Consider the following 72,089-nt stretch of genomic DNA (forward strand, 5'->3'; position numbering starts at 1 on the left):
ACAATCCAAACACAAGTTGTCAAGCAAGCATAAGTTCACAAGTACTCAAGCAAAGTTATTATGCAGTAAACATAAATCAGTAAACTCTAATAAACTCCCCCTATGCCAACACTCCCCCTACATAGTAAACTCCTAAACTTTAAACTCACGTCTAAACTCACCACACACTACACACTCTCCCCCTTTTTGACACAAATGCCAAAGACTAGGAAATCAGAGGGAACTGACGATGAAGAATTGACAACACGGAGTCGAGTACAGTCCCCTGACGAGCTTGCTCAGTACGTAATTCATTCATGATCGAATGGAGGTCCTGCACCTGAGTGCTAAGCTGATCGAAACGGTCAGAGAACTGTGGTAACTCCCCCTCAGTGTGAGATGAGTCATCATCAGAACTGTCATCAGAAATGTCGAGGTGTGATGAACATCCTGCAACGGAAGAGGACGACTTGAGAGGAGACGACTAATCCTGAGCTTGACTCCGCTTAAGAGTTATCCGATCCAACAGTTTTTGTGAAGTAAGGGAAGGTTTCGAGGCATCCACTCGCACCCCACTCTGAGTGCACAAATTGGTAATAAATATGCGAAACGGCAAGCCTTCACGAGTGCTTATTTCTGTGCAGCTGTTAGAATGGAATTGTAGATCATCACAGTCAAATCAACAGAAACTCCTGACAACATCACATGAAGGAGGAAGGCACGATCCGAACTAATACTGGAATGTCGGCATGCGAGACACTGATGTTAGTTTCGCATGAGGCATCGTGTTTCCCTTCCAACGTTCCCCTTTGATTAACACAGTAGCAGCATATTCGTTGACATCAGGAACTGGAGCAGATGATGGATATTGGAACTCACACTCAGGAAGTTGGAGTTCAGCATGAATAACATCTCAGTCCAAGTATATCGAAACCTCACAAACAATAGAACGTATACACCGTTCTAAAATCATGGTATTACTGAAAAATTCCCTAACAACTTCCACATATGCAGTCCCGCTCATCCGACACATGGATAACCATCCTCGCTCAGTAAAGATCTGTTCGATCCCCAAGGCAGAAAAATCAAACATGACCACGGGCCGTTCGCAGATAACAGGACGAGTGCCAAAATTATATTTTTATCACCCTGCAGCCGGAGATGTAGAAAACTTGGGAGCCAAAGTAGGTGATGAAGGCGGCCTTGGTTTCTTGGAAACTACAACTTTTCTAGGCATTCTTGAGAAAGAAACAAGTTGCATGATTCAATACATGCCCAAAGCAAACAAAAAGATAGCAAGAAATCCAAAAAATTCTAGAAACCATGAAGGCCCAAAATGAAATTCATCTTCCACTTGAAAACGCTAAGATATCACGTTCAATCACACAAGAAACATCAAGATAGTAACTTTAACATGATCAAAATTCAAAAATGCACATCAATCAAGATCAAAAGACTTAATTGAATAAAAAATAGGAAAATTGATGGATGATCATACCTTGCAAAAGTGAGGAAAAACTAAGAGATTCGGCCGAAAGACGCTAGATCCGGAGGAGAACAACCATCTAAAAGGGTTTGTAGTGAGAAATTTGATGAAAAAGACCAAGATCTTGAAGATTTGAGAGGGAGAAAATGAAGGGTTTCTAGGGTTTGGAAGATGGAAGATGAAAACTGAAAAAACCCTAGACACAAGTATGTATCTAAATACTAGGCAATGATATCACTCGTTCGATTAAGTACAAGTCCGTAGAAATATTAGGAACGAAAGCAGAGATGAACGCCAAGATTTTAACGTGAAAAAACCCAAACGGGAAAAAAAACCACGGATCCAAACTCGGATCAAAACCAATCACTAGAATAGTAGCAGTTACAAGACTGACTCACAAAACAACCCATCGATACAAATGACTTTGTTCTTCTCTGTCTTGCTCGCTAGAACCCATGATTCACTGCTTCTCATGATTGAAGTCCAACCTCAGTAACTCTCGAGATTGATCTTTCGTTTAGATAGCCCTTAAGACGAAAGATTAGGTTTTGTAGATGAGTGGAACCTTGATAGAGCCAAATCCGAGTCTTATCCGTACTCACGAAAGTCCAATTTTATAAAACTTCGTTGGTGCGTTCGAACGCGGCCCGAGTGCATTCGAACGCGGCCCGAGTGCGTCCGAACGGCATGACTTGAACTTCGGTGCGTTCGAACGGGCCCGAGTGCGTTCGAACGGGCCCGAGTGCGTTCGAATGGGCCCGAGTGCGTTCGAACGTGACAACTTGAATTCTTCAAGTTGCGTTCGAACGTGTTTGTGAACGCAGCTCTCGGTCTGTGTGAACACAGTACCCGTGTTCGAACGCGTTTGTGAACGTGCCTCTCTGTCTGTGTGAACGCAGTAACCGCGTTTGAACGCGTTTGTGAACGCGGCACTCTGTCTATGTGAACGCAGTGCCCGCGTTCGAACGCGTTTGTGAACGCAACTCTCTGTCTGTGTGAACGCAGATTCCGCTTTCGAACGCGTTTGTGAACGGGTGTGAACTCGACGGCTTTTCTCCAATAATCTTGCAATTCTTCAAACTAGAGATATTCTAGACTTGTGTAAAGCTCATATACATGAAAAAAATACACTTAGAATATTTTGTACACAAAATAAATAAAAACCTAACAATCTCCCCCTTTGGCAATTTGTGACAAAACACCTAGGTTACAAGATATTATAAAGACTTCAAATTGAGCAATCAACAAGATTAGAATATTTTGCATATCAATCCCTACAAATAAACATATATCAATCCAAGATCAAGTGAAAATAATTTGAAATGAATAAACAATCCAAACACAAGTTATCAATGAAGCATAAGTTCAAAAGTACTTAAACATACAAAGTTCACAATTTCTCCAAGCAAAGTTATAAACAAGATTAGAAAGACAAAAAGACTCTAATAAACTCCCCCTATTACCATGCTCCCCCTACACACCTAGACACCTAGACACTCTCCCCCTTTTTGCCACAAATGCCAAAGACTAGGAACTCGGAGGAAACTGACACTAAAGAATCGTCAACACAGAGTCAGGGACAGTCCCCTGATGAGCTTGCTTTGCTCGTAAATTATTCATAGCCGAATGGAGATCCTGCACTTGAGTACTAAGCTAATCAAAACGGTCAGAGTACTGTGGTAACTCCCCCTCAGAGTGAGATGTGTCACCGTCAGAGCTTTCATCAGAACTGTCGAGGTGCGATGAGCGACCAGCGGCGGAAGAGGACGGCTTGAGAGGAGACAACTGGTCGTGAGCTTGACTCTGCTTAAGTGTAATCCGATCCCCACTCTGAGTAAGGGAAGGTTCCGAAACATCCACACGCACCCCACTCTGAGTGCACAAATTTGTAATAAAGATGCCAAATGGTAACCCCTCACGAGGTGCTTCTTTCTTGGCAACTGTGAGAATCGAGTCATAGATCACCGCAGCCAAATCAATAGAAACTCCAGTTAACATTGCATGAAGAAGGAATGCACGATCTAGACTAATACTGGAATGTCGAGTCTTGGGGGTGACGTTGTACAGACAAAATAGGTGAAGCATGCGAGCCACTGGTGTCAGCTTCGCATGCGGCATCATGTTTCCCTTCCAACGTTCCCCTTTGATCAGTACAGTGCCAGCATATTCATCGACATCAAGAAGTGGAGCAGACGTGGGGTACTGGAACTCACCATCAGGAAGATGAAGTTTAGCGCGAATAACATCTGAGTCCAAGTATACAGACACCTCATGAACAGTAGAACGAATACAGCGTTCTAAAACAGTGGCATTACAAAAAAAATTCCCAAACAACTTCCACATAAGCAATCCTGCTCATCCGACACACCGATAACCATCCTTGCTCAGTAAATATATGTTCTATCCCCAAAGAAGAAAAATTGGAAATGACCACGGGTCGTTCACAGATAACAGGACGGGTCCCAAAATTATGTTTGTACCGCACGGCAGCCGTTGAAGTAGAAAACTTTGGAGCCGAAGTAGGTGACGATGGCGGCCTATGTTTCTTGGAAACTGCAACTTTTCTAGGCATTCTTGAGAAAGAAATAAGATGCAAGATTCAATACATGCCCAAAGCAAACAAAAAGATAGCAAGAAATAAAAAAAATCCAAGAAACCATGAAGGCCTTAAATGAAATCCATCATCCACTTGAAAATGCTAAGATCTCACGTTCAATCACACAAGAAACATCAAGATAGTAACATTAACGTGATCAAAACTCGAAAGCGCACGAAATCAATCAAGATCAAGAGACTTAATTGAATAAAAAATAGGAAAATTGATGGATGATCATACCTCGCAAAAGTGAATAAAAGCTAAGAAATTCGGCCGAAAGATGCTAGATCTGGAGGAGAACGACTCTTTAAAAGGTGAGCATAGATAATCTTTTTGGAGATGCACCTCTAAAAATTCAAAATAGATTCAAGACATAGAATATGACAATCGAATGAAATAAGTCATACACAGATCAATCAAATCATCAAAAGCATATTATAATCAATTCTAATGCATCACTCAAAATTAAATTAATCTTGATTGATCATAACAATATACATATGCAAGGTGAGCATAGATAACATGAAACATTTTTCTTAAATAAACTTTCCTATTTAAACAATGATACAACACAGTAGTCAAACCGACTTAGTATTTAAATTTGTACTTTTTGACTTATTCTCCATAACCGAACAGGAATTTTTTCTATATTATTTTTTTTATATATAAACCATATAGGTGCAATGATGGCTTTCACACATGAGTAGGTAGCCCTTTTTTTGTAGTACATATCAAACAATGTGCAAGAAGATATTCACAAACATCAAAAAAAATTTATTTAATTTGCAAGCAATGTACTAAGTCAAAGTGGACTCTAAACAAAATGGCTTTCACACAAACTCATTGTAGCCCTTTTCATTGATCTTTTATGAACACATTTGTGATGACTAAGCATGAGGTCAAACTATGCAAATCAACGTTAATAGTGAGCTATTTTAAAAAAAAAATTCATGATGTCATGCTCACTCAAGAATATACACATGTTATGAGTGCATTAAATTTAGTTTAATTGACATAGAAGTCGAGAGAGTGAACAAATCAGAAATGATATAATATACTGCAAGATGACAGAATTTACTATCATAACTCATAATCAAGAGAAAAATTATATTTATATGTCAAGAGTATATTATTGAATCTAGGAGTGCATCACATTTTTTTTATATGACAAAAACTCTAGACAAATCTGAAACTAAAACCAAAAAAAATTTCAGAGTAAAGAAAACCTAAAAAGAAATGAAAAGAAGTAATAAAAATGAAACATGCAAACCAAAACACGCAAACCAAAACAAAAAGAAAATCAATCCAAAGCACAAATTCCTAAAGAAGTACGAAGATACACAATTTTTTCTAAATCCAAAGATTTTGTAAATAGATCACCCAACTGTTTCTCCGTCTCAACATGTTCTAGTGCTATTATTTTGTCTTCAACTAACTCGCGTATAAAATGATGTCGGATATCAATATGTTTTGTACGAGAGTGTTGAACAGGATTTTTTGATATATTAATAGCACTCATGTTGTCACAATAAAGCATCATAGTATCTTGTTCAATGCCTGAGGTACTTTTTCAATCATCACATGAACCTGCCCAATCAGAATCCGTGTATCCAGATATGATAGCTCCCGAGTCATACGTAAACCAAATACCTAAGTCAACTGTGCCACCGACATATTTTATAATATGTTTCATAGCAAACAAATGTGTCTCCTTAGATTCAGACTGAAACCTAGCACACACACCGACACTAAATGCAATGTCAGGTCTACTACTAGTTAAGTACAAAAGACTACTAATCATGCTCATGTTGTCACAATATGTTTTGTACGCGAGTGTTGAACAACATTTTTTGATATATTAATAGCACTCATGTTGTCACAATAAAGCAACATAGTATCTTGTTCAATGCCGTGATCTTTGACCATCTGCTTCATCCATAGTAACTGAGAACAACAACTTCCCGCTGCAATGTACTCATCCTCTGTAGTAGATAAAGATATCGAGTTTTGCTTCTTACTGTGCCAAGCAACCAGATTGTTTCCAATATAAAAACATCCACTTGAGGTACATTTTCTATCATCACATGAACCTGCCCAATTAGAATCCGTGTATCCAGATATGATAGCTCCCGAATCATAAGTAAACTAGATACCTATGTCAACTGTGCCACCGACATATTTTATGATATGTTTCACAACAAACAAATGTGTCTCCTTAGGTTCAAACTGAAACCTAGCACATACACCGACACTAAATGCAATGTCTGGTCTACTAGTAGTTAAGTATAAAAGACTACCAATCATGCTCCTATACAGTGTCTGATCAACACTTTTTCCTAAAATATTCTTACCTAGTTTGGTAGTTGTACTCATAGGAGTTCTGGCTTGTTTTGCATTTTCTTAACCGAATTTAGTCACAAGATCCTTAGCATACTTGGTTTGAGCGATAAATATCACTCTTTCCAACTAAGTAATTTGAAGTCCCATAAAGTACTTCAACTAACCCATCAGGCTCATCTCAAAATGACTATGCATGAGATCTGCAAACTCCTTAGCTAAAGATTGACTCATTGCCCCGAAGATAATGTCATCCACATATATTTGTGCCACAACTAAACTCTTGTTCAACCGTCTAATAAACAATGTCTTGTCCACTCCCCCTCGAGTGAACCCCACATCCACTAAAAAGGTGGTCAACTTCTCATACCAAGCTCTTCGAGCTTGTTTTAGCCCATAGAGAGCCTTTTTCAACTTAAACACATGAGAAGGAAATTTTTGAACTTCGAACCCTTTCGGTTGTTCCACATAAACATCTTCACTCAAAGTACCATTCAAGAAAGCACTTTTAACATCCATTTAGAACAATTTAAATTTTAAATGATAAGCAATAGCAAGCAGTAACCGAATAGACTCTAATCTAGCAACAGGAGCAAATGTCTCATCAAAATCTATACCCTCAACCTGAGTATATCCCTGTGCTACTAGTCTAGCTTTATTTCAAACTATATTGCCATGTTCATCACTTTTATTCTTGTAAATCTATTTTGTTCCAATGACGTTCACATTCTTAGGTCTAGGAACTAAATATCAAACATTATTCCTAGAAAATTGCTCTAATTCCTCATGCATAGCATTAACCCAAGAATCGTCTAACAATGCTTCCTTCACATTTTTAGGTTCAAAAGAAGTTGTATAACAATTAAATGATACCTCACTTTGGATTTGTCGTCTTGTCTTAATTGGTTCATTCACGTCTCCGATCACTTGTGACAGTGGATGATTTGATTTCACTCTACCAGATGATTTCGGTACATTGCAGTCATCTTTGTTCATTTCAACTTTGTCCTCATCTTGATTCTCAATTTCCAGATCAAGCTCCTTTCCTATTTCTTTGTCATATGTATCTTTCCAGATTTCATATGCAGTCATTTTTGTACCTGATCTTAGATAAACACGATTTATCACATGTACGACTGTATTGACTGCCTCTGCCCAAAACCTTTGAGTAACATTTTTAGCATGAAGCATAAAACTAGCAATTTCCTGTACAACTCAATTCTGTCTTTCCACAATCCCATTTTGTTGTGGAGTTATAGGAGTTGAAAATTCATGTTGAATACCAAAATAATCGCAAAATATGGAAAAATTTTCATTTTCTAATTCTCTTCTATAATCAGAACGAATCCTAACTAGGGTAGTAGATTTTTCATTCTACAATTTTAAGCATAGTGATTTAAAAACTTCAAAGGTTTCAGACTTCTCACGTAGAAAGGCAACGTAGGTATATCTGGAGTAATTATCGACCATTAAAAATATATAGCATTTACCTCCAAGACTTTCCATTTTTGTTGGACCCATCAAGTCCATGTGAACTAATTGTAGCACACGGTCAGTGGTAGCTGCATTTACCTTCTTGTGTGAGATCCGAATTTATTTTCCAATTTGACACGAACCGCACATTCTTTTTGACATTTCTTTCATCTTTGGTATTCCTCTTACCACTTCTTGTTTGGACAGAGTAAATAATTCATTTTGATTCACATGTCCAAGATGTTGATGCCAAAGATGTGCAATGTCGAAAGAGGCACTGTTACATTTCAGTTTATATGACATTCCAACAACATAGCAATTATCAGATGTTCTAGATCCATAATATATAACATTACCATCATGATCTAGAATAGTACAATCATTTTTGGAGAATTTTACCTCATAATCTTCATCACAAAATTGATTGATGCTGAGAAGATTTGCTTTTAAGCCCTTAACATAAAGAACATTTTTAAGAATAGGAACCCGTGGAGAACTTACCTTTCCTTTACCTATTACCTTGGATGTATTACCATCTCCGAAAGTCATAACTCCCCCTTCATGTTTTTCGAGATTAGAAAATAAGGACTTATCACCCGACATATGTCTTGAACAGCCACTGTCTAAATACCACAAATTAGAATTTAAAGATTTTAAGGCTGTATGCACAACATAGCATTTCAAATGACTTTTCTTGACCCATATGGCCTCTAGTTCAATTTCATCAGCCTTCATTTTATTTTTTGCATTGTCAAGTTGTTCAGAAAGGTCTTTGACACGTTCAAATTCCAATTTGTACTTTTCCTCAAATTGAATTCTTTATGGTTTGATTACCTTGAGTCGTTGATGTAGTCTAAGAGTGTTTTTCTTGAGTTCAAACGACTCTAAGTACATGTCATTATATGCCTTTTAAATTTCAGATTCATCTTCCTCAGCTGGTAGCATATCCTGATCATCTGTACTATCAGTATCAACAACATAATCAATATTAAGTAGAGAAGAGGCAAAAGCAACAAAGTTTTCTTCGTCTTTTCCAGAATCATCATCAGATTCATCTGAGTCATCCCAAGTAACTTTCATAGCTTTACCCTTCTTCTTAAGGCGATTAGGGCATTCTTGTACTATGTGTCCAAAACCAGAACATTCAAAACATCGAACTTTATTTTCAGAATTCTTATTTTTCTGTTTGACACTGTTGTTGCTCACACCTGTATTCGAACTCACAGTATTCTTCTTTTTCACAAATGCTTTGCTTTTCTCAAGTTTTTCAGCATTCAACTTGTTTGGCTTCCAAAAGAATTTATTGAACTTTTTGACGAACATGGCCAACATCTCAACATTTAAATCACCTTCATCATCAGACTCCTCTATACTTTGTTCAATTGTGGATAGGGCAATCCCTTTGGACTTCCTCGGTTTTGAAAGGCTGGACTCAAATGTTTGTAGATTTCCTACCAATTGTTCAACTTTCATAGAATCGATGCCCTTATTTTCCTCAATAGCTGTAACTTTCGTCTGAAAACCTCTCGGAAGAGACCTAAGGATCTTACGGACAATTCTATTTTCAAGAATTCTCTCCTAGGTTGAAAATGGAGTTGACTATATCACTCAGCTTTGCATAAAACTCATCAAATGTCTCATTCTCCTCCATACGTAGAGTTTCAAAACTAGTAGTCAACCTCTGAAGTTTAGAAAGTTTTACAGCCATAGTTCCTTCGTGAGTAGTTTCTAAAATCGTCCAAGCTTCTTTTGCTATCTCACAAGTAGAGATTCTTATAAATTCTTCCGAGGAAACACAACTAAAAATTGCATTTATTGCCTTGCTATTCCATCCAACTTTTTCATAATCTGACCTATCCCATGACTCTATCGATTTTTCAGCAAGTTTATCATCCATCATGTACATTAGTGGACTCCAACCGTTCACAACGGCAAACCATACTCGTTCATCTATAGACATCAAGTAAGCTCTCATCCTAGCTTTCCAATATCCATAATTTGATCCATCTTGGATAGGAGGTCTAATAGATGATGGTCCATCTCTATAAAAATCCATGCCTATCTGATCTCTCTCAAAGGGTGAGAGAACCTGCTCTGATACCAATTGAAAAATCCCTAGACACAAGTATGTATCTAAATACTAGGCAATGATATCACTGGTTCGCTTAAGTAAAAGTCCGTAGAAATATTAAGAACGAAAGCAGAGATGAACGCCAAGATTTTAACATGGATAAACCCAAACGGGAAAAAACTACGGATCCAAACTCAGATCAAAATTAATTACTAGAATAATAGCAGTTATAAGACTGACTCACAAAACAATCCGTCGATCCAAACGACTTTGTTCCTCAGTAGCCTTCGAGATTGATCTTTCGTCTAGATAGCCCTTAAGACGAAAGATTAAGTTTTGTAGATGAGTAAAACCTTGTTAGTTGAAGAACCTCAGTAGCCTCAAGAGGTCTCTTTCAATAATGCTTCTTCAACCTCCTTACAGATAGGGCATCACAATCCTTATATATGATCTCCAAGATAGAGCCAAATCCAAGTCTTATCCGAATTCACGAGAATCCAATATTTTCAAACTTCGTTGGTGCGTTAGAACGCGGCCTAGGTGCGTTCGAACGGCATGACTTGATCTCAGGTGTGTTCGAACGGGCCCAAGTGCGTTCGAACATGACAACTTGAATTCTTTAGGTTGCGTTCGAACACATTTGTGAATGCAGCTCTCGGTCTGTGTGAACGCAGTACCCGCGTTTGAACGCGTTTGTGAACGCAGTTCTCGGTCTATGTGAATGCAAGTACCTGCATTCAAAACGCGTTTGTGAATGCAGCTCTTGGTCTGTGTGAACGCAAGTACCCGCATTCGAACGCGTTTGTGAACGCAGCTCTCCGTCTGTGTGAAGACAAGTACCCACGTTCGAACGCGTTTGTGAATGGGCGTTCGAACGCGTTTGTGAACGCGGTGTGAATTCAACAGCTTTTCTCCAATAATCTTGTAATTCTTCAAACTAGAGATATTCTAGACTTGTATAAACCTCATATACATGTAAAAATATACTTAGAATATTTTGTACACAATTGCCAACTATTAAAAACCTAATAATATGAAACCCTAATTCTAGAGGATTCTCGTTGATCGCGTTTGAATGCGCCCAATCGCGTTCGAATGCACTCAAAAAGCCCCTTCTTTGGATTTGCGAATGCGACACAAGCATTCACAAGTCATTCGAATGCGGGCGTTCACAAACGCGTTCACAAGGCGATCACAAATGCGGGCGTTCACAAGCGTTCACAAATGCTGGCGTTCACAAGCGTTCACAAGGGTTCACAAGCGTTCACAAGGTGTTCACAAGGGTTCGTAGGGTTTGAACACGACTCCACCTGCGTTCAAACGCGACCTACAGAAATTTTATTTTAATGAAAATAAACACCTAATGCAATAAGAAAAAATCCTAACTAAGTGTATCACGTTTGCAAGCGGGCGTTCGAACGAGGTCGAGCGCGTTCGAACACACAAATTGTGTTCTCTGTTGATGTGAACACCTGTAGGCGTTTGCAAGGGTGTTCGAACACACCCACTCCTGCGTTCGAATGCAACATACATAATTTTTATTTTTTTCTGAATTAAATAATTAGCACAATAAGAAAAGACCTGGTGATCTGCAATCCGCTCTCTTAGCAATGAAACATGAAAGCCCAAGTATATTCTCGACCCCTTAGGAAGCTCCAAGCGATATGCAAATGGACCGATATGCTCTAACACCCGAAACGGACCAAAGTAGTGATGTGCTAACTTCTGGTTTCGTATCAGACGTAGGGTCACCTGTCAGTACAGTTGCACCCTCATGAACACCCAACTAATGATGTCGAACTCCTGCTCTCGGTGGCTGCGATCATAAACTTACTTCATGCGGTTTTGAGCAAGTTTAAGATGGGCACGCAACCTCCTCAATGTGGCATCTCTATCCATCAACGCCAAGTCCACCTCCGTTCGATCCGCAAATGCCACAGAGTCATAAGCGCGTAATGTCGGAGCCGTGCGCCCACACACCACCTTGAACGAAGTCATGCCAATACTACTGTGGTGGGCGGTGTTATAAGATCACTCTGCCCATAGTAAGAGCTCCAACCAGCGTCTCGACATCTCTCTCACAAAGCATCGCAAATACTACTTGATGCTTTGATTGACCACCTCGGTTTGGCCATCCGTCTGTGGATGGTAGGCCGAACTGAGGTTCAATCGAGTCCCTTGTAATCTGAAAAACTCCATCCAAAAGTTGCTAACAAATACATGATCACGATCAGAGACAATTGTGCGTGGCATGCCATGCAACCAAGCAACATCTCTTACAAAAATTTCAGCCACCGACTTGGCTGAAAATGAATGCAACAATGAGGAAAAATGCGCATAGTTGCTTAATCTGTCAACCAGTACAAAAATAAGTAACCCTGTACCAGCAGAAGACCTTCTATGAAATCCATAGAAATGTCTTCCCAAACACAGTCTGGTATCGGTAAAGGTTGAAGTAATCCAACCGGTTTCAATGTGGTTGCCTTCGCCCTCTGACAGACTTCGCAAGCATGGACAAAAGTACTCACATCTCGCCTTAGTCCTAGCCACGTGCATCTCTTTGATAGCCTCTTATAAGTCCTCAAAACACCCTCTTGATCGGCCTCCGTAGTTTGGTGGAAGTGCTCCAATAATTTCTGCCGCAACTCGTAGTCCGCGGGCACCCGGATGCACCCGCGGTCCAGCAGCAATCTGCCTCGGTTCTCCAGCTTCGGATGGCGCTTTGGATCATTCAACACCTCCTGTAACAACCTTTTAACATCTAGGTCAGATGTACATGCATACCTCAGCACGTCAAGAAAAGGAAAAGTGGGAGAAGAGAAGATTGCGAGCTCAGTAGTATCGGGTTAGCGCGATAGTGCATCCGCCACTCTATTTTCTGTCCCCTTATTGTACTGAATTTCATAATCATACCCCAGCAACCTTGTGACCCACCTCTGCTGTGCCAAAGTGTGGATACGTTATCCCATAAAGTATAGAAGATTCCTTTAATCAGTTCGAATAATAAATCACCTACCGATCAAGGCCTCCACTTCGTCACCGCGTGGAGGATTGCCAACATCTCTCTCTCATAAGTCGACAATTGCTGGAATTTTTGTGATAAAGCCTTTCTTAGAAAGGCTATGGGATGTCCTTCTTGAATTACTATAGTTACTATGCCAACCCTAACACATCACATTCTACAATGAACTCTTTGGTGAAGTCCAGTAGAGCTAGAACAGCCATTGTCATTGCTCAGTAATGAAGTGAGAGGGGCAGCAATCTTGCCATACCTAGTGATGAAGCTGTAATAATACCCGGTCAGCCCCAAGAAGCCACACAATCCTGTGGTGGAAGTAGGGATTGGCCAAGCTATCATACACGCCACCTTTAGAGGATCCACCGTCACTCCTTCTGCTGTTATGATGTGGCCTAAATATTCCACTTGTGGTACTCCCCATAGGCACTTAGACTTCTTAACTTTCAGCTAGTTTTGCTTCAACAAATTCAGCTCATCCTCTAAATGTCGCAGATGCTCCATTTCGATTCTGCTATACACCTAAATGTCATCAAAATATACCAAGACATACCATCGGAATAGAGGCCAGAAAATATCATTCATGAGGCCTTGAAAAGTTGTTGGAGCATTGGTGAGGCCGAATGGCATCATGGGGAACTCTTAGTGCCCGTCCCATCTGGAGTCCGGAATGCGGTTTTGTACACATCCGCCAAGTGAACTCTAATTTGATGATACCCAGCCCTCAAATCAAGCTTGCTGAATATGGTCGCCCCTACAAGCTCGTCCAATGGCTCTTCTATGACCGGAATGGGATATCAGTCCTTGACGGTGATAGCGTTTAGTGCCCGGTAGTCGACACAAAAATGTCACGAGTCGTCCTTCTTTCGCACCAATAACATGGGCGATGAGTAAGAACTATGACTTAGTTGTATGAGGCTTTGCTCCAACATCTTAGCCACCATTTTGGAGATAACTTCTTTTTGCACATGTGGATACCGATACAATCTCATGTTCGTCGGTGTAGCCCTAGGCACAATCTCTATGCGATGGCCAGTGTAGCAAATTTATCCAATAAATTAGACAAATTAAATGTAGTACCTGGACTCATTTGAGGCTCATCTTCTACTGGTCCTAACTGAAGAAGATAGGCGCAATCACTCACACAAGGCAAACCCACTATCGGCTGCATCGCAGGACTTGGTAGAGATCAAGCGCCATCAAGCCACAGCTCTTTGTTTCCTTACTAAAATTTTATCTACATACATCGGAAATCAAATGTAACGGGTCTCAAGCTTTGCAACTACTGAGTGCCAAGGACAATGTCCACTCCTTGCAGTGCCAATAGATACAAGTCCACAATGATGTCGTGTCCTTGCACCCGTATACCTACCCGGCGGCACAAGCTCTCCGCTTTAAGTTTCGTACCGTCTCCAATAGCAATCTCAAACCCCACAGTCGGTTCAGCATCCAAGCCCATCTTCCTCACCAACAACCTCATCGTCCTCCTCGCTACTAAAGCGGAACAAAAAGAAACCCTCAAATTTATCATCAATAAAGACATGCCCTACAAGAAACTTACCAAAAAGGGCATTCTTCCATTCGGCATGACTTTCCTCTAAAGAGTCGCCTCCCAAATCCCTAGGAGAAATTAGCTGTTCTAAATTTTATATTCATTTTACCCATATATTTTTTAAAAATGCAAAAGTTGCTATTGCGCCAATTTTAAGAATATCACCTTACATAAAATGCAAATAATTTTCCTAATTCTTTGTTCAATTTCAATTAAAATTATTAAACTTTAAATCATATTGTTTTATATATTATAATTTTTTAATGTCTAAAATGTACAAGTGAGAAAGATTAAGATGAAATAAGCACAACACAAAATAAAAAATATTACAAAAAATATTAATTTTCTATTTTTTGAATTAAATATTACTTTTCCAAATAGTTGGTCTAAAATTAGAAAGACATTTTGACTATTTTACTTAATAATTAAGTTAAGCAATTACATATAGATTAGAGTAATGAGTGTATTAAGTAATACAAATAAAAATTCACAGAGGCACTCTGAATTTTAAACTACCAAAGAGATGTAGATTGTTATTTTTTTCATTAAACATCTGCCTAGTCAAAATTGACTAGGCCGATATTAAGCTATATATTAAATTGGAAAAGTACATTCAAAAGAATACTCCATTAGAATCAAAGAGTATAATATAAGAAAAGTAGGCCTAAAGTCTTTTCTTTGGGTGTATAAAAATAGTACACCCCTCGACAACATTCCGAGGATTATAGAAGGTTATATATCCTCCTTCCTAACACAACTCTGTTGCGCACTCCCATGCACATTGCCCATCCTCTCATCTCTCTCCCTGTGCGCTCTATTTCTCCTCTCAATCCGCTAAGCCTGTTTCCTTATTCTCGCTGCGTTGCGACCACAAGCACCACTGATGCAAACCGCACCCACCTTTCCAACCTTGAACGTCTCTTCCAGAAGCGCGCCGAATCCCCGCCGGCCCAAACCTTGGACCGCGGCAAAGCGGATCCAGGCCATCCTCTCTTCTCACCCCTCAATCTCCCCTTCCTCTTACTCTCCTCTCGTAACCAAGCGATGGAGGAGATGTCACCGCGAAGCATCACCCGTCTCCAACGCCTTCTCTCCGACTCCAACCGCCCCTCGCCCCGCGCCGCAATCGCTAACCGTTGGCGCCTGTACCATGGCTCTGCCGACTGGGCGGGCCTCCTCGATCCCCTCGACCACCACCTTCGCCGCGAACTCATCCGCTACGGCGAGCTCGTCCAGGCTGCCTACGTCGCGTTCAATTCTCACCCTTCCCCTCCACGTGATGGATCCCACCACATCGCTCTTCCGGACCAAACCTACCGGGTGGTGCGCAGCCTTTTCGCCACATCCTCCCTCAAACCTCCCCACTGGGCAGGCAAAGCCGCTCCATGGATGACCCAGCGGTCAAGCTGGATTGGCTATATCGCCGTCTGCGAGAGCGAGGGAGAGATCAAGCGGATGGGGCGCCGCGACATCGTGATCGTCCTCCGCGGGACAGCCACCTGCCTCGAGTGGGTCGAGAACTTCCGAACAGGGCTTACGCCGATGGCGGACGGAAAGAAAGAAGAAGAAGCGGCGAAGGTGGAGCACGGTTTCTGGAGCCTCTTCAAGACAGCGGGGGATCACGTGCCGAGCCTGTCGTCAGCCGTAGCGGAGGAGGTGGAGAGACTACTCAAGAAGTACGAGGGAGAGGAGCTGAGCATCACGGTGACCGGCCACAGCCTTGGCGCGGCGCTCGCCTTGCTTGTCGCGGATGAGGTCAGTAGTTGCTCCCCGCAGATGCCGCCGATCGCAGTGTTCTCGTTCGGCGGTCCGCGTGTCGGGAACAGGGGATTGGCAGAAAGGGTCGAAGGACGACGGGTGAAGGTGCTGCGAGTGGTCAACGCGCACGACGTGGTGACACGTGTGCCGGGAGTACTTCCGAGGAAGGACGGGTACACGCACGTGGGAATGGAGCTGCGATTGGATAGCCGTGTGTCTCCCTACCTCCGGCCGGATGCGGACCCCGCCTGTTGCCACGATTTGGAGGCGTACCTGCACCTGGTGGATGGGTTCTTGGGGAGCAACTGCCCCTTCCGATCCAACGCCAAACGGAGCCTCGTCCGCTTGCTAAGCCAGCAGGGAAGCAACGTCAAGAAACTGTACACGAGCAAAGCCCGTAAACTCCAGGTGGGGGCCACGCTGTCCACCGACCACGGCTGCATACCCAGATGACGGCCACAAACCGCGTTGCGGCTTCGCTGTTAATTAAACAGTATTGCAATTTTTTTTAACATTCTCTTGTATGTATATATGTCAAATGTCAGCAGAAAACCTCCACAACGACTTCACCTAAATTGGTAATCAAATTCTCATTCGATATATAAAAAAGCTTGAATTGAAATTGTCCTAACAAGGTGCTCGTTCTTGGTAAACGAATGGAATGGAAATATATAACGGTTATCATGATTCATAAGTTAACCAGTGAAAAGTAGTCAAGCTTATGACATACCTAATGATCTCAGCTTCTCCGACAGGTTTCTTAATTCTTGAAAGTAATTGGTTAATTCCAAGCCAATTAACTTGTAGTTTATTATTGGGTTATTAATGTCTACACTCCCAAAACTATACCCAATTTTTATAGAAACCCCCTAAATTTTTTTTCGTTACAATGTTTTTCTTAAATTATGGAAAAATTTCAATCCTTCTTGTTAATGTACTATTAGAAAATTTTGGCGCTACAGCTTACATGGCAGTCATCCAAAATGTAATTAATCTTGAGATAACCTAAATACCGTCGTTGTAGGGAAGAAAATTTCATTTCATTTTGGTCCAACAATAATGAATGATTATGCCCTTCCAATAGTAATGGACAATGAACAAGATGGAACCCAACCACGATATGCCACTAGTAATGACCTAACTCACCGATGGCTTCTTTGTCAACTATAATGGCTTCTTCTCTTCCCTCTCCAACTCCTCCTCTCACCCTTCCTCAGAGCTGTAGCTGACACCATTGGAGTGAAAGCATGGAAACTAGGAGGTATATTTCAATCAAGGGGACCAGGGAGACATCAATTGATACACTTTGTTAAAGTCTTTTTTTATTGCATTAGTTGTTTATTTTTATTAAAATAAAATTCTTGTAGGTCACTTCGAACATGAAAGGGGTCGCGTTTGAACGTTCTTGCGAATGCCTGCATCAGGTTCGTAAAAACAGAGAATGTGAAATGCGCACTCGAACGTGATTGGGCACGTTCGAATGCCTACATCACGTTTGCATCGACAAAGAACGTTTTTTGTGCATTTGAACACGATCGGATGCATTCAAACGTGATTGGTAGGAGTCCACTAGAATTATGGTTAATTATTGTTATTAGGACTTATTAGCTAACCTCTATAAATGTGTGGATGGCAACCAAAATCATTATGCTATTGGAATATTGGTTTCTTGCCTCTCTATCTTCTCTAACCTAATCTCCCCCCTCCCTCTTCACCAACCTACCACGTCGATCGTTGGCAATGTCTCTCCTAACTTCTAATCTCCCTCGTCTGTCGAGTCCTCTCTCTTCTTTGAGATCTCGACCACTTTTTGTCCTTTATCTTTATCTCTTAAACAACATTACCCATCCACCCTCATCTTCATTATCATCTATAATCCTAACTTCCACTCCACCTGTTACCACAACCATCATCCTCAATATAACATATTCTCTTCTCAATTGTAGTTTGAATTTGTGAAGGGCATAAATACGAAAAACGTAGATCAGAGAGTTATGGATCAATTCCACTTTGTGTTGTAATTTTATGACTACAGGAGAATATTTGGTGAATATTTTTCTTCAATTGCGCAAACTGCTTTCTACAATAAATCTAGATTTTGAAGGAATCATTTCGTGACCTATCATCAATCCCGATATTAAGCTTAGCTCAGTAGATGCTCCACCACCCATCCGAGCTTTGGCGATGGAAATAGGGAGTAGACTCATCGATCTAACAAGGCTAACCACCGTGGTCGACCACCAAAGTCCTCTCTGAGCCATCTATAGTTTGGAACACAAAGATCCCAACTTTTAGCTCCTCCACCTCTTGTAACCACATGATAGATCTAGATAACGTCAGGCCATCCAATTCCCATAAGGAGATACTGCTAGGCTAAAACTAGTGACGCCATAGGGGGTCAATCACTGAGTTTGGCTAGTAGTAAGATGAGTGGATTATACGTCAACCTAGCTCTGTCTTGGAGACATAAACGAGTTAATCCTTGGCCAGGGCAAGCTTATCCTTCAATGAAACGCGAGAAAGGTGGGAGCTTTCTTAGACAAAAGGAAATTGGAGATGGGTGAGGAGTATAAAAGAGCCTTCTTTGGCAGGGATGAAGAGGTTGAGGTAGCTGTTGGAGGAGTCACTGCGCATACTAACATAGAGGAGGGCGAGGGAGGAGGAGAGGTGATCAAATTATGCTTCTCATCTTTGTTGTAGCTTTAAGGCTTGTCGTGGTAGCAATGAGGAGGTCAAGATCACAATTTCGGCATATCAAGCTAATTGAGGTTGGCTACCACCGATGCAAAGGAAGAAGCAATGGTGGGAGCCCTCTATTGTTGCTAGAGAGCATAAAAAGCCTGATACAAGAGGTCTTCTTGTTGGATGCGCATCCTAATGTGATCCCCATGGATGTCTCGTTCGCTAGTTGCATTGGCAACCTCTTTAGCCGATCTCAAGGGGTAGCACTGGCAAATCCGTCCATCGGCCTTGAGGAGGAGATGAGTGGTTTGGTGAAGGATTTCTAAATGGGTTTGGTAGATAAGGAATGGCAGTGGGTCCTAATATTGCGGCTATTTTGATAATTTACTACTTTTATTTTGTTTTGCTGACTAAATTAATAAGCTCATTTATTTATTAGGGATATAATTAGTATTATGCGTTTTCTGTCACTGTTAGCCGTTTCACTTTATTCCAAAATTAAATGTGGATATTGTAACAAGAAAAAAGATTAAGGTGAGTCTTCATGAAAGTTGAATATGTTCAGGAAGTGTAGATGTATAAGCCTTTATTATTTTATAATAAAAATGTTAATGTTGTAGGCTTTGCCCCGTCTTTCTCTTGTAAATTTTTTTTGAAAGAGTTATTTATATATTTTATAAAAGTCGGTAGTCAATCTTCGGTCAAAGACTTGAGTTCGAGGTCTTATTAATATTTCCAGGTACTAGTCCTTAATTTTGTCATACAGTGATCTTTTCAACAATCCAGTCGGCTATTCTCTTTGTCGTTGTCAAGACTTAGGTGGACGAAAGAAATTCTGTAGTTCTGTGTATAAAAGTAAACATTAATTTTGAAAAACAGTTCTGCCCGCTCCAAAATTTCTCAACCATTACCCATTACTTTGGAGAGACGATTACTAACTACACCGGTCGAATATTGACAAAGTAAACAGAAGTGCCTGCCCATAGAGGCGAAAAGAAAATGATGGTAAACAAAGTGCCTGCTTCATAGTTTAGTTTCATCAGCTGATTAACAATCTAAAGTTAAAGTTGAAGGTGCACAGAAATAATTTTTCATATATATATATATATATATATATATATATATATACATTACAACATTTCTTATAATGTGGCAAATTAACACGCTTTTTAAGATAGTTCCTTGGCCCCTACGTGTATAGATTCAGGGATATACCGTCTTTGCGACATTATAAGTCAAATCCCAAGCTTGCACAAATTGAGATTCACTTTGAGATTCACATAAGAGCATAGCATATATGGCAGTTTAACATTTGAAATTTGTATAGGTTTGAGATTTGCTAGATGCATAATTGGTTTGCTTACCATAAAAGTAGCATCTCACATTTAGAAAGATCTTAGATTTGAATATGTGAAAATTTGAAATTTATAAATTTCTTACACAAACTTTTATATATCTCACATTTAGAGATTCCCACAGAAAGTGATGTAAGAGTAATTATTTTTCCATGATATCAGAATTTTTGCTAAGCTTGCTAGAATAATTATGGATTCATATATTAATAGTTGTTTATAATTAAGCTACCTAATTATAAATTCGATTAAGTGATTTGATGAATTAGTCATTAATTAATTATATCTATTGGGTCATATGTGTCTTACATGATGGGTCTAAGACACATGTGACCCAATAAGCCAATGGATATGGTTCTCACTGTATAGAGGAAGTTAATAAAAGAGAAAAAATGATTTTAGTGACAGTTTTCTTCTTTAGGTTGTACGAAACATTCTCACTAGCTTCCCATCAAGAGAGAGAAAATAGAAATGTGGTTTCCTCCTCTATTACCTTAGAAGAATCATATTTCTTCAAGATTAACAATGGGTTCAGGTTTCTTTTTGTTGCAATCACCCACGAGGAAGTAGATTTCAATTCACATCACAATATTTGATAGAATTTAATACGAAACTTTTGAAAGCAATAGAGATCGATCTAACTATTGAAAAGATCTGAGATTTGAATATATATTATTCTTTCGAAAGTTAAAAATCCAATGCAACCAGAATCTCATCAATCTGTAGGTAGATCAAAAGGTATGGGAAAAATAATGACCAAAGGTCAAGAGATGGTGAGATGGACGTGGATGATGGAAGTTAATGATGCAGTTAGGGTTAGGATATCTTGGGACAAAACTAATTAAAAGTCAAGATGAGCAAGTGTCTTTGGAGAGAGCCACAAGTGGAGTACTTGGGACATATAATCTCAGCGAGAGGAGTGGAAGTCGATCCAAGCAAGATCAAGAATATGGTGGACTGGCCGATTCTCACTAATCAGCGAGAATTGAGAGGATTCCTTAGGTTGACTGGGTACTACCAGCGATTCATTGCCAATTATGGCAAGATTGCTACCCCGCTGACCTCCTTACTCAGAAAAGGAGGGTTTCAATGGACAGGCAAAGCGATAGAGGCCTTCGAAGCATTGAAGACAGCCATGTCTACCACACCGGTTCTAGCACTACCGAATTTTAGCAAGCCCTTTGTGGTGCAATGCGACGCTTCAGGTGAAGGCATTGGAGCAGTATTGATGCAAGAGGGCAGACCCATGGCATATACGAGCAAGGCATTGTCAAACCGGTTGCGACAGCTATCCACCTACGAGCACGAAATGCTAGTAATTCTACATGCTATCACCAAATGGCGACCCTACTTGATTGGCCAACGGTTTATTATCCGCACGGACCAACGTAGCTTACCCTACTTCATGGAGCAACGTGTGCATACCCCATCATAGCAACGGTGGGTCATGAAACTCCTTGGGTATGACTATGAACTAGTCTACAAAAAGGGGATCGAGAACCGAGCGGCCGATGCCCTTTTGCGCCAACCGGACACAAGTGAGCTCGCCTCTTTTTCAGCACCAACCTTTCTCTATTTTTAGATATGTGGGAAACCAATGTTGAGGATCAAATCATGAAGGAGCTTGAGTCAGAGTTCAAAGATCGCTTCCCTAATTTCAAACCTTGAGGGCAAGGTTGCGGAAGCGTGGTGGATTGATATAATTCGGACGTCTCAGATGTTGTCTCGAGCATGGATACACTTTAGGGATGTCTTTGTCTTTTGTTTTAGTGTTTAGTTCTAAAAGAATAAGTTTTTTGTATGTCGCGTTTGAATGCGGGTGGAGTGCGTTCGAATGCGGTTGTGAACGCCTTCATTAGGTTCGCATATCTAGAGAGTACGAATTGTGCATTCGAACGACGCATTCAAACGCGCCTGCGTTGCGCTCGCAAATCCAGAGAAATGCAAAAAAATGTTTGTTCGAACGTGATCGGGCGCGTTCGAACGCGGTCGACGAGAATACACTATTTAGGGTTATTTTTGAATTGTTTGGTTAGCCTCTAAAGGCGTGGATGGCAACCATGGAGTCATTATTGATGAATTGAGTTTTTGCCTTATCTCCTTCGTCTTTTTCGCTCCCGTTCTCTCAATCCCCGGCGACGCCGCTTCTAGCCTCCCTCGATCGGCAAATCACCCTAGTCCCTTAGGGGCGGCCCACTCCTCCCCTTTTTTCCAATCTATCTATCACCTTGCCTAAACCCCTACCATCACCCATAATTCTTCCACCTCCACGTATTCACCGGTGCCAACCCATTATCGCCGGTCCACCACCCTCCACCATCACCATGGATCTCGTGCCTCTATCCACAGATCCAAAGACAGACTCGTTGATGTTTGTTTACTAATTGGATGATATCTCGATATCCCGCCGTCCGATTCGCTTGAAACTTGATTTGTTAAAGTCTGGGGCTACAACATATCAAAATTTTATGTCGATCCTGAAAAAACCCTAGACACAAGTATGTATCTAAATACTAGGCAATGATATCACTCGTTCGCTTAAGTAAAAGTCCGTAGAAATATTAAGAATGAAAGCAGAGATGAACGCCAAGATTTTAACGTGGAAAAAAAACCACGGATCCAAACTCGGATCAAAACCAATCACTAGAATAGTAGCAGTTACAAGACTGACTCACAAAACAACCCGTCGATCCAAACGACTTTGTTCTTCTCAGTCTTGCTCGCTAGAACCCACGATTTACTACTTCTCGTGATTGAAGTCCAACCTCAGTAACTCTCGAGATTGACCTTTCGTCTAGATAGCCCTTAAGACGAAAGATTAAGTTTTATAGATGAGTGGAACCTTGATAATTGAAGAACCGATGTAGCCTCAAGAAGTCTCCTTCGATAATGCTTCTTCAACCACCTTCAAGATAGGGCATCACAATCTTTATATATGATCTCCAAGATAGAGCCAAATCCAAGTCTTATACGTACTCATGAAAGTCCAATTTTATCAAACTTCGTTGGTGCGTTTGAATGCGGCCCGGGTGCGTTCGAACGGCATGACTTGAACACAAGTGCGTTTGAACGGGTCCGAGTGCGTTCGAACGCGACAACTTGAATTTTTCAAGTTGCGTTCGAACGCGTTTATGAACGCAGCTCTCGGTCTGTGTGAATGCAGTACCTGCATTCGAACGCGTTTGTGAACGCGGCTCTCTGTCTATGTGAACGCAGTAACCGCGTTCGAACGCGTTTGTGAACGCGGCTCTCTGTCTGTGTGAGCGCAGTACCCACGTTCGAACGCGTTTGTGAACGCGGCTCTCTGTCTGTGTGAACGCAGATTCCGCGTTCGAACGCGTTTGTGAACGCGGTGTGAACTCAACGGCTTTTCTCCAATAATCTTGCAATTCTTCAAACCAGAGATATTCTAGACTTGTGTAAAACTCATATACATGAAAAAATACACTTAGAATATTTTGTACACAATTGCCAACAAATAAAAACCTAACAATCTCACCCTTTGGCAATTTGTGACAAAACACCTAGGTTATAAGATATTACAAAGACTTCAAATTGAGCAATCAACAAGACTAGAATATTTTGCACATCAATCCCTACAAATAACCATATACCAATCCAAGATCAAGTGAAAATAACTTGAAATGAATAAACAATCCAATTCAAACACAAGTTATCAATGGAGCATAAGTTCAAAAGTACTTAAACAGACGAAGATTACAATTTCTCCAAGCAAAGTTATAAGCAAGATTAGAAAGATAGAAAGACTGTAATAAACTCCCCCTATTACTATGCTCCCTCTACACACTTAGACACCTAGACACTCTACCCCTTTTTGCCACAAATGTCAAAGACTAAGAACTCGGAGGAAACTGACGCTGAAGAATCGTCAACACAGAGTCAAAGACAGTCCCCCTGACGAGCTTGTTCAGCTCGTAAATCATTCACGGCCGAATGGAGATCCTGCACTTGAGTACTAAGCTGATCAAAACGGTCAGAGTACTGTGGTAACTCCCCCTCAGAGTGCGATGTGTAACCGTCCGAGCTTTCATCAAAACTATGGAGGTGCGATGAGCGACCAGCGACGGAAGAGGACAGCTTGAGAGGAGACAACTGGTCGTGAGCTTGACTCCGCTTAAGTGTAATCCGATCCAACGGTTTGTTCAAAGTAAGGGAAGGTTCCGAAACATCCACACGCACCCCACTCTGAGTGCACAAATTTGTAATAAAGATGCCAAATGGTAACCCCTCACGAGGTGCTTCTTTCTGGGCAACTCTGAGAATCGAGTCATAGATCACCGCAGCCAAATCAATAGAAACTCCAGTTAACATTGCATGAAGAAGGAATGCACGATCCAGACTATTACTGGAATGTCGAGTCTTGGGGGTGACGTTGTACAGACAAAATATGTGAAGCATGCGAGCCATTGGTGTCAGCTTCACATGCGGCATCATGTTTCCCTTCCAACGTTCCCCTTTGATCAGTACAGTGCCAGCATATTCATCGACATCAGGAAGTGGAGCAGACGTGGGGTACTAGAACTCACCATCACCATCAGGAAGACGAAGTTTAGCGCGAATAACATCTGCGTCCAAGTATACAGACACCCCATGAACAGTAGAACGAATACAACGTTCTAAAATAGTGGCATTATAAAAAAAATTCCCGAACAACTTCCACATAAGCAGTCCCGCTCATCCGACACACCGATAACCATCCTCGCTCAGTAAATATTTGTTCTATCCCCAAAGAAGAAAAATCGGAAATGACCACGAACGGGTCCCAAAATTATATTTGTACCGCCCGACAGCCGTTGAAGTAGAAAACTTTGGAGCCGAAGTAGGTGACGATGGCTATTGTCTTGTTTTCAACTAACTCGCATATAAAATGATGTCGGATATCAATGTGCTTTGTACGCGAGTGTTGAACAGGATTTTTCGAAATATTAATAACACCCATGTTGTCACAATAAAGCACCATAGTATCTTGTTCAATGCCGTAATCTTTGACCATCTGTTTCATCCATAGTAACTGAGAACAACAACTTCCCGCTGCAATGTACTCGGCCTCCGCAGTAGATAAAGATATCAAGTTTTGTTTCTTACTATGCCAAGCAACCAGATTGTTTCCAATATAAAAACATCCATCTAAGATACTTTTTCTATCATCACATGAACCTGCCCAATCAGAATCTATGTATCCAGATATGATAAACTCCCGAGTCATACGTAAACTAGATACCTAAGTCAATTGTGCCACCGACATATTTTATGATACGTTTCACAGCAAACAAATTTGTCTCCTTAGGTTCAAACTGAAACCTAGCACACACACCGATACTAAATGCAATGTCAGGTCTACTACTAGTTAAGTACAAAAGACTACCAATCATGCTCCTATACAGTGTCTGATCAACACTTTTTTCTGAAATATCCTTACCTAGTTTGGTAGTTGTACTCATAGGAGTTCTAGCATGTTTTGCATTTTCTAAACCGAATTTAGTCACAAGATCCTTAACATACTTGGTTTGAGCGATAAATATCCCTCTTTCCAACTAAGTAATTTGAAGTCCCAAAAAGAACTTCAACTCACCCATCATGCTCATCTCAAAATGACTATACATAAGATTTGCAAACTCCTTAGCTAATGATCGACTAGCCCCGAAAACAATGTCATCCACATAAATTTGTGCCACAACTAAACTCTTGTTTGACCGTCTAATAAACAATGTCTTGTCCACTCCCCCTCGAGTGAACTCTGCATCCACTGAAAAAGTTGTCAACTTCTCATACCAAGCTTTGGAGCTTGTTTTAGCCCGTAGAGGGCCTTTTTCAGTTTAAACACATGAGAAGGAAATTTTTGATCTTCGAACCATTTCGGTTGTTCTACATAAACATCTTCATTCAGAGTACCATTCAAGAAAGCACTTTTCACATCCATTTAAAACAATTTAAATTTTAAGTGACAAGCAATAGCAAGCAGTATACGAATAGATTCTAATCTAGCAATAGGAGCAAATGTCTTATCAAAATCTATACCCTCAACCTGAGTATATCCCTGTGCTACTAGTCTAGCTTTATTTCAAACTATATTGCCATGTTCATCACTTTTATTCTTGTAAATCCATTTTGTTCTAATAACGTTCACATTCTTAGGTCTAGGAACTAAATACCAAACATCATTCCTAGAAAATTGTTCTAATTCCTCATGCATAGCATTAACCCAAGAATCGTCTAACAATGCTTCTTTCGCATTTTTAGGTTCGAAAGAAGATATATAACAAGTAAATGATACCTCACTTTGGATTTGTCGTCTTGTTTTAATTGGTTCATTTACGTCTCCGATCACTTGTGACAATGGATGATCTAGCTGATGGTTCCGGTACGTTGCAGTCATCTTTGTTCATTTCAACTTTGTCCTCGTCTTGATTCTCAATTTCCAGATCAAGCTCCTTTCTTATTTCTTCGTCATATGTATCTGCAGAAACAGAAATAGGAGTAGCTTTAGTTAAATCAATAGTGGATTTATCTATCATAACATTAGCAGATTCCATAACCGTAGAAGTGTCAAGATTAAATATTTTGTAGGCTCTGCTATTATTCGAATACCCTAAGAAGATGCCTTCATTACTTCTAGTGTCAAATTTAGTCAAATATTCTCAATCACGCAAGATATAGCATTTACTACCAAAAACTCGAAAATATTTAACACTAGGTTTCTTACCTTTCCAGATTTCATATGCAGTCACTTTTGTACCTGGTCTTAGATAAACACGATTTATCACATGTACCGCTGTATTGACCGTCTCTACCCAAAACCTTTGAGGAACATTTTTAGCGTGAAGCATAACCCCAGTCCATTTCGCACAACTCGGTTCTTTCTTTCCACAATCTCGTTCTGTTGTGGAGTTATAGGAGCTGAAAATTTATGTTACATACCAAGAGAATCGCAAAATATGGAAAAAAAATTATTTTCAATTTATTTTTCATTTTGCAATTTTAAGCATAGTGATTTAAAAACTTCAAAGGTTTCAGACTTCTCACGTAGAAAGGCAACCCAGATATAGCTGGAGTAATCATCGACCATTAAGAATATATAGCGGTTACCTCCAAGACTTTTCGTTTTTGTTGGACCCATCAAGTCCATGTGAGAACTAATTGGAGCACACGGTCGGTGGTAGCTGCATTTAACTTCTTGTGTGAAATCATAGTTTGTTTTCCAATTTGACACGAACCGCACACTCTTTTTGACATTTCTTTCATATTAGATATTCCTCTTACCACTTCTTGTTTGGACAGAGTAAATAATTCCTTGTGATTCACATGTCTAAGACGTTGATGCCAAAGATCTGCAATGTCAAAAGAGGCACTGTTACATTTCAGTTTATGTGATGTTCCAACAACATAGCAATTATCAGATGTTCTAGATCCATAACATATAACATTACCACCATGATCTAGAATAGTACAATTATTTTTGGAGAATTTTACCTCATAATCTTCATCACAAAATTAAGTGATACTCAGAAGATTTGCTTTCAAGCCCTTAACACAAAGAACATTTTCAAGAATAGGAACCCCCGGAGAACTTACCTTTCATTTACCTATTATCTTGGATGAATTACCATATCTAAATGTCACAACTCCCCATTCTTGTTTTTCAACATTAGAAAATAACGACTTGTCACCCGACATATGTCTTGAACAGTCACTGTCTAAATACCACAAATCAGAATTTAAAGCTTTCAAAACTATATGCACAACATAACATTTCAAATCACTTTTCTTGACCCATATGACCTTTATTTTTATCCCATAAATAAAAGCAGTGCTAGGTTTTTGCAAAAATTTGCAATGAGGTCGAATATGCCCTAGAATGCCGCAATGATAGCATGTCGGAACAAACCATTTTCTACTCACCTTTTGTCGAGGAGTGTAACTAAAGTTTACCTTTGGTGCCGTTGACGATTCACCAGTTTGTAGATTCACCTTTAGTTTAGAAGTATTCATCCAGGATTGCTTTGTAAATGCGGTTGATGACTTCAGATATTCTTCCTTTTGTATACTTGCATAAACGAAGATAGTTTTATTATTATTTGAATTACTAGTGTATCCAACACCATACCTGTCTTTTCTAGAGATCTGAGCCTTTAGGATCTCGTCAAGTTTGTTCTTTCCTTTTAGAAATGTTACTTCCTTATTTAGTCGCTCTAGTTCAATTTCATCAGCCTTCATTTTATTTTTTGCATTGTCAAGTTGTTTAGAAAGGTCTTTGACACATTCAAGTTCCAATTTGTACTTCTCCTCAAATTGAATTTTTTCAAGTTCGATTACCTTGAGTCGTTGATGTAGTCTAAGATTGCTTTTCTTAAGTTTAAACGACTCTAGGTACAGGTCATTATATGCATTTTGTATTTCAGATTCATCTTCTTCAGCTGGTAACATATCCTGATCATCTGTACTATCAGTATCAACAAAGATCGATGCCTCAAGAAGGATCAACGGTGGGACCACACCGAACTGATACCCCACAAGTCCATGTGCAACATGTTAGTGTCAATGATCCTCTTTTTACCTATGCCTACACATCATTCCCTACCTCTGATAAAAAACCCAAGATCGGCGGTGGTGGAACCCAAGAGGCGTGCAGCACTAGTGCGCTTCATCGATGAGGAGGATTTACACTTTGAAGATGATATTGATCCCTTTGGAGATGGTGATGGGCGAGCTTGAGGATTTAGAGAAGGAGATCAACATGCACAAAGGTTCAGACATGAACCAAGGATCTTTTGCGAACCCGACAATGCTATTCGGGGGAGAACCACATGCTTGGACTTTTTAAAATTCTAAGGTGATTATCCAACGGATTGGGTGTTTCAAGTGGAGCAATACTTTGATTGCCAAGGGACAGCGGAGGACACAAAGGTCCAGATGGCAAGCTTTCACCTCCAAGGAACGACATTGCATTGGTATCGATCGGTTATTCGTGGTGGAGGATTTATCGGTTGGGCTAACTTTTGTAGGAGGACTACTTGTAGATTTGGGACAGTGGCATATGAAGATTTTATTCCTCATTAAGCAAGCTAGTTCAAAGATATTGGAGTATCAAGCAGAATTTGAATAGTTAGTAATCGTTGTGAGCCACCTTGGCCCGAACTGACATTGATGAGCACATTCATTTCAGGGCTGCGGGAGTAGATATAGGCGGATATTTAAGCTCTTAATCCTAACACTCTTGAGGAGGTCTTCGAGAAGGCCGTGAGGATGGAGCAAAAGCATAAGGCTCTCAAGATTACAGCAAAAATAAGTTGGGGCAATCGAGACGGTTGGTTTGCACCTAGAATGCCGGATAGAAATTCTACGGGTTCAATGACAGCAATTGCTAGTACTAGACCACGACAACCTTTGAGACCTTCTTCCGATGTTAGAGGAGGCACAAGACCCCCCGTTTGAACTCTCACACCTGCCTAGATGGAGGAGCAAAGAGTGAAGGGCCTTTGCTTTCGATGTGATGAACGGTTTACCCCCAAGCATCGGTGTTCCAAACCGATCGGAGTGTGATGCTTATCGACGATCTCGAGGAGGACAATGAGGTTGTTGGTGATGGAGAGTGTTCAGAGGAGGTCCACGAGGAGGCCATTGAGGAGGACGCGGAGACAGATGTCCAAGCTGAAATATCGATGCATGCATATTCTGGTATTTTTGCGCCGAGGACAATGCGGGTAAATGGACTCGTTAGAAAGCATTGTGCGCACATCCCCATCGATTCTGAGAATACCCACAACTTTTTAGATGAGAGGCTAGTGAGGAGATTGGGCTTGGATGTTGAACCGACCTAATACACTTAGTTAGGATCTTTTCTTATTGCATTAGTTATTTAATTTTATTAAAATAAAATTCTTGTAGGTTACATTCGAACGCAGGAGGGGTCGCGTTCGAACGCCCTTGCAAATGCCTGCATCAGGTTCGCAAATACAGATAACATATATTGCGCATTCAAAAATGGTTGGGCGAGTTCGAACGCCCGCGTTTGAATGCATGCATCGCGTTAGCACATACAGTGAACGCCTTTTGTGCGTTCGAACACGATCGGATGAGCTCGAACGCGATCGATGGGAATCCTCTAGAATTAGGGTTACTTATCATTTTAGGACTTGTTGGCTAACCTCTATATATATGTGGATGGCAGCTAAATTCATTATGCTATTGGAATAGTGATTTTCTTACCTCTCTATCATCGATCTACCCTAATCTCACTCCTCCCTCTTCACCATCTTTCCACCTCTACCGCTGGCAAGGTTTCTCCTAACTTTTAATCTCCCTCGACTGTTGAGCCACCCCTCTTCTTTGGGATCTCGACCACTTCGTTCCATTCATTTACATCCTTTAATCACATCCACCATCCACCACCATCTCCATACCCATCCATAACCCTAACATCCACTCCACCCGTCACCCCCACAATCACCCATGTTATTCCGTGTCTTTGTCCTTTCAAAAGTTGTAGATTAGGAAGTTACGAATCGAATCAACTTGGTTTCATAATTTTCTGACTACCAGAGAATATTTGATGAATATTTTCCCACGATTGCACGGATTATTTTCTATAATAAATTCGGATCTTAAGGGAATTATTCCAAAATCAACCTTTTGGTACAATAACCCATCAATTTGGTATCAGAGCAGGCGAACCTTAGACTTCCATTATTGGTTGACACAAGGAAGATGATATCAACAAGGAGTCCTATAGAAAGCACACTGACAAAGGAAGACTTAATCCATGATGACCCTAACCGTCAGGTCGATTCGTTTGGAGCGACCACGGCAGGACCGAGTCAACTAACTTCCATGGGTGTGAATATGAGCTTATCGGATGAACTTAGGGGCATGTTCCAAACATTGTTGCATAGAGTTGACCCAATTCAAAAGGATCACAATAATTTCAAAGAATATGTGATGAACCAATTGGGTTCGTCATCTCCTCAACGACGATCAGAGTTTCAAAAAGGACCAGTGATGGGACCTCATCGAACCAATACCCCACAAATCCAAGTGTGTCATGTGAGTGTCAATGATCCCCTCTTACCTATGCCTACACATCATCCCCCACCTCCGTTACAAAACCTAAGGTCGGGGTTGGTGGAACCCGAGAGGCATGCGACACCGATGCGCTTCGTCGATGAGGAAGATTGGCACTTTGAGGATCAGGTTCATCCCTTTGGAGATGGTGATGGACGTGCTTGAGGATTTAGAGAAAGTGATCAACATGCACAAAGGTTCAGACCTAAACCAAGGATCTTTCGTGAACCCGACAATGCAATTCGGGGGAGAACCACATGCTTGGATTTTCCAAAATTCCAAGGCGGTGATCCAACGGATTGGGTGTTTGAAGTTGAACAATACTTTGATTGTCAAGGGACAACGGAGGACAAAAAAGTTCAGATGGCAAGCTTTCACCTCTAAGGAACGGCATTGCATTGGTATAGATCGGTTATTTGTGGATGAGAATTTACCGGATGGGCTAATTTTTGTAGGAGGATTACACACAGATTTGGGACAACAACATATGAAGATTTTGCTGCCACATTAAGCAAGATGGTTCAGAGGATGACCATATTGGAGTACCAAGCTGAGTTTGAAAGAGTTAGTAGTCGTTGTGAGCCACTTTGGCCCGAACCGATATTGATGAGCACATTTATGTCAGGGCTACGGGATGAGATACAGGCGGATGTCCATGCTCTTTGTCCTACTACTCTTGAGGAGGCCCTTGAGAAGGCCATGAGGATAGAGCAAAAGCATAAGGCTCTAATGATGGCAGTGAAAACCAATTAGGGCAACGAAGATGGGTAGTTTGCACCTAGAACGTCGGATGGAAATTCTGTAGGTTCAAAAACAGCGGCTCCGAGTACTGTCCCATGACCACCTTTGAGATCTTCTTTCGATATTAGAGGAGGCATAAGACCCCCATTCGAACTATCACACCTGCCCAGGTGGAGGAGCAAAGAGCGAAGGGTTTTTGCTTTTGATGTGATAAGCGTTTAATCCCCGGTCATCAGTATTCCAAACTGATTAAGAGTGTGATGCTCATTAATGGTCTCAAGGAGGATGATGAGGTTGTTGATGATGAAATATCGATGCATACATATTCAAGTACTTCCGCGCCGAGGACGTTACTGGTAGACGGACTCGTTAGAAAACATTGTGTGCACATCCTGATCGATTCGGAGAGTACACACAATTTTCTAAACAAGAGGTTAGTAAAGAGATTGGGTTTGGATGCCGAACCGACCACGGGATTTGACATTGCTATTGGAGACGGCACGAAGCTTAAGGTGGAGAGCTTGTGTCACCGGGTCAGTATATGAATGAAGGACACGACATCATTATGGACGTGTATCCATTGGCGCTATGAGGAGCGGACATTGTCCTTGGTACTCAGTTGTTACAGAGTTTGGGACCCATCACATTTGATTTCTGGAGCATGTGGATGAAATTAAAACAAGGAAACAAAGATGTGCGGCTTGATGGTGTTCAGTTTTCGTCGATTCCTGCGATGCTGCCTATGGTGGGGCTTCCTTGTGCATATGATTTGGCCTATCTTCTTCAATTAGGACCAGTAGGAGATGAGCCTCAAATGAGTTCAGGTACTACCATTGAATTGTCTAATTTATTATATAACTTTTCTAGACTGTTTGAGGAGCCACAGGAGTTGCAACCGAGGTGAACGGCGAACCACCGCATAGAGATTGTACCTGGGGCTACACCGGCAAATGTGAGGCCATATCGATATTCATATATCCAAAAAGAAGTTATTGCTAAAATGGTAGCCGAGATTTTGGAGCAAGACCTCATACAACCAAGTCATAGCTCATACTCATCCCCCGTGGTATTGGTGCAAAAAAAGGACGGGATATGGTATTTTTGCGTCGACTATCGGGCACTAAATGCTATTACCGTCAAGGACCGATATTCTATTCTGGTTATAGAGAAGCTGCTGGATGAGCTTGTAGGGGCAACTATATTCAGCAAGCTTGACTGGAGGGCCTGGTATCACCAAATTAGAGTTCACTTGGCGGATGTGTACAAAACTGCATTTTGGACACCAGACGGGCATTATGAATTCCGGGTGATGCCTTTTGGTCTCACCAATGCTCCAGCTACCTTTCAAGGCCTCATGAATGATATATTTTGGCCTCTATTGTGAAGGTATATCTCGGTATTTTTTGACGACATTTTGGTGCATAGCGAGAGTGGATTGGAGTATTAGCAGCATTTGGAGGACGTGCTAAATTTGTTGAAGGAAAATCAATTGAAGATCAAGAAGTCCAAGTGCCTATGGGGAGTACCACAAGTAGAGTATTTAGGCCACATCATTTTAGCGGATGGTGTAGCAACGGATTCTCAAAAGGTTGTATGCATGACCGCTTAGCCTATTTCTACTACTACCATCGAATTGCGAGGATTTTTGGGGCTGACCGGATACTATCGTCGTTTCATTGCTAGATATTGCAAGATCGCTGCTCTTCTCACTTTTTTATTGAAGAAGGACTCTTTTAGATGGACAAATGAAGCCACCGTAGCCTTTGAAAAACTAAAAATAGTAATGACGATGGCCGCCGTTTTAGCGTTACCAAACTTCACCAAAGAGTTCATTGTGGAATGTGATGCATCTAGAGTTGGCATAGGAGCTATGCTAATACAAGGAGGCTGTCTCATTGCATATTTTAGCAAGGCTTTATCACAAAAATCTCAACAATTATCAACTTATGAGAGAGAGATGTTGGCAATTCTGTATGGAGTGACAAAGTGGAGGCCTTATTTGATCGGTAGACGATTCATTATACGAATCAATCAAAGAAGTCTTCCATACTTTATGGGACAACGTATACACACTCTGGCACAGCAGAGATGGGTCACAAAATTGTTGGGATATGATTATGAAATACAATACAAGAAGGGAATGGAAAATAGGGCGGCGGATGCACTATCGTGTCAACCCGATACCGCCGAGCTTGTAGCCTATTCTTCTCCTACTTTTTCCTTCCTTGTCGAACTGAGGTATGCATGTACATCTGACCTATATTTTGAGATCGTTGCAGGAGGTGTTGTATGATCCAGAGTGCCATCCAGAGTTGGAGAATCGAGGCAGCTGAGGTATGCTCTTTTTCTGTATATTAACCAATCTAAATCTCTAAAAGTTACCACTAGTGCTTCTTCTCATCTCTTCTTCCTCTCTATGCATATTTTTGCTCTCTTTTATTGCCCTCCTTATCCTTCCCACTCTGCTCACTGCTATTGTAACACCCCAAAATATATATATATATAAAAAAAAAATCTCTCTCTCTCTGACTAACGAGCACGTGCGTCAGCTTGCCACCCTGCCCCCTCCCTTTTCCTCTTCCTCTTCCTTTCCTTTGCCGTGCACGCCACCTTCCCCATCTCCCTCATCTTTTCTTTCCCTCACCGCAGCCCTCCCACCTCCAGCCTCTCACCTTACCCTCCATTTGCTACCTCTCTCTCTCTACCTCTCTCTCTCTCTCTCTCTCTCTCTCTCTCTCTCGGTGGTTGCCGACAGCTGCCGAGCTCGCCGACCATCCCCCCCTCCGGTAAGCTCTCCTCCCCTCCTTCCTTTCTCCCTTTTCCTTCCCCTCCTCAGCCTCGTGCTGTGCTGGACCCATGCCGCTACCGTCCCCGCGCTGCGCCGCCGGCCTCGTGTCGCGCCGCCGCAGCCCCGCAGCCTCGTGGGCGCTTCTCTCCGCCTCACCCTCCTTCCATCGGGAGTGGAAGGAGATGGGGTGGAGGGGTGGGGGTTTAACCCCCACCCATTTCCCCCCTTAGTGGGCTGCAGACCACTGCAGCCCACTAATATGTTGGGATGGACTGCAGACCGCAGCCCACCAGCCCGGTCTGGGTGGGCTGCGGGCCGCAGCCCACCTAGACTTGGGTGGGCTGCAGCACCTAGCCTTGGATCCGGGTGGGCTGCAGGCTGTAGTCCATTAGCCCATTGTGGAGTGGGCTGCAGTCTGCAGCCCACTATTCCAACCTTGGTGGGCTGTGGCTGGGCCCCCAGCCCACCAAGGCCCTATTGCTTTGTGGGTTGGGTTTGGGCCTACCCATTGCCTCTAGCCTAGCCCATTTGGGGCCATTTGGACCCTATAACCCTGTTTATCATTTTCACCTGATTTGATTAGCCTAATCCTCAATTTTGGGATAACATAAGATTCCTAGGATACCCTTGACTCGTACCAAACATAAATGTGCTAATAAGATAATTAATTCTATTAGTTCGTTAATGGCTTACTTACGTGAATTAATAGGATTTACAACGCGTGAGAAGGATTTTGGGCTTCCGGAGGAGCCGACTAGCTTACGAGTTTTACCATACCGTGGAGACCCCCCAGGCGAGTAGAGTTATACAAATCTAGAATAACATAATTACAGTCATTATACCTGTCATGATACTGTAGGAAATGTCGGTATTAATGCATGCAGTTGGTACTCCCTATTATATCTTTTGCATACGTAGTTATTTATAACCTGTTCATCATAGTATTATGAGAATGTTAATGTGACATCAACATTAGTATGATAATGTTTTACATGTGTCCGGTATGGTAACCATTGCATAGATGTATGATTGCTGTGAACGTAGAATGTAATGATCATGATGACTATAACATGCTTTATGCACTTATAAACACTGCACCACTTCCACCTATCATTAGTAGTCGAATTCTGACTAGGCAGTACCCCTACTCACTCAGCCCAGGGTTAAGGGTAGAGTGTATCTTATATGACCATACTATTAGCGGCCTATACCTGAGGTCGGAAAGCCTGTGTGGCATTCAGGTAGTTATACTACATAGTTAGGACTAGATTATGATGATAGACGAACATGATTGTGAGGCGGGGATATAACTCTAGCAGTACCCGACGACGCAGGGGTTAGGGCGTCTGTTGATGAGCCGAGGGCGGTGATGATTTAGAGAGTGTGAGATATGGGCTTACGACCGGGGTCCTGAGTCTGATGGCCACAAACAACCGGTCACATGTAGTGTCGCCATACACGTGTAGGTGACATTACCGCTAGATGTGTATATATCCCCCCTCGATGTATGAGATGATGGATGATTGTTTCTTAAGAGTATTTACCCTATGTGGTGAATAGCTCAGTGAGCGATGATGAGTATGATTATTGCTTTGGTAGACATGAGATGACTAAACTGCTATTTTATTGCTATGCATAACATGTAAAACCTATGATTGAGATGTATACAAATAAGAGATTGTCTCAAGCTTTATATCTGTGTGAACTTATCATAATACGTTTAGGAACTAGCATGTTCCAGGATAGTGATTAGTAATCTTTATCAATTGCATTGACTTAGTAAATTGTGGTAAGTCATTTCAATAAGCATATCGTTATCGTTAGCAAATATGGGCATACATTGGATATATACGTGCGATGTCATTATTTTAGATTGTATTGGATATATATCTATGTCCAATGCCTCTTACACTTGAACCTTTCTGGCTATATAGACATCTAATATATAACGACTAAGCATGATGTAGTCAGAAAATAATGAATGAATATATTCTGCCTCATGGGATGTAGTACATTGGATTCGGGAGCTTAAAGGAACGGCTGCTCATGGAGGAACCCAACAAGTCACTCCATTGATCACCAGAGTTCCCATGAATTCTGTAACCATCTGCTTCTAAATCACACATTTTCTCAGATTTGTACATTATAGCTGGTTTCTCACGATCATTCGATCCCCTGGACAAGGTAATAAGTAACAAGCTTAAAAATTAGCTACAAGAAGCACGAGTGAAAGCATGCTCATCCAATAATATTATTTACAGAAAATCTTAAAGCATTTGCACCGAGTCCTCAAGCAGAAATTGTCAAAATCCATAGGTTGGAGAATTTTCTTCCCAATTTCAGTTTACATTTTTCAATTCAATTGAATGTGCTAGAACTGGAGTCAACCAATTCTAAAGCCTACTAACATAAAATCCTTGAGCAACAACCATATGATAAAGATGGCTAAACACAAAAAATGATCCATGAGAAATTTGATCACGATTGGTCACAAGGATTCTAAGTCTTGCAATATAAAAATTTTGTAAGCTAATACATTAAGGTGGCATTCGGATGTAGTATAAATCCTTAATTAATTTAGGTATGCTCATTTCTTAAACTTAAATAAGCTGGCTTAAACTAATTTAGGCTAATATGGTGTTTGAATGTAAACCAGTATAATGGTGTAATAATTACACTTAGTATGACATAAAAAAGTAATAAATTTGGGGGACATTTTGACTTGGAGATAGATGAGCTTCATACTTACATCGAGACATTTAAACGGTATTAGAATAAATTACACTAATGTATGATGGATAAAGTACACAAAACAGAAGAAATATAATTAATTTCTTAGTATACTTGGGCATAAAGACAATATTTCTGAAGTCTGTGGATGCTACTACTCATTTTAAAAATGCAAATTATATTTGTCAATTAATGGATGAAATGATACAAGAAATAGGTGAAAAAAGAGTAGTTCAAGTAATTACTGATAATAGGGCCAATTATAAAACTGCTAGCTCCAAACAGAATAGGTTTTTGGACTTTAACAAGCTCCAAACAAAAGAAAGAAAAAAGAGAAGAACTAACAGCTTTTATTTGACAAGTTTGGAATGCCACGAACAAATTCTGTTAGGGTAATTCGCCACACTCAAGAAAGATAAGGTGAGTGATAAGAATTGATATATTTGCCACTAAACCAAAGTTTCGATAAGAATTTCGTAACTCTTAAACAAGAGCAATTTCTGAACTCATTTTCTGTCTATTCCACTTCTGAAACAAGCCTTTTCAGAGGCCAATTAAATTACATTTCGAAAAAGCTAATAGATGGCCACTAAACAACATTAAAGACCAGCACAACACATACTAAGGCAAAAGGAACAAAATAAAAACACAAAAAAGTGTACTAGAAGTAAATATCCGTTAAACTTCATTAAATGGCAAGCACACTTATTAGGTCAAATGAATTGAAAAGACACTAAAAAATAAACAAAAATTAAAACTTAATCCATATTCTTTTGGTCCTAAAATGGGCTGAATTAAGCATGAATGTAACCCAAATTAATTATTCTCACAAATGAGCAAAGTAGTCCTTTTAAGCTTGGTCTCCACTTCCTTCTTTACTGAGTCTTCTGTACCACTCATTTTCTCTACTAAGAGTTGCTCAAGAGTAGTTTAGATGCCTTGGATTTAGAACGAGTAATTGGCCCAAAACTAGGAGTCAATGACCCAACATGAGGCACATCAACTTATAATAAAAAAAATTTATTTATATTGGACGCTTTATAATGCATATTGTATTGATTTAATATTAGAAGATATTACAAAAGAATCTCAAATTGACATAGTCATACATGAAGGTTAGATGTTGATAAATTTTTTTATATAACCATGATAGATAATTAGTAGTAGGGAGATCATCAGATTCAGCGTCACTAAATTTGCCACTCATTTTTTAGCATTAGATTTCATCATGTGCTACAAAGATGATATTATGTGAATGTTTCCATCACAGAAGTGTTTTATAAAATTTAATAATATGAAACCTAAAGATAAAACTTTAAAGAATATAACTCTTAAAAATGCATTTTGAGATGATATTACAATTGCCACCACAGTATTTGAGCCTTTTATCAAAGTATTACGACTGTGGCAGTGATGACAAGTATGAGATGTGTTTTTTTATACGAGGCAATAGACATAGCAAAAAAATTAATAAAAAAACATGGGCCAAAGCTATAAAAAGTGATGGAAGATGATTGATTTCGGATGGAACAAACAACTACATATAAATATACACACTATTAGCAGGCATGTTTTTAAGTTTTAATTTACTAATTTACTTTTATTTATAAATATTTAAAAATTTGAATGCTTACAAATTTTAATTTTTACAAGGTATTTTCTTAATCCAATATTTCAATTATCTACAAGTGTTAATAATGATAGTAAAGTCTTGTTGAGAGTTAAAAAGGTAATCAGCATGTCTGAACCTAATATTTAAAAAGAAATTCTTTGTCATAAAAAAGTGAGTTATGATTCAATTAAATAATTTTATTATTAACTGTATGCAATAATATATTTTTGATTTCAGATATGAAATATATATTGAAAGCTGGGTAATTCAATATTGCTATAGTTATATCTCATAACACTTTATCTGAATGATGGTTTATCTATAAATTGGGGGAGACATCAAATTTGACACCAATAGCAAAAAATATTTTAAGTCAAACCATGTCTTTATCACAGTGTAAAAGAAATTATAGTAATTTCTCCGTAATCCACATCAAAACACACAACCGATTGATAATAAAAAGATTGAAGAAGTTAGTTTTTTATTATTATAATGTGAGATTGAGAGAGAGAAATTTAAGACGAAAGGCAAATAATGAACAACTTATTGATTTAAATTATGTTTTTGATAAAAAAGACCCGTTTACTCTATTGATCAAAGAAATAGAAAACAGATTATTAAATGGTAAAGATAACTCATAGTTAGATGAGATATTAGGGGAGACTACAATAAGGGCAACAAGTTATTCGACAGCGAAAGATAGTATACCTACTAGTACTAGTCATAATCGTAAATCTAGTGGTGAGATCGTCCCATCTACATTTGCTGAGGAAAATCTAGGAAGCATAAGAATTGAAGACAAAGAAATTAAAGATATATATACATATTAGTAACGTCGTCATTAGAATGTTGCTTCCTATAATTATGGTGCATCGAATATTTATTATTTGGAGTGATACGATTCGGACTTCACCGACGTCGTCTCGAGCATGGATTCACTTTAGGAGTGTTTTTATTTCATGTTTTAGTGTTTAATTTCCATTAAACGGTGTTGTGAACATGGTGAAGAGAATGTATTGTGCGTTCGAACGCACTGTGAACGCCTGCATCGCGTTCGCAAATACCGACAGGCGCGTTCGATCGCGCGTTCGAACGCCTGCATCGCGTTCGCAAATCCAGAAGAGCGAACTCGGTGCATTCGAACGCGATCGGGCGAGTTCGAACGCGGTCGATGAAAATTGTGTATTTAGGGTTAATTTGAGTTGTTGGTTAGCCTATAAAAGGATGTGGTAGGCAACCAAATTGAGGATTGATTATTGAGATTGAGTTTTGCCTTACCTCCTTCGTCTTCTTCGCTCCCGTTCTCTCAATCCCCGGCGACGCTGCTTCTAACCTCCCTCGTCCGGCTAATCACTCTAGTCCCTTAGGGGTGGCCCTTTTCTCCCCATTCGTCCAATCTATCCAACACTTGCCCTAATCCTTCCATCAACCACAACCCTTCCACCATCACTTTTCACCGGTGCCACCACATTAACGCCGGTCCACCATCCACCATTACCTAGGATCTCGTGCCTCCATCCACAGATCTAAAATAGAGCATCCTGACGTTCGTCCACTAAACGAACGATATCTCGAGATCCCCAACTCTGATTTGTCTGAAACTTGATTTGTTGGAAAGCTCTTTTCCGGTCCTACAATATATCAAAATTTCACATCGATCCGACGGCGGAATATTTCGGGATCGTATTTCAAAGTTCCGTGCCAGACCTAGTCCAAATCAAGAATTGGAACAGATCGACCCTTCACCAAAAAGGCGAGATCGTATCAAGTTGGTATCAGAGCTCCATAGCCAAAGGAGAGATCGTATCATGGAGTCATCATAAAATCTATATGCTAATTATTATCCTCAGTATTCTTAGTATTCTCAAACACAAAATCCGTATATTGGTTATTATCCTCCTCAAACACAAGTCGCATAACAAGATTTATACAATATGACTAGTATGATGGAATTATTTTTTAAAGCATCAGGTTTTAGGTATCATTATTTTCAAACTTATAGTGATTATGATGATGAAGACCATAGAAATTTACGAGAATCAACTCACTATTCATTAAAGTTTTGAATTTTGAGTAAGTTAATATATTTTTTAAATTTTTGGGCTTCATATGTAAGTAATTTTATTTTTTATTTTCCTATCATTTTTTCTAATTTTTTAGAAATTTTTTTGCATTTTTAAATACTATTTAGAATTTTGTGTAATTAAAAAATAGTCTGATCCGATACGAGCAACCAATAGGCATCATTTTTTCGAACTGCCAATATCGATCCTGATCGAGATACTGGAAACCTTGAATAGTATACCTCATGGTGCTCACTACATATCTAGGAAACCGTTAGCAAATTTAACTAGGGTTAAGTGCATCAAATGATTTAATAGATTTCATGGATTTGTCCAATTTTCATATTAAGTTTATATAGAAGGAAAAAAAAATCATCTCTTTAAATGTTGTTGCTAACACATAGAAACTTGATATATTTTCTGGTTAACTAGTTCTATTGTAACATATAGTTTGTTTACAATTGAGTGTAGAAAATCCTGGAAATCTGGATAAATAATGAGAAGACATTTTTATGAGGGCATGTTTTTATGCAAATTGTGATTTCAAACTTGTAGATATTCCAAATTAAAAGCAGTTTTATATAAAGACCTGTATTATGATTACAATATCAATTTTAATACTAGAGGAAGAAATGGTAGATGGAAACTAAATACATGAATAAGATGCACTAATATAAGCATCCAAGAAGAAACACATATACCTATCTGCTTTATATAATATATCAATTATGTTCTTAGTTCAAAATATATACCAGTCATTATATTAAAAGATCACTCATGTCCGCACCAATGAATTTGGTATGCTCAAATAACTTTTCATTAGATAGTAGAAAGGGCATATGTGGGCATATGCCCAAATCAACTTACTAGGATATTATCTATTTGACTCAACTATTGAAGGTGCTTTGTGCATGTTGACATAACTATCACTTGATTTATTGTACAATCAATAAAGCAAAATATAACAATCAAAAGGAGGAAATATTTTGTTCAATTTCAGGGTTCAAAAACCTCACTAAATGATAAATAGTTTATTTCAAATTGGAAGGTCTGTTGGAGAAAAGAATTTCTTCTCTCCAAGATGATGGAGGTCATTTTCTGAAATAATTAGTGCCTAGTGGACCAGCAGTAGTAATCCAATTGTCCGTTGGGAATTTTGTTAATTTCATTTAATTCCCTAAAGCAGTTCGAGAGCATCTGCTTCTTTTGGATAATGATATATAAAGGCTGAGTATTGACTGTCAATTAGAGGCAGAAACATAGTAGTTTTCCAGTCTAGCTGGAACTAAGATAACAAATTGTAACAAGGCTACAATAAAAATGGCACAAAAATGGTGTCCTATGCAATTAAAGAAAATATAAAGGAAGAAAATGTTTAATTTATATTAGCAAAGAGGTGATTTAGGGCAACATTTAACTGAAATTCAACAATTAATAAGCATGTGTCGTGCAGTATATAAAATTATTTTCCATATAGAAGTCAAGAGGAATACCTTAGTATAAGCTTATCCCAATCCCAAAATCCAACTTTCTTCAAGTTCTCCACAGTAACAGCTTTATGTGCTTCACTTCGTCCTGTCAACAAGAAGACTTTAAAACCCAATGCTCTAACTTCTTCGTACAGCATCAAGCTGGAAGGGATAGCTGGAGCTATTGCCTTCTCCACCCATTTGTCAAACTCATGCGGGTTGAATACCTTAAGACTGGAAGCCAAACAAGTTGAACAATTATATAAGTTTAATATGGGAAATGAAGAAGACTGTTATGCTTATAAGTTATAACAACAAAAGGATGTGCAGAGAAGTCTGTCTTAAGTTCTACCAGATGTAGTCATAATGTTCTCTAAGTTATCTTTGCACAAAGGAGAAACTCCATAATAATGACAAAAGAGGAGGTAGTTATACCTTATAACATTATTCCATTTTTCATTATGAAGAAAAGAAAATAAGCCGTAGCTATACCTTATAACACAAAAGGATGTGCAAAGAAGTCTGTCTTAAGTTCTACCAGATATAGTCATAATGTTCTCTAAGTTATCTTTGCACAAAGGAGAAACTCCATAATAATGGCAAAAGAGGAGGTAGTTATACCTTATAACATTATTCAATTTTTCATTATGAAGAAAAGAAAATAAGCGTAACATGAAAACACTATCACGAAAAGAGCCTGCTGTTCTTAGGCATTGGAAGTTTCCAATATCTATTTATACTCCATTCCCTTCATAGAAGTTCAAGAAAATGATCAAAGTGAACCCGTAATAGGCATATACACAAATCAACAGAGCTTCAACAAGGAATCCTAATTATCAACAAAAAATTTCTAACACTGCCAGAATGGCCATTAAGGAATGCGTTGCGCTACTTCGTAAGTGTTCCCAGATCAGCCCCATGGTACTTAAAGTTGAAAATTCGGTTTAGCTAGCAGGACATAAATATCAAAAATCCAATCATCGAAATGTAACAAAAGTATCACCATATATCTTATCCAGAGATCATGACTCGTACAAATAATTATTGAAGACTATAAAGTATCGAAATCTCACCCATAACCGTGATCAGCATAGTAGGGAAGATTAGAGAGTAAAGTCTCATCCACATCGAAGACCCACACATCATTCCCATCCTCTCCAAGCCGTACCGATCGCGCGTATGCCATGGCCTCGTGAGCAACCATCTCCAGATCGAACCGGTACGAAGGGCCGGTCATGTAATCCTTCATGTAGCCCGCGCAATCCACGGGGATCGTCTTCCACGGCACAAGGTTGTTGGCTTCTCCGGCGAAGCGCCAGCTGGTGCATTTGAGATGGAGGAGCTCCTCTTCTTTGTTATCCGAGGAGGAGGAAGGGGAGTGAATTGGATCATCTGAGGACAAAGAAGAGGGTAGTTCGAGGACAAGCGGCCTTGGGAGGAGGTGAGCGTCGAAGGGATCGTGGGACGAGGCGAGGGAGAGGAGAGGAAGGAGAGAGACGAGGAGGAGGATTAGGGAGATGGGTTTCATGGCGAGGATTTGGATTCTTGAGAGGTGGGGGATCGGAATATAGAGGAAGCTAAGATTGGGGAAATTCATAAGAGAAGGGTTTCCTGAAGCGGAAAGAATGGCCTTTGTTCGAGAAGAGATGGATTGGATTGGAGTTGAGGTTTTGCTGCTGGAGAATGAGAGATGGGGGTCGGGAGATGGAGTGCCGTGTGAGGAAAGCGATGGGCGGGGAAGATGCGAGGTGATCGAGGGATGGGGCGTTTTAAATAATTTGAATGAGCTTTCAACCCGGGACTAGGAGGAGTCGGTCACGTATTAATATCCTCGAGGAGGAGTGGAGGACTAGTCATTTTGCAGAAAAACTCCCTATTTTATAGTTTTGAATTTAGATTTTGATATTACAATTTCAGTTCCCTCACTTCTATATGAGTAAACCTTATCTAAGAAAAAAAGAAGCTACTCTTACCCCATGTTATGGACTGTTCTTGGAAACCGGCTCACGGACGGGTGCAATGCTATTCGGTGTGGTGGATCGGCTAGAGGTCATAGACGTGGGTAATGAAGTTAGGAAAGATTTGGGATATTATAAGGTAGTGCAAAAAGGTGGTAATGGCAAGTATTAGTGGAGGAGAGATGAAGGATGAGTTTTAAACTTTGATAATACCATTATAACGGTAGTGAGGAGGAACTCTGGATGGGTCATTGTTGCAGGTCTTTAATGGAGTCCAAGACGTGGTGTGTGGTTCATAGTTTAGAGGGTAGAGAGAAGGGTTTAGGGTGAGAAAGGGGTGGTGGAAGAGTACAATAGGGCCGAGAAGGAGATAGTGGTAGTAATAAAGATGTGTGGCTTGCTGGTGGCAGATTATAGGGCGAATCTTTTCAGAGATTTATTTATGGATCAATAGTTGTTGCAGGTCTTTAATGTCCAGGATGTGATAGAGATGTGACTAATGGTTTGAGGGTAAGGAGGGTCTAAGGTGAGAGAGGGGTGGTGGAAGAGTGTAGTGAGGCTAGGAAGGAGATAGTGGCAGCAATGGCAAAGTGTGGCTAGCTGGTGACAAATTCTAGGGCAGATGTTCGGGGTACTTTAGACAATCTACTAGTTCGAACCAAGTAAAATTTGGATATGTTGTAGCTTTGGAATATAGCTTTCCAATGAATCCAATATCTCAAGATTTGGATGGCTAGAATTAGGAGACATCATTAGTCGGAGGTCAAGGAGCATGGGATAGATAGGTTGAATGGAAGATAGTGAAATTGGCCAGATTGTGGATAACTCCAGGTAATGGCTAAACATGATGAGGAGAGAGAGAGAGAGAGAGAGAGAGAGAGAGAGAGAGAAGGAGATGGAAAAGGTGGTCGGTGCCCAAAGAGGATGGGAAATAATGACTTGTGGCTAGGGTTGAAGCAGTTGGGGGAGAAGCCTAGGTCGAAGAGGGAGGAAGGGAGATAGGAAAACTTAATCAATTAGTCAAAATATGCTTAATTCAAGTTGACCTCACATTATATATTGGAGGCTAACTGGTTAAGCTAAGGTCATAGAGGGATATGATTTTGAATGCCCATGGAGAAACTACAAGGTGTTTAAATCATGCCTAATAACTTATGATGCTATACAAATAAAATTGGTCAATTGTTCAAGTTCGCTCGTGATCAACATATTTTACTTATAAAATACCTTTCAAGTTTTTATTTGACTTTCATCATGTCCCACAAGACACACCAATCCTTCGAGAAGTAACGGATGGACAAGTGGATCAATATTTGTTTATGAAAAATTTAAGCTGGAGTTGAAGGTAGTGGAAACTACTGTAATTTTTGAATTACCTTTGAATGGTGAAAAGATAGTTTTCGACATAAGTAATCCAAAGGGCGAAAAAGTAAGTGACAAAGTCTATGACATTCATTTTGTAAAGAGACATTTCATTTATGGAACAACAATAATGAGAAGGCAAATGGAGGCTATGCTGGAGAAGTCGCCCTTGGATGATGAAGAGAGCATCCTTGATTTTGTTAAAGTGTACTTTTTGCATATATTTGATACTATTTTCTTTCAGCATAATAATTTTACTTACCTCTTAGTGTTACGAACCGACCTAGAAGATGAGTCAAATCATATTGGGCTCTAGGGATAAAAGTTCAATCAAGTTGCCTAAACACGTGCATGGCACGACTGCACATCTTTGTTTCCTTGCTTAAATTTCATCCACATGCTTCGGAAATCAATGGTGACGGGTCCCAAGCTTTGTAACCATTGAGTGCCATAGACAATGTTCGCTCCTCGTAGCGCCAACGGATACAAGTCCACAATGATGTCATGTCCTTGCTCCTATATACCGACCCAGCAATACAAGCTCTCCGCCTTAAGCTTCGGTGCAGTCTCTAATAACAACTTCAAACCCCGTGGTCGGTTCCGCATCCAAGCCCAATCTCCTCACTAACCTCTCGTCTAGAAAGTTGTGTGTACTCCTCGAATCGCTGAGGATATGCACATAATGTTTTCTAACGAGTCCATCTACCTACAATGTCCTCGGCGCGGAAGTACCCAAATATGCATGCATCGATATTTTAGCTTGGATATCTTCCTCCGTGCCCTCCTCAACAGCCTCCTCATGGAGCTCCTCTAAACACTCTCCATCACCAACAACCTCATCATCCTTCTCGAGACCATCGATGAGCATCACACTCTCTATCGGTTTGGAACACCGTTGACTGGGGGGGAAACATTCATCGCATCGAAAGAAAGACTCTTCGTTCTTCGCTCCTCCATCTAGGCAGCTGTGAGAGTTCGGGCCAAGGTGGCTCACAATGACTATTAACTCTTTCAAATTTATCTTAGTACTCCAACACGGTCGTCCTCTGAACCATCTTGCTTAATATGGCCACAAAATTTTCATATGTTGTTGTCTCAAATGTGCGTGTAATCCTTCTACAAAAGTCAACCCAATCGGTAAATCCTCCACCATGAATAACTAATCTGTACCAATGCAATGTCATTCCTTGGAGGTGAAATCTTGCCATCTGGACCTTTACATCGTCCGTTGTCCCTTGACAATCAAAGTATTGTTCAACTTGAAACACCTAATCCGTTGGATCACCCCCTTAGAATTTAGGTAAGTCCAAGCGTACGGTTCTCCTCCGAATAGCATTGTCGGGTTCACGAAAAATCCTTGGTTCATGTCTAAACCTTTTTGAATGATGATCCCCTTCTTTAAATCCTCGAGCACGTCCATCGCCATCTCCAAAGGGCTCAACCTCATCCTCAAAGTGCCAATCCTTCTCATCGACGAAGCGCACCAATGCTGCACGCCTCTCAGGTTCCACCACCGCCGGTCTTGGGTTTTGTAACGGAGGTGGGGGATGATGTGCAGGCATAGATAAAAGAGGATCATTGACACTAACATGTCGCACTTGGACCTGTGGGGTATTGATTCAGTGTGGTCCCATTGCTGGTCCTTCTTAAGGTACCTATCGTCATTGAGGAGATGGCAAAGCCGATCGGTTCATGACATATTCATTTAGATCATTGTGATCCTTTTGCATTGCGTCAACTCTATGCGGCCATGTTTGAAACATGTCCCTAAGTTCATTCGCTAAGCCCATATTCACACCCATGGACGTTGGTTGACTCGGTCCTATCGTGGTCGCTCTAAAGGAATCAGCCTCACGGTTAGGGTTATCGTGGATTAAGTCTTCCTTTGTTAGTGTGCTCTCTATTGGTCTCCCTGTTGATGTTATCTTCCTTGTTTCAACCATTAATAGAGGTCTGAGGTTCGCCTGGCTCTGATACCAATCATAGCAAGCGCACCACTTCCCGAACAAAAATTTTAGCAACCTTTTTCACTGAAAATGTGATACGATCTTCTCTTTGGGGCTAAGGCTCTGATACCAGCTTGATACGATCTGGCACGGAACTTTGAAATAAGATCCCAAAATATGCTGTCATCGGATCGACGTGAGATTTTGATATGTTCCTCGTAAAAGAGCTTTCCAACAAATCAAGTTTCAGGCAAATCGGAGTTGGGGATCTCGAGATATCGTCCGTTTAGTGGACGAAGGTCAGGTGGTCTATTTTGGATCCGTGGATGGAGGCACGTGATCCTAGGTAATGGTGGATGGTGGAGGACCGGCGTTAATGGGGTGGCACCGGTAAAAAGTGGTGGTGGAAAGGCTATGGTTGATGGAAGGGTTCGGGCAAGTGTTGGATAGATTAGACGAAGGGGGAGAAGAGGGCCACCCCTAAGGGACTAGGGTGATTAGCCGGATGAGGGAGGTTAGAAGCGGCGTCGCCGGGGATTGAAAGAACGGGAGCGAAGAAGACAAATGAGGCAAGGCAAAACTCAATCTCAATAATCAATAATGATTTTGGTTGCCCTACACATCCTTTTATAGGCTAACCAACAACTCACATTAACCCTAAAACACACTTTTCGCCGACCGCGTTCGAACTCGCCCGACCGCGTTCGAACGCACCGAATTAGCTCTTCTGGATTTGCGAACGCGATGCAAGCATTCGAACGCGTGATCGAACGCGCTTGTCGGTTGATACGATTCGGACTTCACCGACGTCGTCTCGAGTTTGGATTTATTTTAGGATAAGATTGTGTTTTAGGATAAGATTGAGTTTTAGGATAAGATTGTGTTTTAGGATAAGATTGAGTTGTTGGTTAGCCTATAAAAGTATGTGTAGGGCAACCAAAATTAGGAATTGAATATTGAGAATTGAGTTTGCCTTGCCTCCTTCATCTTCTTCGCTCTCGTTCCCTCAATCTCCCCGGCGACGCCGCTTCTAATCTCCCTCGACAGGCCAATCACCCTAGTCCCTTAGGAGTGGCCCTCTTCTCCCCCTTCTTCCAATTTATCCATCGCTATCTCTAACCTTTCCATCATCCATAACCCTTCCACCATCACTTTTACACCGGTGCCACCCCATCAACACCGGCCCTCCACAATCCACCATTACCCAGGATTTCGTGCCTTCATCCACGGAATCCAAAAATAGAGTATCCTGACGTTCGTCCACTAAACGAACGATATCTCGAGATCCCCAACTCCGATTCGCCTCAAACTAGATCCGTTGGAAAGCTATTTTCCGGGCCTACATCATATCAAAATTTCACAGCGATCCAACGGTAGGATATTTCGGGATCTGATCTCAAAGTTCCGTGCAAGATCGTAACAATCTGGTATCAGGGCCATAGCACCAAAAGAGGGTTCGTATCAAGCTGGTATCAGAGCCTATAGCCGAGGAAGGATCGTAACATCGGTATTTGCGAACGCGATGCAGGTGTTCACAGTGCGTTCAAACGCACTGCGTTCGAACGCACAGTACATTCTTTTCTCCACGTTCACAACCCCGTTCACAAACCGCGTTCGAACTCACTCCACCCGCGTTCGAACGCGACTTACAGAAAACTTATTTTAATGGAAATTAAACACTAAAACATGAAATAAAAACACTCCTAAAGTGAACCCATGCTCGAGACGACGTCGGTGAAGTCCAAATCGTATCAAAATGGGAGCGTCAATGCAATGAAATGAACATATTTGCTCAGCCTATCCACCACAACGAACACCACCGATTGTCCTCGAGCCTCCAGCAGCCCTTCGATGAAGTCCATGGAGATGTCCTCCCAAATATGCTCCGGTATGGGTAGTGGTTGCAACAACCCGCTAGGCTTGAGTGTCTCCAATTTGACTCGTTGGTAGACTTGGCATTCTCCCACATAGCCACTTGTAGGTACATAAGACCCCTTCATGGCATGCTATAGGAGTATCATGGAAGTGTGCTATCAATAGTCTCCGTAGCTCTTCGTCCGCAGGTACCTTGATCCGCCCGCGCTCGAGTACCAACCTGTCGCGCTCCTCGTGCTTAGAGTGGCTTGATGGGTTCTCTCTCAGCTCCTCTATGAGTCAGACCATATCACTATCCTCTGCGCTAGCTCTCCGCAGATCTGAGAAGAAATGAAAGGTGGGTGCCGAGAAAGAAGCGAGCTCTCTTGCGTCCCATACGCTTAGAAGTTCAAACAGTGGTTGACTTTCCATCTAGCAGCACTCTCCGGTCATTGCTCTAAAATGTCAATGTGATGTTTGTAAAGTCAAATGTCATAGGCTCCAAGCTTCGAAGCCATTGAGTCCCCAAAATAATGTCGGCACCTCGCAAGGCCAACGGATAAAGATCCAATGTGAAAATTTGGCCTTGCACCTTCAATTCCACACCTCCACAAATGAAATTTGCTCGCAAGGTGCTGCCATCTCCAATCGTCACATCGAACCCGTCAATGGGTTTCAACTCGAGCCCAATCTTCCTAAGAAGCCTCTTGTCCATGAAGTTGTGGGTGGACCCGGTGTCGATCAAGATCCTCACTATGGTTGTCTTGATTACACCGTTCACCCACAAAGTCTTTGGCGAGGCTATCCTTGAATAGGCGTGGAGGGAGATTTTGGCTATTATGTCCTCCACGGGTCGCTCCTTAGCTACTCCTCCTTGCTGTCCAGCCACACCTTCATCTTCAGCTGCAATCTCATTCTCTACCTCCTCCAATCCATCTATTAGCATCACTGATCCCATTGGTTTAGCGCAGTGATGTCCAAGTACAAACTTCTCTACACAACGAAAGCATAGGCCTTTGGCTCTTTGTTCCTCCGCTTGAGTAGGAGTGAGTGCTCATCTCGGACCTTTAGGTGCATACTTTACATCTTGGGAGGGCTTCAGGGGTGCTCGAGGAGGCACTAATGCAGCAGCGGCTCTTGGTACGCCGATAACATATCCTACCATTATGGTTGGTTGAGCTAGATTGTGGATTCCTTGGCTTGTCCAGTTCTGTTTGAGGTGCAACTTCATGGCTCGATGTTTGTCTTTCATGAGTACTACATCTTCGAAGGCCTCCTTTAAGGTTCTAGGCCTTAAATCCCTTACGTTGGCTTGTATGTCTCCCCGTAGCCTGGAGAAGAAGGTGTTGCGAAGTTGTTGATCCGTCCATGAGGTTGTGATACACTTAGTTATGATCTTTTCTTATTGCATTAGGTGTTTATTTTCATTAAAATAAAATTTCTCAAGGTCGCGTTGGAATGCAGGTGGAGTCGCGTTCGAACGCTTGTGAACCCTTGTGAACACCTTGTGAACGCTTGTGAATGCCTTGTGAACGCTTGTGAACGCCTTGTGAATGCCTTGTGAACGCCTTGTGAATGCGTTTGTGAACGCCCGCGTTTGAACGACTTGTGAATGCCTGTGTCATATTCGCAAATCCAAAGAAGGGGCTTTTTGAGTGCGTTCGAACGTGATCGGGCGCGTTCGAACGTGATCGACGGGAATCCTCTAAAATTAGGATTTCATATTGTTTTAGGACTTGTTGGCTAGGCTCTATAAATATGTGGATGGCAACCAACTTCATATTGGAATTGGATTCTTGATTTCTTGCCTCCTATCTTCTCTCTAGACATCTCCCTCCTCCCTCTTCACAATCCTTCCACCTCTATCGTTGGCAAGGTTTCTCCTAGCTTCTAATCTCTCTCATCTGTCGAATCACCCCTCTTCTTTGGGATCTTGACCACTTCGTTCCCTTCGTCTACGTTGCATCATCTTTCTCTTAGCTTCTTTACCACCTAAATTCCTAAGTTGCATGATCTATTATAGTACTGGATATCTGCATATAATCTATCATGTATTAGAAAATCATGAAAATACTTGTGTATATGATATGATGGCTGGAATGATATCTGGTCCTAGACTGGTATTGGACATACTCTTAGCGTATGGTAGAGTATGGTGATGGTTAATGGTTGTACTCTTAGCGTATGATAGGGTACAACCATCATTGATATATGATACACTTAGTTATGATCTTTTCTTATTGCATTAGATGTTTATTTTTATTAAAATAAAATTCATGTAGGTTGCGTTCAAACGCAAGCGTTCAAACGCCCTTGCGAACGTCTGCATCAGGTTCGCAAATACAGAGAACGCATATTGTGCCTTCGAACGCGGTCGAGTGAGTTTGAACGACCACGTTCGAACGCCTGCATCATGTTTGCACATACAAAGAACGCGTTTTGGTGCGTTTGAACGTGATCGAGCACGTTCAAACACGATCGATGGAAAAGTTCTAGAATTAGGGTTTCATATTATTTTAGGACTTGTTGGCTAGCCTCTCTATATATGTGGAAAGCAGCCAACTACATTATGCTATTGGATTATTGAATTCTTGCCTCTTATCTTTTCTCTAGACTTCTCCCTCCTCCCTCTTATCCAACCTTCCAGCTCTACTGTTGGCAAGGCTTCTCCTAACTTCTAATCTCCCTCGACTATCGAGCCACCCCGCTTCTTTGGGATCTCGACTACTTCGTTCCCTTCGTCTACATCCCCAAATCACATCCACAATCCACCTTCATCTCCATATCCATCCATAACCCTAACATCAACTCCACCCGTCACCACTACTATCACCTATATTATTTCATGTTTTCATTCTTGCTATAGTTCGAATCTGCGAAGGGCGTAAATACAAAAGTTGTAAATTAGGAAGTTACAGATCTAACCTAATTAGTTTAGTAATTTTCTGACTACCAAAGAATATTTGACTGATTCCTATAATACATCCAGATCTTGAAGGAATCGTTGCGTAGCCCATCTTCGATTCCACATCTTATCAATATACCCTTAGCATATGGCAGGGTATGATTTTATTCTGAGATACACTTAGCGTATGACACAGTATGATTTATCTCGAGAGATACTCTTAGCATATGATAGGGTATGCTCTGAGCTTGTGGCATGATGTGTATCCAGTTTGGGGCTGGGTACTATAGTTCAGTATGGTGGATGACATCCAGAGTTGAGACAAATGATTGTGATAGGGAGAGATATGTGGATTATATCTAGCTCTGACATATACAATTATCTAGTAGTTAGCATGCATCATGCATCATCATTGATGTGACTAGTATCATTGGATCATGATTGTCATACATCATATGTTGTGATATTCGGTGATGTTGTATTGTAATTTCATCATGAGATATATTTTTGGTTGAGGATATAATATGCTTATTCATGAGATAATTTTGATTTCATATATATACACGTTATCGAGGATATGTATATACATGCTCATACATGGCATCTTGCTTTTTTCTAATTCATATTATCTAGTACATTATTTACTCTTTGTTTGTCATCTCTTTATTTCCTTTCTAACCCCTCCGGATATTAGGGTACGTGATAGCGACTTGAGATATCCTAAGGAGAGTGATGATGAGGTGAGCTATAGATGCAAAACGGTATAGATGATAGTTTATATAGAAATTGAGTTGTACAATTATTTGATATTTGTACTCCATTGTATTAGATGACAATTTGTATAATATAGGTCGGATTATGTTATACTCATGTATTAGTGGTTATAAGTTGTATCTTGATGGTTTATCGTGGCATGTGTGGGCCCTACTAGATTATGTAGCTGTCTAGTATGGTTGTTGTGAATATAGATATAGATGGTTAGATCTTGAGGTATCGGCCGAACAGTAGCCAATGGTCAGATAAACCCTAGCTTGATAGCACTTCAATGGCTAGATAGGTGCTAGGTTAATTCCCTGCTATGAAGGGGGAGAAGTTGTTGTAGAAGAGGTGGATTAGAAGTTAGAGGAAGCCGACCAAAGACTTGGACGGTGGAAGGAAGGAGGTGGGAGAGTGATACGATTCGGACTTCACCGATGTCGTCTCGAGCATGGATTCACTTTACGAGTGTTTTTGTTTCATGTTTTAGTGTTTAATTTCCATTAAAATAAGTTTTCTGTAAGTCGCGTTCGAACGCGAGTGGAGTGTGTTCGAACGCGGTTTGTGAACGGGGTTGTGAACGTGGTGAAGAGAATGTACTGTACGTTCGAACGCGGTGCGTTCGAACGCACTGTGAACGCCTGCATCGCGTTCGCAAATACCGACAGGTACGTTCGATCGTGCGTTTGAACGCCTGCATCGCGTTCGCAAATCTAGAAGAGCGAACTCGGTGCGTTCGAATGCGGTCGGGCGAGTTCGAACGTGGTCGACGAAAATTGTGTTTTTAGGGTTAATTTGAGTTGTTGGTTAGCCTATAAAAGGATGTGGTAGGCAACCAAATTGATTATTGATTATTGAGATTGAGTTTTGCCTTGCCTCCTTCGTCTTCTTCGCTTCCGTTCTCTCAATCCCCGGCGACGCCGCTTCTAATCTCCCTCGTCCGGCTAATCACCCTAGTCCCTTAGGGGTGGCCCTCTTCTCCCCCTTCGTCCAATCTATCGAACACTTGCCCTAACCTCTCCATCAACCACAACCTTTCCACCATCACTTTTCACCGGTGCCACCACATTAAAGCCGGTCCACCTTCAACCACCATTACCTAGGATCACGTGCCTCCATCCACGGATCCAAAACAGACCACCTGACCTTTTTCCACAAATTGGATAATATCTCGAGTTCCACAACTCCGATTCGCCTGAAACTTGATTTGTTGGAAAGCGCTTTTCTAGGGCGACAACATATCAAAATTTCACATCGATCCAATGGCGGAATATTTTGGGATCTTATTTCAAAGTTCCGTGCCAGATCTAGTCCAGATCAAGAATTGGAAGAGATCGACCCTTTACCAAAAAGGCGTGATCGTATCAAGCTGGTATCAGAGCTCCATAGCCAGAGGCGTGATCGTATCAGAGAGGGCGTCAACGGCTAGAGCAAGAAGAGAAAGAGATAAAAGCACAATGTCATTTTCAATTATCAAATTAACTCAAATTAATGTTTCCTCCACATATTTATAGAGGCTCACCCTAGCGACCCATCAACTAACTTATAAATCCTAACAAACTAATAATTTTTGCCGCGGTGCATTCTAACGCCCCTGATCGCGTTCGAACACGGAATTATAGTTCTATGTCTTTGCAAACGTGTGTAGGCGTTCGAATGATCGCGTTCGAACGGCCCGAGCCCATTCGAATGTCCAAATCACGGTCTCTATTTTTGTGAACGCATGCAGGCGTTCGCATAGCCCGTTCGAACGCGGTCCCTATGTTCGAACGCCCCTCGACAAAAATCCTTTGATTTCTTCAAACAAAAATCAACTAGATAAATAGACTCATCCCAATGAACCTAATGTTACGAGTAGAGGCAATATGGACCGAGTCATATCAAATACACATCATGACTAATATGAAAACATATAATTTATATAGGTGTGCATTATTTTTTATATCAAATGCAGACATTTTTCTTAATAGAATGCAAGAATGCACAAAGTTTACATAAGAGGTGCAATATGCTATTTTAATAGTATAATGTGCCTTATTTTATGAGTGCCTATATTTTAAACACTAGATGCACGCATTTCTACAATATAATGTGCACTTTAACTAATATGCGTCCGCACCTTTTACAGATAATCCTAAAAATAGTACACGCCGTAGAAAATCTAAGCGAGTAATACAAAATTTTGTGCAACCTAAAAGTTAGGAAATTTTGGCATATGTGAGTAAGAAGTAAAAATTAGAAGATAAGTAAAATGAATACACGGTACATTTTACTCTAGATGCTACACTCATGCCATCATAGGAGCTAGACAAAAATTTGTGAGGAAGCCACATAATAATATCTTGATGCATACACCATCTACAAGATTAGTAGAATTTCTTCAAGTTGATGCTAACATGTCGTTAGTATAATAGTTAGTTTCTTATTGGCTACACGAGAGTCACTTCAAGATTGGGTATCTCGTTCTACCACTAATAAAGGAGGATGTATCGGTTATGATTGGTATGCTAATTACTGGTCTTCCTATTGAGATAGATGATAATGAAAATGAACCATTTTCGGAATTTGTTACGAAGCATTTGGATAAAGATAATCAGAAATTAGATCGTTTTGTCATTCTTAGGATGTTAGAGAAGCTATCACCTAGGAATATGGAGAGTGATGTTAATGATTTTGTTCACTTTTTTATACTATTCATATTCAATAGCATATTTTTCTAAAGAAGTAACTACACATGTCCACTAGGCCTTACACATTATTTGAAAGATATTAAAAGCCATTCAAAGTATTCATGGACATCTGCTGTTCATGACTTGTTAATATGGACTATAGCTAAGAAACATGACTAAAAGAGATAAAGAAAAAAATGGAAGGAAAAGTATGTTATTTAAATGGTGTCGTTGTCTTCACTTATTGGTTTTATAAGCATGTTGACTTTGTGAAGCTGTCAAACCCAAATGTGTTTTCTTGGCTGTTCAATTGGGTAAAAAGTAAGGCATTGTGTCTATCTATAGTAAAGAAGAACCTACAAAAAAGAAGGCTAAGCTTGGTAAAGTTTCATTTATATCTTTCTGATACACTTAGTTAGGATATTTTCTTATTATATTAGTTGTTCATTTTTATTAAAATAAAATTCCTGTAGGTCACGTTTGAACATAGGTGGAGTCACGTTCGAACGCTTGTGAACCCTTGTGAACACCTTGTCAACACTTGTGAATGCCTTTTGAATGCTTGTGAATGCCTTGTGAACGCTTGCGTTTGTGAACGCCTTGTGAACGCCCGTTTGTAAACGCCCACGGTCGAACGACTTGTGAACGTCTGTGTCGCGTTCACAAATCCAGATAAGGGGCATTTTGAGTGCGTTCGAATGCGATCGAGCGCGTTCGAATGCGATCGAGCGCGTTCGAATGCGATCGAGCGCGTTCAAACACGATGGACGGGAATGGAAGATGCAAAAGTCCATATGGCAAGCTTTCACCTCCAAGGAACGTCATTGCATTGGTATAGATCAGTTATTCGTGGTGGTGGATTTATCGAATGGGCTGATTTTTGTAAGAGGATTACACGCAGATTTCGGACAGTGACATATGATGACTTTGCCGCCATATTAAGCAAGATGGTTCAAAGAACTACAGTATTGGAGTACCAAGCTGAGTTTAAAAGAATTAGTAGTCGTTCTGAGCCACCGTAGCCCGAACTTACATTGATGAGTACATTTATTTCAGGGCTGCGGGATGAGATACAAGCAGATGTTCGTGCTCTATGTGCTACTACTCTTGAGGAGGCCTTTGAGAAGGTTATGAGGATGGAACAAAAGCATAGGGCTCTAAAGATGGCAGTGAAAAGCAATTGGGGCAATCGAGATGGGCAGTTTGCACCTAGAATGCCGGTTGGAAATTCTGCGAGTTCAAAACAAGCGACGGCGAGCACTAGACCAGGACCACCTTTGAGACGTTCTTCCGATGTTAGAGGAGGCACTAGCCCCCCGTTCGAACTCTCACACCTGCTCAGGTGGAGGAGCGAAGATCAAAGGGCCTTTGCTTTCAATGTGATGAGCGTTTCACCCCCGGTCACCGGTGTCCTAAACCGATCTGGAGTGTGATGCTTATCGATGGTCTTGAGGAGGATGATGAGGTTGTTGATGGTGGAGAATGTCCAGAGGAGGTCCATGAGGAGGCCGTTGTGGAGGGCGTTGAGGAAGATATCCAAGCTGAAATATCGATGCATGAATATTCGGGTACTTCCGCACCGAGGACGTTACGAGTAGACAGACTCATTAGAAAGCATTGTGTGCACATCCTCATTGATTCTGGGAGTACACACAACTTTCTAGACGAGAGGCTAGTGAGGAGATTGGGTTTGGATGCCAAATCGACTACGGGGTTTGACATTGCTATTGGAGACGGTATGAAGCTTAGGGCGGAGAGCTTGTGTCACCGAGTCGGTATACGGGTGCAAGGACATGACATCATTGTGGACTTATAACCGTTGGCGCTTCGAGGAGCGGACATTGTCCTTGGTGCCTAGTAGTTATAGAGTTTGGGACCTATCACATTTAATTTCTGGAGCATGTGGATAAAATATAAACAAGGAAACAAAGATGTGCGGCTTGATGGTGTTCAGTCTTCACCGATTTCTGCGATGCAGCCTATGATGGGGCTGCCTTGTGCGTATGATTTGGCCTATCTTCTCTAGTTAGGACCAGCAGGAGATGACCCTCAAACGAGTTCAGGTACTACCATTGAATTGTCTAATTTATTATATAATTTTTTTGGACTGTTTGAGGAGCCACAGGAGTTGCCACCGAGGAGAGCGGTAGACCATCTCATAGAGATTGTACCCAGGGCTACACCGATAAATGTGAGACCATAATCGGTATCCACATGTGCAAAAAGAAGTTATCTCAAAGATGGTTGCCAAGATGTTGGAGCAAGGCCTCATTCAAATAAGTCATAGCTCATACTCATCCCCCGTGCTATTGGCATGAAAAAAGGACGGGACATGGCATTTTTGTGTTGACTATCGGGCATTAAACGCTATTACCATTAAGGACTGATATCCTATTCCGGTTATCGAGGAGTTGCTAGACTTGCTTGCAGGGGTGACTATATTCAGCAAGCTTGACTTGAGGGCTGGGCATCATCAAATTAGAGTTCACCCGGCGGATGTGCACAAAACTGCATTTCGAACTCCGGACGGGTATTACGAGTTCCGAGTGATGCCTTTTGGTCTCACCAATGTTCTAGCTACCTTTCAAGGCCTCATGAATGATACATTTTGGCCTGTCTTGCGAAGGTATGTCATCGTACTTTTTGACGACATTTTGGTGTATAGCAAGACTGAATTGGGGCATTGGCGGCATTTGGAGGATGTGCTGAATTTGTTGAAGCAAAAATAATTGAAGATCAAGAAGTCCAAACTGCCTATGTGGAATGCCACAAGTGGAGTATTTAGACCACATCATTTCAACGGATGGTGTAATGGCGGATATGGCAAGATCGCTGCTCCTCTCACTTCTTTGTTGAAGAATGATTCTTTTAGATGGACAGATGTAGCCACTTCAGCTTTTGAAAAATTAAAAACAGCAATGACGACGACACCCATTTTAGTGCTACCAAACTTCACCAAAGAGTTCATTGTGGAATGTGATGTGTCAGGTGTTGGCATAGGAGCTGTATTAATGCAAGAAGGACGTCCTATTGCCTATCTTAGTAAGGTTTTATCTCAAAAATCTTAGCAATTATCGACTTATGAGAGAGAGATATTTGCAATTCTACATGCGGTGACAAAATAGAGGCCTTATTTGATCGGTAAGCGATTCATTATCCAAATCGATCAAAGGAGCCTTCCATACTTTATGGGACAGCGCATACACACTCCAGCACAGCAGAGATGGGTCACAAAATTGCTGGGATATGATTATGAAATCTAATAGAAGGGAACAAAAAATATAGCGGTAGATGCACTATTGCGCCAACGAAAAATTTGAGAGCCTTATGCTTTTGCTCCATCCTCACAGCCTTCTCAAAAGCCCCCTCAAGAGTGGTAGGACAAAGAGCACGAACATCCATCTGTATCTCCTCTCGCAGCCCTAAAATGAATGTGCTCATCAATGTCAGTTCGGGCCAAGGTGGCTCACAACGACTACTAACTCTTTCAAATTTTGCTTGGTACTCCAATACGGTCATCCTCTGAACCATCTTGTTTAATGTGACAGCAAAATCTTCATATGCCAGTGTCCCAAATCTGCATGTAATCCTCCTACAAATATCAGCCCAACCGGTAAATCCTCCACCATGAATAACCGATGTATACCAATGCAATGCCGTTCCTTAGAGTTGAAATCTTGCCATCTGAACCTTTGCATCCTCTGCTGTTCCTTGACAATCAAAGTATTATTCAACTTGAAACACCAATCTGTTGGATCACGCCTAGAAATTTTGGATAGTCCAAGCATGCGGTTCTCCGCCAAATAGCATTGTCAGGTTCGCGAAAGATCCTTAGTTCAGGTCTAAACCTTTCTACATGTTGATCTCCTTCTCTAATTCCTCAAGCACATCCATCACCATCTCCGAAGGGATCAACCTCATCCTCAAAGTGCTAATCCTCTTCATCGACGAAGCGCACCGGTATCGCACGCCTCTCGTGTTCCACCACAGCCGGTCTTGGGTTTTCTCACTGCATTAGTTGTTTATTTTCATTAAAATAAAATTTCTGTAGGTCACGTTCGAACGCAGGAGGGGTCGCGTTTGAACACCCTTGCGAACGCCTACATCAGGTTCGCAAATACAGAGAACGTGTAATGCGCGTTCGAACGCGATCGGGCGAATTCGAATGCCGCGTTCAAATGACTGCATCGCATTCGCATATACAGAGTACACCTTTTGTGCGTTCAAACGCGATCGGGCACGTTCGAATGCGATCGACGGGAATCCTCCAGAATTAGTGTTACTTATTATTTTAGGACTTGTTGGCTAGCATATATATATATATGTGTGGATGGCAGCCAAATTCATTATGCTATTGAAATATTGATTTCTTGCCTCTCTATCATCTATCTACCCTAATCTCCATCCTCCCTCTTCATCATCCTTCCAGCTCTACTATTGGCAAAGTCACTCCTAACGTCTAATCTCCCTCGATTGTCGATTTCCCCCTTCATCTATATCCCTTAAACACATCCACCATCCACCTTTATCTCCATACTCATCCATAATCCTAACATCCACTCCACCCGTCATCACCACCATCACCCGTGTTCTTTCATATTTTTGTCCTAGTTGCAATTCGAATATGCAAAGGGCGTAAATATAAAATTGTAGATCAGGGAGTTACGGATTTAATCCACTCGGTTTCATAATTTTTTGACTATAGGAGATTGATTATAGTAATAAATTCAAATCTTGAAGGAATCGTTTCGTAACCTATCTTTTGGTACAAGTGCCCATCAAAAATCATCACTAGTCTTATTCTTATTTAGAAAACATATTAATTGTAACGCCCCCGCCAAGCACAGGCACATGCACGCCCACGCGCCCACACGGCGCACGCGATAGGTCGGGCGGGGCTTGTCACGCACAGATACTCTCCTGTACACATATAATCATGACATCATCAAATAAAACTTGCTAACCTATCCATGATCACATAATCCATCACCAAATAAATCATACTATTAACCAAATAAACCGGTTAACATATGAATATCCCAGTCCACAATAATATACATTAGACCACTACATAATCTGGCAGGACCCACACATGCCACAACAAACCATCAAGATGCAACTAAAATAACTAATACAAGAGTACACTATGATTCGACCTGTAATATCCAAATCATCGTCTAATACAAAAGAGCACAAATATCAAATACTAGTATAACTCAATATCTAGTTAAACTATCATCTATACCGTCTCGCATCTATAGTTCACCTCATCATCGTTCTAAAATATCTTCTCAAGATATCTGAAGTTGCTATCACGTACCATATATCTAAGAGGGTTAGAAAAGAAATAAAGAGAGTCATGAGTAAAAGGCTCAGTGAATAGACCTTACCCCGAATCAGTGATGCCAAATAGAGAGTATATCATGTACTGGATAATATGAATCAGAAAGTAGCATGATGCCATGTATGAACATGTATATATGTATCCTCAATGACATATATATGAATGAAATTAATTCTCATGAATGAGCATATTATATCCTCAACCAAAAATATATCAGATGATGAAATTACCATATAACATCATCGAATATAACGACATATTATGTATAACAATAATAAAACTAGTCACATCAATGATGATGCATGATGCATGCCAACCACTAGATAATCGTATATGTCAGAGCCAGATAGAATCCACATATCTCTCACTATCATAATCAACCGTCTCAACTCTGAATATCATTCACCATGCTGGACTATGATACCCATGCGGTGCGTTCACAAACGAGTTCGAACGCGAAATCTGTATTCACATAGACAGAGAGTCGCGTTCACAAATGCGTTCGAACGCGGATATTGCGTTCACACAGACAGAGAGCCGCGTTCACAAACGCGTTCGAACGCGGTGCGTTCACAAATGAGTTCGAACGCGAAATCTGCGTTCACACAGACAGAGAGCCGCGTTCACAAACGCGTTCGAACGCAACCTGAACAATTCAAGCTGTCGCGTTCGAACGGACTCGAGCCCATTCGAACGCACCAACAAAGTTTAAGAATATTGGACTTTCGTGAGTACGGATAAGACTCGGATTTGGCTCTATCTTGAAGATCGTGAGTACAGATAAGATTTGGATTTGGCTCTATCTTGAAGATCGTGAGTACGGATAAGATTGGGATTTGGCTCTATCTTGGAGATGATATATAAGGATTGTGAAACCCTATCTCTAGTGTGGTTGAAAAAGCATTATTGAAGGAGACTTCTTGAGGCTACATCGGTTCTTCAACTAACAAGGCTCTTCTCATCTACAAATTTTAATCTTTCGTCTTAAGGGCTATCTAGACGAAAGATCAATCTCGAGGGTTACGGAGATTGGACTTCAATCACGAGAAGCGGTGAATCGTGGGTTCTAGCGAGCAAGACTGAGAGGAACAAAGTCATTTGGATCGACAGGTTGTTTTGAGAGTTAGTCTTGTAACTACTACTATTCTAGTGATTGGTTTTGATCCGAGTTTGGATCCGTGGTTTTTTCCCGTTTGGGTTTTTCCACATTAAAATCTTGGCGTTCATCTCTGCTTTCGCTCTTAATATTTCTACGGACTTTTACTTAAGCGAACGAGTGATATCATTACATAGTATTTAGATACATACTTGTGTCTAAGGGTTTTTTCAACATACACATGTACTTTTATGATTTTCTATACATGATAAATCATATGCATATATTCAGTACGACAACAGATCATGCAACTCAGGAATTTATGTGGTAAAGAAGCCGAGAGAAAAATGATGCAATGCCGACTCTAACCATTTATACTTTTGCTAGTCTATCACATGCATACTCATGATAGAGATCATCCCGACATAAAAACCATAATAGTATAATCATCTCTATATATCACCAATGTACTCATATCTCAGATCAGCCTAATCAAATGCATGATAAAATATGCTTGACTGAAATCATCTCTAGATAAAATCATATAATCATGCTGGAGGCCAAAACATGCGTGTACATAAGATATAATATATCCTAATTTGAGAAAGGCGTCCAGGGGATAAGACTACTCACAGTTTGATTAGAAGACACAAACCACGCATCTCTCACGTCCGTCAGATTTTGAGTGACACTCATCACTAGTAAGGTCCACGGGGTCTCAAATAAGGGGGTTCGGGATCTGAAAATATTCAAGTAATATTAATTAGTATTTTATCCAATTAAAATTAGTTCAAATAGAATATAAAGGTTTATTAGGTTTAAAAACAATTTTTTTTACTTTGCGCATAACTAGATTCACATTATAGGTATGATTCAAATATTATGACATACTATTATTATAAAATGCTAGTTATAATATACGGAAAAAGGTTCGTTTTCTTTTTATTTAATATTCTAAATATATACATATAAAGTAAAAGCTAAGGATATAAGTATAGATAAGATCTATTTATAATGAATTTATATTTCTTAGTCTATTTTGATTAATTAGAAGTTATTTAGTATTTACTTAATTATGTAAAATAATTAATTAATTAATAAGACTAGTATCTTATTCTACCCACAATAGTATAATAAATTGTTAAGATTACTGAAATTGCATATATTATGAATATCAGTACATAAATCTAATAATTATACTTTACAACACTATCTATTAATCTAATAGAAATATAAATACATAGTTACATCAAAATAAATATTATCTATATTTAGGCATAATATTTTATAACCGAGTTAATCATCAATTATACTAATTATAATTAATAATCATCATGTTGAAGAATATATATTATTATTAAAATAATTAATGTCTAAATAATTTATCTACATTAATTAAGGAAGTAATACCTAATTAAATAAATAAATGAATATAAAAGAAAGTAGATAATAAAATAATGTCACTAGTGCTGGGCTCGGCCCAACACTGCCTGCTACAGTGCTGGGCCGAGCCCAGCACTGTGTAGAAAAGAAAGGAGTAGAAACAAAGGAGGAAGAAGAAAAAGAAAGAAAGAAGAAGAAGGAGAAGAAGGAGAAGAAGGAGAAGAAGAAGAAGAAGGGAGGAGAAGAAGAAGAAGAAGAAGAGAGAAGGGGCGCTGAGGGAAAGAAAGGAAAAAAGGAAGAAGAAATAAGAAATAAGAGGAAAGAAAAAGAAGAAGAAGAAGAAGAACAAGAACAAGAACAAGAGAAGAGGAAGAGAAGAAAGAGAGGAGGTGAGGGAGGAGCTTGTGGTCCTGGGCCAGCGGGGACCACACCGGTCGCTGCTGGTCAGCCAGCGGCCGGCCTCTAGCCGGCGGCTCGGCTCCGATGAGCCCGAGCTCGGGCGAGAGAGAGAGAGGTAGAGAGAGGGAGGAAGAGTTTCTCACCAGCGACGGCGGCTTCGGGAAGGTGGCGGTGGGCCGACGTTGGCAACGAGGAGTGCGAAGGAAAGTCGAGAGAGAGTGGAGTGAGAGAGAGACCGAGAGAGATAGATAGATAGATAGAGAGAGAGAGGAGGCGGTGGTGGGGGTTGCGGCAGCGCCGGGGCCCGCCGCGGCTAGCTGGCCGCAGCCGATTGGCTACGGTAGCGGCAGCGGGCGCGTGGCGCCCCCATCACTTAAGCTGCGCATGCAGCTTGCATGGGCACGAGGCCGGCCATAGTGTGGCCGGTCGCGTCGTGCCCAATTTAATTTAATTTATTTATTTTTTATTTTATTATTTTTTTTGGATTTGGGTTATTACATTAATCATCCATCTATAATCAATAAATAAAACCGTCATAAAGAATCAACATATTTTCTCTGTACATATACCTTTTTACATAATCCTCTAATCCCAAGTGTATCCATAAAAGAATTAAAGATCTAAGCTATAAAATATTTGTCCAAAATAACTTTAAATCTATTGATAATAATCCTTCTACACAAAATACATATCTCTATCTTTTTACAAACTTTTATACATTATCACATCATCTGAACATGTCTACATCTCCAATATTATGCTCCACAGACTATAACACCTCGACATCAATGACATAAATGCATGATTTAATAATATCTCTTCCTATTCATTAGTCGCTCAGATAAATTCTCAATATATCAATATCTCAAAATATTTCTATCAATATCGTCAAGGATCAAAACTTAATAATTTCAACATCACACTCTAGACCTCTATCTCATCCAATTAATATCCCATTCATAAAAATTAACTACTAGCGTAATCCTAAAATAAACTGACAACTACTATACCAATTTGTTATGGCTCTGATACCAATTGATAGGCTCTGATATCAATGATAGACTTTGATACCAAATTGTTAGGCTCTGATACCAAATTGATAGGCTCTGACACCAAATTTTTAGGGCTCTGTTACCAAATGATGGGTTCTTGTACCAAATGATGAGATTTGGAACCAAAAGATCGGCTACGGAACAATTCCTTAAGATCTGAATTTATTACAAAAAGCAGTGCGCACAACCGTGGGAAAATATTCGTCTGATATTATCTAGTAGCCATAAAATTATGAAACTAATTGAGTTAGATCCGTAACTTCTTGATCTACAACTTTTGTATTTATGCCCTTCGCAGTTTCGAACTGTAGTAGGGACAAAAACACAGAATAACGTGGGTGATGGTGATCGTAACGGGTGAAGTGGATGTTAGGGTTATGAATGGGTATGGAGATGAGGGTGAATTGTGGATGTGATTTAGGGATATAAATGAAGAGAATGAAATGGTCGAGATCCCAAAGAAGGGTGACTCGACAGGTAAGGGAGATTAGAAACGAGGAGAAACCTTGCCAACGGTAGATGTAGAAGGATGGTGAAGAGGGAGGAGGGAGAAGTCTAGAGAGAAGATCGGAGGCAAGAAATCAATAATCCAATAGCATAATGAAGTTGGTTGCCATCGACATATTTATAGAGGCTATCCAACAAGTCCTAAAACAATATGAAACCCTAATTCTAGAGGATTCCCGTCGACGCCTTCGAACGCACCGGATCACGTTCGAACGCACTCAAAAAGACCCTTCTCTGGATTTACGAACACGACACAGGCATTCACAAGGCGTTCGAACGCGGGCGTTCACAAGGCATTCACAAGGCGTTCACAAGGGCGTTCGAACGTGACCTATAGAAATTTTATTTTAATAAAAATAAACACCTAATGCAATAAGAAAAGATCTTAACTAAGTGTATCATCATCCTTAAACCTGGCTCTAATACCACCTGAATTTTAACGCCCTTGTCTGACACGGGCACATGCATGCCCATGCGCTCACACAGCATGCGCACGCGACAACTCGGGCAGGGCCGGTCACGCCCAGAAACATTCTTGTGTCCATATTATTAATAAAATCTACTAACATATCCATGCTCACATAATTCATCACCAAATAAATCATATTATCAATCAGATAAACCTGTTAACATATAAATATCCAAGTCGATAATAATATACACTAGACCACTACATAAACTAGTAGAGCCCACACAGGCCACGACAAACTATCAAGATACAACTTATAACCACTAACACATGAGTATAATATAATTTGACCTGTAGTATATAAATCATCGTTTGATACAATAAAGTACAAATATAATAAACAATGATACAACTCAATTTCTATACAAATTATCATCTATACTATCTCGCACCTATAGCCCACCTCATTATTCTAGAAATATTTTCTTAGGATACATCAGGTCGCTATTACGCACCACATATCTGAGGGGGTTAGAAAAAAAATAAAGAGAGTCATGAGCAAAAGGCTCAATAAATAAACCTTACCCCGAATCAGTGATGCCTAATAGAGAGTAAATTATATACTAGATAATATGAATCACATAGGAGCATCATGCCATGAATGAGTATATGAATGTATCCTCAATAATATATAAATAAAAGGTAGATATCATGTTATAACTGATCAAAGTATGTATAAACAAATCTCCATGTCATACCATCATTATAACTCTCTCTCAAATATGACATATATGATGCATGCCGACTATGGCCATGCTATGATTTCAAATGCAACCATATATGATGTATATTGACCACTCGATAATCAGGTAATCAGATGATAATAAAATCATATGCATTTCTCAACATCTTAGACATCAATGTCATCTCTAAAAATCATTATCATCATACTAGACCATTATGCACAGTCAACACTGGGTACCCAATCTCAACATCCTGCTCGTAGGCCCAAAGCATACCCTACAATATGCTAAGGGTATCTCAATCATAATCATACCCTGCCATATGCTAAGGGTATATTAAAATCTATCCAGATTGGGTACCACACCAATTAAGGTCATATAATAATGCTAGAGGCCAAAACATGCATATACATAATTATATAATAAATCCTAATTTGAGAAAGGCGTCTAGGGGATAAAACTACTCACATATGATCAGAAGATGCAAACCAACGTATCCCTCACATCCGGCAACCGAGTGACAACTCATTGCTAATAGGGTCCACGGGGTCTCACATAAGTGGTTCGGGATCTGAAAATGTTTAGGTAACATAAAGTTAGTCATTTATCCGATTGTAATCTATTCGAGTAAAATATAATGATTTATTAGGTTTTAGAATTTCTACTTATCTTTATAACTGGTTAGATTTATAATTATAAATAAAAATATAAATATAAATATAGATTAAAAAACTAATTATAATTAAGTTGTGCTTCTCACTCTATCTTGAGTAATTAGTGACTATGTAGTATTTACTTTATAAAATAATAAATAAATAAATAAGCCTAGTATTTCATTTGTTACAAAATAATAGTATATAATAAATTATTAGAATTACCTAAAAAGTATATCATAAGAATAGTACATAAATCTAATAACTATAATTTACAAATCTATCTATTAATTTAATAGAGATATAAATAAATAAATATAAGTTTTACCTATATCTATGAGTAATAGTTTATAACCTAATTAATTATTAAATATACTAATTATAATTATTAATAATCATATTGAAGAATATATATTATTATTAAAATAATTAATATCTAAATAATCTATTTGCATTAATTAAGAAAGAAATACCTAAATAAACAACATAAATAAATAAATAAATAACAATGCCACCAGTGCTGGGCTGAGCCCAACACTGTGCAGAAAGAGAAGGAGGAGAAGCTAAGGAAGAAGAAGAAGAAAGAAGAAGAAAGAAGAAGTAGAAGAGAAGAAAGAGAGGAGGTGAGGGAGGGGGGTTGCGAACTTGGGCTAGCGGGGAGGGCACTGGCCACTGGTGGCCATCCAGCAGCCAGCCTCTCATCGGCGGCTCGGCTCCGACGAGATTGAGCTCAAGGGCGAGAGAGAGAGAGAGAGTGGAGCTCACCGGCGTTTGGTAGAGGTGGCGATGGTGGGTTCCGGCGACGGCACATTTTTGTGAGAGAGAGAGAGAAAGAGATTTTTAAATGGAGAGAGAGAGGTGGTGGGGACGTCAACGCTGCGGCTGCGATGTCGATGGGCCCACCGGAGCTAGCTGGCCCACCCTGGTTGGCCGGGCCAGTGGTTGGGTGCATGGCACCCCTAGCCTGTGCCAACCAAACATGGCACGAGGCCGGCCACATTGTGCCCGGTCAGGTCGTGCCATGCAAAATCTTTTTTTTTTGGATAGGTTGTTATAGTACTAAGAGAAAAAATAGGAACTATGCTTTGTGAAAATAATTTACCAAAATATTTTTGGCCTGAAGCGGTTAGCACGGCTTGTTATATCATAAATCAAGCTATAATAAGGCCTATTCTTAGAAGAAACTCCTTATAAAGTTTGGAAAGAAAGAAAACCAAATATTGGTTATTTTCATGCTTTTGGTTGTAAATATTATGCTTTACATAACAATAAATATATTTTGGATAAATGTGATGCCAAATTGGATAAAGCTATTTTTTTGGATTCCATATCTAGTAAGTCCTATAGAGTTTTCAATAAAAGAACACATGTAGTGGAAGAATCTATACATGTTGTATTCGATGAATCTAACAATATTTATTCCAAGAATATTGCAATTGATGATAATGCTATGGATATTGAGCAAAGTTTAAAGAAATTAATTGTTCAAGACAAAGAAAGATGTGCTACATGTGAAAATTTACAAGAAGAAAGCTCAAATATTAATCAAAGACACGAAGATACTAAAGATGATGCTCAAATCTTACCAAAAGAATGAAGGTATTATCATAATTATCTAAAAGATTTAATCATTGGCAATTCATCGAAAGGTATAAAAAGACGCTCTTCACTTCATATTATTTGTAGTAATCTTGCTTTTCTCTATCAAATAGAGCCAAAATGTTTTAAAGAAGCCAAAGTTGATGAAAATTAGATTTTAGCTATGCAAGAAGATCTTAATCAATTTGGACCTTAGCACCTAGACCAAATGATCATTTCGTAATTGGTAGTAAATGGATTTTTTTAAATAAAATAGATGAATCCAGTGTCGTAATTAGAAATAAAACTAGATTAGTAACCCAAGGTTTCTATCAAGAAGAATGTATTGATTTTGATGAAACGTTTGCACTGTTAGCTAGACTTGAAGCAATTGGAATGTTACTTGCATCTGCATGTTTTAAAGATTGTAAATTCTATCAAATGGATGTTAAAAGTACTTTTCTAAATGGCTATATTCGAAGGAAGTTTATGTAGAACAACCTCTCGGTTTTCAAAATTATTAATTTTCAATCATGTTTTTAGACTTACAAAAGCTTTGTATGATTTAAAACAAACACCTAAAGCATGGTATGAAAGATTAAGTAAAATTCTTATTAATAATAGTTTCACATAAGGAAAACTAGATATTTATAAAATTAAAAGATCATGGTATGCTTGTTATTCAAATTTATGTTAATTTTGGTGCTACTAATGAAAAAAAGCTTGTGTAAAGAATTTGTTAAGTGTATGCAAGGTGAATTTGAGATGAACATGATAGGAGAGCTAAATTATTTTCTTGGTCTCCAAATCAAGTAATTAAAGATGTTATTTGCAGTAGCCAATCAAATATACCAAGAAAATAAAAAACCAATTGGAACTCCAGTGACTCCATAAACGAAGCTACACAAAGATGAAGCTAGTAGATGAAAAGAAGTATCGAGGTATGATTGACTCTTTACTATACTTAACAACTAGTAGGCTAGATATCATGTTTAGTATTTGTATGTGTGTTAGATTTCAATCATGTCCAAAAGAATCTCATATAGTACCCGTTAAACGTATTATTTGATATTTATTAGGCACTCAAAATTTAAAATTATAGTATCCTAAGAATGTTCCTTTTAATCTTATTGGTTTTTCCGATGTAGATTTTGTCGATTATAATATTGATCAAAAAGTATTAGTGGCTCTTGTCAATTTGTTGGACATTCTCTTATATCTTGGTTTAGTTAAGAACAAAATTCGATAGCTTTGCTGATATGACTTGATCAGATTGGATCCACTCGCAATATTGGGTTCATTGGAATGAGCTTATTTATCTACATTGACTTTTGCTTGAGAAAATAAGGCTTTTTGCTGGGGGCGTTCGAACACTAGGAACCTGCGTTCAAACGGACCATGCAAATGCCTGTATGCATTCACAAAAATAGAGAATGGCATTTGCGTGTTTGAACGGCCATGGGCCCATTTGAACACAACCGTTTGAACGACCACGGGCCCATTCGAACGCGACCGTTCGAATGCCTACACGCATTTATAACGACAGAGAATAGTATCTGCATGTTCGAACCCGATCGGGCATATTTGAACGCATCGCTATGAGAACTGTTGGTTTATTAGGGTTTTAATATGGTTGTTTGGGTTAAAAGGGTGAGCCTTTATAAATATGTGGAAGAAACCCTAATTGGAGTTTATCTGATTATTGGATCGACATTGTTGCCCTTATCCCCCTCCTTCTTGCTCTAGCAATTGGTGCCCTCTCCCACCACCTTTCTTCCATTGCCCAAGTCCTTGGTCGACCTTCTCTATCTCCTAATCCCCTTCTTCTGAAGTAACTTCTCCACCTTCACTCCAAAATAATTTTTCTAGCACCTACCTAGTCATTGAAGGGCTAACAAGCTAGGTTTTATCTGACCTTTGGTCACTATTCGAATGATATCTCAAGATCTAGCCATCCAAACCCTGCGACTATAGAATCATTAGAAACCTCTCTTCAAGAGAGACAACATACCAGGAATTCAGCAAGATCCAATGGCTAGGTCCTTTGAAATTTCCTTTGAAGTTCACATCCTTAAATCGGTCCAGAATCGTTATCGATCGGATCAAGCCGGTTCGTAACAACTAGTATCAGAGCCAACGATCCTCGAACTATCATGGCTACCACAAGATTGAAGGCAGCTAAGCAAATGAGCGACCGAGGCATGTAGATGGACCACATGGCACTATCAAGATTGCCATCCCCATAGAGTTCACGAGGACGAACGAAGGGCCCTCCCAATCTCTCGCAAACCCTGGTGCTTGTGGCACAAATGATGTTAGAGATCAAGGCAAACCTGGTGGACATAAACCAAAATCTTCCAAGGTGTACACTTGAGCATATCAACCATAGGGAAGATAATCAAGGCGGCATCCCGCCTAGAAACAATGAGGAAGAACAAGTTAGCGCTGTGGCCTTTGTGGTTCCACCTCCGGTGGCTGCCCAACCAGATCATCGACCTCCACCTCGTGAATATTATCAAAGACCAGAGGATTGTCCTTTACCACAAGATCAGGTCCAGCAAGGATCGATCTTGGCTGCACCATGGCAGCAATGCACCAAACTGCAAGGGTGCCATGCCGATTTGCCGCCTTTGCATCTGAGGGCTCCCATGGCCCCATACCCAAAGGAGTAGCCTCCATATCAACCAAGGA

At 40.3% G+C, this 72,089-nt stretch overlaps 2 protein-coding genes across 9 annotated transcripts; one reads left to right on the top strand and one right to left on the bottom strand.

Moving 5' to 3' along the window:
- Nucleotides 1-3,997: 3,997 nt before the first annotated feature.
- Nucleotides 3,998-44,575, bottom strand: LOC140788029 (acid phosphatase 1-like). 8 transcript variants are annotated; one of them, XR_012108947.1, is made up of 5 exons: nt 43,858-44,559; nt 42,809-43,018; nt 27,027-27,651; nt 26,598-26,780; nt 3,998-4,038 (listed from the first exon to the last, which is right to left on the bottom strand). XR_012108947.1 is itself a non-coding variant. In XM_073137120.1 (4 exons), exons 1-3 carry the CDS (start codon nt 44,379-44,381, stop codon nt 27,630-27,632), a joined length of 756 nt encoding a protein of 251 aa, XP_072993221.1. In that variant the 5' UTR covers nt 44,382-44,559; the 3' UTR covers nt 26,820-27,483; nt 27,584-27,629. The 8 variants fall into 8 exon arrangements, 4 of the variants coding, with proteins under 4 accessions (XP_072993222.1, XP_072993220.1, XP_072993221.1 ...); XR_012108948.1 differs by lacking the exon at nt 3,998-4,038 and adding an exon at nt 15,161-16,747; XR_012108946.1 differs by lacking the exon at nt 3,998-4,038 and adding an exon at nt 24,605-24,888.
- Nucleotides 15,285-16,802, top strand: LOC140788492 (phospholipase A1-Ibeta2, chloroplastic). Its single transcript, XM_073137753.1, has one exon. It carries the CDS (start codon nt 15,285-15,287, stop codon nt 16,719-16,721), a length of 1,437 nt encoding a protein of 478 aa, XP_072993854.1. The 3' UTR covers nt 16,722-16,802.
- Nucleotides 44,576-72,089: the final 27,514 nt, after the last annotated feature.

The sequence above is a fragment of the Typha latifolia genome, chromosome 5 (assembly GCF_019914945.1).
Source record: "Typha latifolia isolate L0001 chromosome 5, TyphaL0001v2, whole genome shotgun sequence".
Lineage (NCBI taxonomy): Eukaryota > Viridiplantae > Streptophyta > Magnoliopsida > Poales > Typhaceae > Typha > Typha latifolia.

Coding starts and splice junctions, on each gene's coding strand:
- LOC140788492 (XM_073137753.1), top strand. CDS start 15,285: ATGCACATTGCCCATCCTCTCATCTCTCTCCCTGTGCGCTCTATTTCT.
- LOC140788029 (XM_073137118.1), bottom strand. CDS start 44,381: ATGAATTTCCCCAATCTTAGCTTCCTCTATATTCCGATCCCCCACCTC. Junction 43,019..43,857: donor TATGCTGATCACGGTTATGG/GTGAGATTTCGA, acceptor TTTGGCTTCCAG/TCTTAAGGTATTCAACCCGC. Junction 37,086..42,808: donor TGGGATAAGCTTATACTAAG/GTATTCCTCTTG, acceptor TACCTTGTCCAG/GGGATCGAATGATCGTGAGA.